Here is a 72,089-nt window from a genome sequence, read left to right on the forward strand (position 1 = left end):
GAGCACGCTCCCATCCACATCAACAGGGCACTAGTGGAGCAGGTCGAGAGCTTCAAGTTCCTTTGTGTCCAAATCACTAAGGACTTAAAAATGGTCCACGCACACAGTCGTGAAGAAGGCACGACTGCACCTCCTCCCCCTCAGGAGGTTGAAAAGATTTGGCATTGGCCCTCAAATCCTCAAAAAGTTATACAGCTGCCCAACTGAGAGCAACTTAACTGGCTGCATCACTGCTTGGTATGGCAACTGCACCAACCTCGATCACATAGTGCTACATAGGGTGGTGCGGACAGCTCAGTACATCACTGGGGCCGAGCTCCCTGAGGCCCGGAAAATTGTTAGACTCCAGCTACCCAAGCCATAGACTGTTCACTCTGCTTCCGCACGGCAAGCGGTACCGGAGCAACAAGTCTGACACCAACAGGCTGCTAAAGACAGCTAAATAGCTAATAAAATGGCTACATCTGCATTGACCATTTTATTTTATTTAGATATTTGCACTGACTATGCACACTCACAGGACAGACTCTACACACTCACTCACACTGACACTAACACACATACACTTAATTTGCTCACACACACATAACATGTACACATTCATACTGACTCTACACACACGCGCACACACTCACATACAATCATCAAATACTCTGCTGCTACTCTGTTTATCATATATCCTGATGCCTAGTCATCATACCCCTACCACTCCAGTAACCCTGCACATTGTATGGTATTGGCACTGACCCTGCAACTGACCCTGTATATAGCTTACTTACTTTCTCCTGCTCTTATTATTTATATTTCTCGTGTGTTTTTGTTCTACTTTACTTTATAGTACTAGTGATATTGATTACTGCATTGTTGGGAAAGAGCTTGCAAGAAAGGCATTTCACTGTACTTGTGCATGTGACAATACAACTTGAAACTCTTAGAAAAAAGGGTTCCTTCGGCTGTCCCCATAGGATAACCCTTTTTGGTTCCAGGTAGAACCCTTTTTGGTTCCAAGTAGAACCCTTTTGGGTACCATGTAGAACCCTCTGTGGAAAGGGTTCTACAGTCATTGTAAAAAGTTTTGAGAATGACACAAATACTAATTTTCACAAAGTCTACTGCCTCAGTTTTGATGATGGCAATTTGCATATACTCCAGAATGTCATGAAGAGTGATCAGATGAATTGCAATTAATTGCAAAGTCCCTCTTTGCCATGAAAATGAACTTAATCCCCAAAAAACATTTCCACTGCATTTCAGCCCTGCCACAAAAGGACCAGCTGCCATCATGTCAGTGATTCTCTCGTTAAACAGGTGAGAGTGTTGATGAGGACAAGGCTGGAGATCACTCTGTCATGCTGATTGAGTTAGAATAACAGACTGGAAACTTTAAAAGGAGGGTGGTGCTTGAAATCATTGTTCTTCCTCTGTTAACTATAGTTACCTGCAAGGAAACACGTGCCATCATCATTGCTTTGCACAAAAAGGGCTTCACAGGCAAGGATATTGCTGCTAGTAAGATTACACCTAAATAAACATTTATCGGATCATCAAGAACTTCAAGGAGAGAGGTTCAATTGTTGTGAAGAAGGCGTCAGGGCGCCCAAGAAAGTCCAGCAAGCGCCAGGACCGTCTCCTAAAGTTGATTCAGCTGCGGGATCGGGGCACCACCAGTGCAGAGCTTGCTCAGGAATGGCAGCAGGCAGGTGTGAGTACATCTGCACGCACAGTGAGGCAAATACTTTTGGAGGATGGCCTGGTGTCAAGAAGGGCAGCAAAGAAGCCACTTATCTCCAGGAAAAACATCAGGGACAGACTGATATTCTGCAAAAGGTACAGGGATTGGACTGCTGAGGACTGGGGTAAAGTCATTTTCTCTGATGAATCCCCTTTCCGATTGTTTGGGGCAAAAGTGATAACTAAGTGGCTCGGGGAACAAAACATCGACATTTTGGGTCCATGGCCAGGAAACTCCCCAGACCTTATTCCCATTGAGAACTTGTGGTCGATCCTCAAGAGGCGGGTGGGTGGACAAACAAAAACCCACAAATTCTGACAAACTCCAAGCATTGATTATGCAAGAATGGGCTGCCATCAGTCAGGATGTGGCCCAGAAGTTAAATGACAGCATGCCAGTGTGGATTGCAGAGGTCTTGAAAAAGAAGGGTCAACACTGCAAATATTGACTCTTTTTCTTTTTTTTTCTTTTTTTAGGGGGTAGATCAGCTTTAATGTTGCAGATAGATTTTAACTTCCATTAATGTAATTGTCTGCATCACTTCCAATCCCCCATATGTTTTTCTTTTCTTTTTTCTCTCGCACATATACAGTGAGGGAAAAAAGTATTTGATCCCCTGCAGAGATTTTACATTTGCCCACTGACAAAGAAATGATCAGTCTATAATTTTAATGGTAGGTTTATTTGAACAGTGAGAGACAGAATAACAACAAAAAAATCCAGAAAAACGCATGTCAAAAGTGTTATAAATTGATTTGCATTTTAATGAGGGAAATAAGTATTTGACCCCCTCTCAATCAGAAAGATTTCTGGCTCCCAGGTGTCTTTTATACAGGTAACGAGCTGAGGTTAGGAGCACACTCTTAAAGGGAGTGCTCCTAATCTCAGCTTGTTACCTGTATAAAAGACACCTGTCCACAGAAGCAATCAATCAATCAGATTCCAAACTCTCCACCATGGCCAAGACCAAAGAGCTCTCAAAGGATGTCAGGGACAAGATTGTAGACCTACACAATGCTGGAATGTGCTACAAGACCATCGCCAAGCAGCTTGGTGAGAAGGTGACAACAGTTGGTGCGATTATTCGCAAATGGAAGAAACACAAAATAACTGTCAATCTCCCTCGGCCTGGGGCTCCATGCAAGATCTCACCTCGTGGAGTTGCAATGATCATGAGAACGGTGAGGAATCAGCCCAGAACTACACGGGAGGATCTTGTCAATGATCTCAAGGCAGCTGGGACCATAGTCACCAAGAAAACAATTGGTAACACACTATGCCGTGAAGGACTGAAATCCTGCAGTGCCTGCAAGGTCACCCTGCTCAAGAAAGCACATATACAGGCCCGTCTGAAGTTTGCCAATGAACATCTGAATGATTCAGAGGAGAACTGGGTGAAATTGTTGTGGTCAGATGAGACCAAAATCGAGCTCTTTGGCATCAACTCAACTCGCCGTGTTTGGAGGAGGAGGAATGCTGCCTATGACCCCAAGAACACCATCCCCACCGTCAAACATGGAGGTGGAAACATTATGCTTTGGGGGTATTTTTCTGCTAAGGGGACAGGACAACTTCACCGCATTAAAGGGACGATGGACGGGGCTGATTTTGTACGTTTGCCCACTGACAAAGACATGATCAGTCTATCATTTTAATGGTAGGTTTATTTGAACAGTGAGAGACAGAACAACAACAAAAAAATCCAGAAAAACGCATATCAAAAATGTTATAAATTGATTTTTGCATTTTAATTAGGGAAATAAGTAGTTGACCCCTCTGCAAAACATGACTTAGTACTTGGTGGCAAAACCCTTGTTGGCAATCACAGAGGTCAGACGTTTCTTGTAGTTGGCCACCAGGTTTGCACACATCTCAGGAGGGATTTTGTTCCACTCCTCTTTGCAGATCTTCTCCAAGTCATTAAGGTTTCGAGCCTGACGTGTGGCAACTCGAACCTTCAGCTCCCTCCACAGATTTTCTATGGGATTAAGGTCTGGAGACTGGCTAGGCCACTCCAGGACCTTAATGTGCTTCTTCTTGAGCCACTCCTTTGTTGCCTTGGTTCTCACCCAAGAGGTTCTCACCCAAGATTTGACGGTACATGGCCCCGTTGTCACACCCTGGCTCTGGGGACTCTATATGTTGAGCCAGGGTGTGTAGATTCTATGTGTTTTGTTTCTATGTTAATTATTCTAGTTGTTCTGTTTCTATGTTGGCCAGAGTGGTTCTCAATCAGAGGCAACGAGTGTCAGCTGTTGCTGGTTGTCTCTGATTGGGAACCACATTTAAACAGGCTGTTTTCCCACAATAGTTGTGGGATCTTGTTCCGTTTGGTTTGTTCCATGTTGGTTGTGTTTAACCTAGGACGTCACGTCATCGTTTATTGTTTTGTTCGTATTATCACTAAAGATAATAAAGTATGTTGGCTCATAACGCTGCGCCTTGGTCCTCCTCCTTCGACGATCGTGACACCCGTCCATTGTCCCTTTGACGCGGTGAAGTTGTCCTGTCCCCTTAGCAGAAAAACACCCCCAAAGCATAATGTTTCCACCTCCATGTTTGATGGTGGGGATGGTGTTCTTGGGGTCATAGGCAGCATTCCTCCTCCTCCAAACACGGCGATTTGAGTTGATGCCAAAGAGCTCCATTTTGGTCTCATCTGACCACAACACTTTCACCCAGTTCTCTGCTGAATCATTCAGATGTTCATTGGCAAACTTCAGATGGCCCTGTATGTGTGCTTTCTTGAGCAGGGGGAGCTTGCGGGCGCTGCAGGATTTCAGTCCTTCACGGCGTAGTGTGTTACCAATTGTTTTCTTGGTGACTATGGTCCCAGCTGTCTTGAGATCATTGACAAGATCCTCCCGTGTAGTTCTGGGCTGATTCCTCACCGTTCTCATGATCATTGCAACTCCACGAGGTGAGATCTTGCATGGAGCCCCAGGCCGAGAGAGATTGACAGTTATTTTGTGTTTCATCCATTTGTGAATAATCGCATCAACTGTTGTCACCTTCTCACTAAGCTGTTTGGCAATGGTCTTGTAGCCCATTCCAGCATTGTGTAGGTCTACAATCTTGTCCCTGACATCCTTGGAGAGCTCTTTGGTCTTGGCCATGGTGGAGAGTTTGGAATCTGATTGATTGATTGCTTCTGTGGACAGGTGTCTTTTATACAGGTAACAAGCTGAGATTAGAAGCACTCCCTTTAAGAGTGTGCTCCTAATCTCAGCTCGTTACCTGTATAAAAGACACCTGGGAGCCAGAAATCTTTCTGATTGAGAGGGGGTCAAATACTTATTTCCCTCATTAAAATGCAAATCAATTTATAACATTTTTGACATGTGTTTTTCAGGATGTTTTTGTTGTTATTCTGTCTCTCACTGTTCAAATAAACCTACCATTAAAATGATAGACTGATAATTTCTTTGTCAGTGGGAAAACATACAAAATCAGCAGGAGATCAAATACTTTTTTCCCTCACTGTACATACATACATATATATACATACATATCCTTTAAAAATATATATATTTCCCTTTATTACTTTCAAACCCCACCATCCCTTCCCTAATTGGAGTAAACTAGTGAACAACAATGCTTAGGCCTCTACTTCATGCTTATACATACTATATACATTTTATGGACACAGTCACTAATTATATTTTGTTTGTTTTTACTCCTGAACTTCCTCCGATCATTTTCATGATGTCCATCTGGTATGCTTCTATATGCCATATCTTTCTAACTGTGCTATTTCACAAAAGCTCACAATATATAACCTATATACAGTGGGGGAAAAAAGTATTTAGTCAGCCACCAATTGTACAAATTCTCCCACTTAAAAAGATGAGAGAGGCCTGTAATTTTCATCATATGTACACGTCAACTATGACAGACAAATTGAGAAAAAGAAATCCAGAAAATCACATTGTAGGATTTTTAATGAATTTATTTGCAAATTATGGTGGAAAATAAGTATTTGGTCACCTACAAACAAGCAAGATTTCTGGCTCTCACAGACCTGTAACTTCTTCTTTAAGAGGCTCCTCTGTCCTCCACGCTGCTACCTGTATTAATGGCACCTGTTTGAACTTGTTATCAGTATAAAAGACACCTGTCCACAACCTCAAACAGTCACACTCCAAACTCCACTATGGCCAAGACCAAAGAGCTGTCAAAGGACACCAGAAACAAAATTGTAGACCTGCACCAGGCTGGGAAGACTGAATCTGCAATAGGTAAGCAGCTTGGTTTGAAGAAATCAACTGTGGGAGCAATTATTAGGAAATGGAAGACATACAAGACCACTGATAATCTCCCTCGATCTGGGGCTCCACGCAAGATCTCACCCCGTGGGGTCAAAATGATCACAAGAACGGTGAGCAAAAATCCCAGAACCACACGGGGGGACCTAGTGAATGATCTGCAGAGAGCTGGGACCAAAGTAACAAAGCCTACCATCAGTAACACACTACGCCGCCAGGGACTCAAATCCTGCAGTGCCAGACGTGTCCCCCTGCTTAAGCCAGTACATGTCCAGGCCCGTCTGAAGTTTGCTAGAGTGCATTTGGATGATCCAGAAGAGGATTGGGAGAATGTCATATGGTCAGATGAAACCAAAATAGAACTTTTTGGTAAAAACTCAACTCGTCGTGTTTGGAGGACAAAGAATGCTGAGTTGCATCCAAAGAACACCATACCTACTGTGAAGCATGGGGGTGGAAACATCATGCTTTGGGGGCTGTTTTTCTGCAAAGGGACCAGGACGACTGATCCGTGTAAAGGAAAGAATGAATGGGGCCATGTATCGTGAGATTTTGAGTGAAAACCTCCTTCCATCAGCAAGGGCATTGAAGATGAAACGTGGCTGGGTCTTTCAGCATGACAATGATCCCAAACACACCGCCCGGGCAATGAAGGAGTGGCTTCGTAAGAAGCATTTCAAGGTCCTGGAGTGGCCTAGCCAGTCTCCAGATCTCAACCCCATAGAAAATCTTTGGAGGGAGTTGAAAGTCCGTGTTGCCCAGCGACAGCCCCAAAACATCACTGCTCTAGAGGAGATCTGCATGGAGGAATGGGCCAAAATAGCAGCAACAATGTGTGAAAACCTTGTGAAGACTTACAGAAAACGTTTGACCTGTGTCATTGCCAACAAAGGGTATATAACAAAGTATTGAGAAACTTTTGTTATTGACCAAATACTTATTTTCCACCATCATTTGCAAATAAATTCATTAAAAATCCTACAATGTGATTTTCTGGATTTTTTTCCCTCATTTTCTCTGTCATAGTTGACGTGTACCTATGATGAAAATTACAGGCCTCTCTAATTTTTTTAAGTGGGAGAACTTGCACAATTGGTGGCTGACTAAATACTTTTTTTCCCCACTGTACTTATTATGGACACAACATGTCTTACACTAGTTATCTTGTTGTTATTAGTTGTTGTTATTAGTCCCATCCTTCAGCTCCATTCAACACCTCCCATCTATCTCTTAACACCATCCATATTGGACTTCTATTTGCCATATATTTTTCAACTGTACTGTGATGTTTTACAAAAGTTCTGAACCTTTCTATTCTCATTGTTTCTACAGTTTGTGAATTGAAAATAAACATTTTTGCTAAAAGTATTATTATATTATTGATCGATTGACTATGACTTTTCAGATCACCCAGTAATGCTATCTGCAAGGTTAGCTCCAGGTAAATATTGCAATCCTTTAGCCATTCCTGGACCTGTGTCCAAAAACAAGCTACAAATGGACAGAACCAAAACAAACGATCTAATGATTCTGTCTCTTCACAGCCAAATCTGCAGAGCTGGGAAGATTGTTACCCCCATACAAATAACATTCTATTGGTAGCAAGAATTTTAAATAATAATTTAAATTGAAAAATTCTAAGTTTTGAATCCGGCGTCATTTTGCATATCAGTTCATAAACACTATGCCATGGAATCGGTACGTCAAAAATCTCTTCCCAACTATTTTGCAATCTATATGGGACGGCTGTCAATCTTTTGGTCCTTAAATGAAACTGGTATACTTTTTTATTTATCACAATTTTCTTTAACCAATTATGTTCTTTAATGCAAGGCCGACAGACAAGTACCTTACTTTTTCCTCCTTCCACTTTCCTCTTCCATTTTTGCGGTAATGCTGCAATTATTTGGTTGTAATTTTGGGTAGAGCAGACATTTCCATATGTTTTTGTTAGCTGCATGTGCAACATAACTCCACCATTCCTACCGATAATATCATTTACAAAGATTATACCTTTTTTTTTTTTTATTTGAAAAAATAAAGGTTTTTTATCAATTAGTATATTTGAGTTTAGCCACAATATTTGTTGCAATATTTGTTCTGTCATTTCTGGAGGATTAAATTGAAATTGCAACCAACTTTCTATGGCTTGTTTTAGAAATAGTGATATTTGGGAGATTATTTCCTTTTCAAATACCTGAAAGTGAGGGGTTGTAATCTGAATAAAGGGAAAAAGTCCCTTCTTGAACATTGGGTGAGACAATCTTACTAGTTTGCTAGAGAACCAGTTCGGATTTAAGTATAATTTTTGTATGACTGAAGCTTTTAGTGATAGGTCTAATGCTTTAATATTTAATAATTTCTGTCCTCCGAATTCATATTCTTGCCATTCCAAATAAAATTGAATATTTTTTTCTCATATAATTTTAAAAACTGTTCGCTAGGCGTAGGCAAGACCATAAGCAAATAGGTAAACTGGGATAATACTAAAGAGTTAATCAGGGTGATTTTTCCACAAATTGACAGGTATTTACCTTTCCATGGTAGCAAGATCTTATTTATTTTTGCTAACTTTCTATTAACATTTATTGGAGTGAGATCATTTATTTAATTTGGGATATGTATTCCGAGTATATCCACATCACCATCAGACCATTTTATTGGTAAACTACAAGGTAATATACAAATTGTATTTTTTAGTGATCCAATACGTAATTTAGTACATTTATCATAATTTGGTTGTAATCCAGAGAGGTTCGACATTGTATCTAGATCCTCTATGAGGCTGTGGAGGGATTCAAGTTGTGGATTTAAAAGAAAACATGAATAATCAGCGTACAATGACACCTTTGTTTTTAAGCCCTGGATTTCGAATCCCTTGATTTTATTGCTGGATCTGATTTTAATAGCTAATATCTCGATCGCAATAATAAATAGATATGCCGATAGTGGACAACATTGTTTCACTCCTCTTGACAGTTTAAAACTTTCTGAGATATAGCCATTATTTACTATTTTACACCTAGGGTTACTATACATGATTTTAACCCAATTTATACGAGATTGACCAAAATTGAAATGCTCCAGGCATTTATATATAAACCCCAGTCGTACTTTATCAAATGCCTTTTCGAATTCTGCTATGAATAGTAGGCCTGGTTTCCCAGATTTTCCATAGTGTTCTATTGTTTCCAGTACTTGCCTTATATTATCTCCAGTGTATCGCCCATGTAAAAAACCTGTCTGATTAGAATGAATAATGTCCGACAATACCTTTTTAATTCTATGCGCTATACATTTTGCTAGAATTTTTGCATCACAACACTGAAGTGTAAGGGGATGGACTGGATCTTTATATTTTCCACTTGTATCCTGTTTCAGTAATAATGAAATCAGACCTTTTTCTTGAGTGTCTGATAATCTACCTTTTACATAGGAGTGATTTAAACATGCTAATAACGGTCCTCTGAGTATATCAAAAAAGGTTTGGTATACCTCGACTGGTATGCCATCCAACCCTGGAGTTTTCCTGGACTTAAAGTCTTTAATTGCATCCAGAAGTTCCTCTTCTGTAATTTCACCTTCACTTGAGTCTTTCTGTATGGCTGTTAATTTTACATTATCAATAGAAAAGAAATCTCTAGAATTTGCTTCAGTTAGAGGAGATGGAGGCGACTGAAACGAAAACATATGCTTAAAGTACTTTGTTTCCTCCTTCAAAATATAATTTGGTGAATCATGGGTGACTCCGTCATTTGTAACCAGTTTTAAAAAAATATTTTAGTAGCGTTCCTATGTTGAAGATTAAAAAATTATTTGGTGCATTTTTCCCCATATTCCATCCAGTTTGCTTTATTTTTATAATATATTACACTTGATCTTTCTTGAATAAGTTTCTCCATTTCTTTTAGTTTTTCCTCTAATTTATTCTGAGCCTCTATGTTACAGTTTTTATTGCTATCTATCTGTTCTGTTATACCTTCTATTTCCTTTGTTAGTGTGGACTCTTTTGACCTAAATTGCTTTTGTTTTCGAGATGAGTTGTCACGATCGTTTATGGAAGATACGGACCAAGGCGCAGCGTGATAAGCGTACATTTTATTAAGTACTTAACTCACGACAAAACAACAAACAAGCGAAACGTGAAGTCCTAGGTTACACAAAACAAACCTTAACGGAACAAGATCCCACACGACTAGTGCCAAACAGGCTGCTTAAGTATGGTCCCCAATCAGAGACAACGAGATACAGCTGCCTCTGATTGGGAACCACCCTGGCCAACATAGATCTAAACGATCTAGAACATCAACATAGAAAATATAACACAGAAACTACACACCCTGGCTCAACATTTCAGAGTCCCCAGAGCCAGGGCGTGACATGAGTACTGAATTGCATGGCCTCTAAAGGCACATTTAAAGGTGTCCCATACAATAAGGGGATTTGCTGTACCTATGTTATGTCCGAAAAAATCAGTTATAAATTCCTCTGTCCTAGTTAAAAACAAGTTATCATCCAGTAGGCTTTGATTACATTTCCAATATCCTCGCCCACGTGGAAATTCAGTAAGAGTAATAATGTATATGTCAATTATATGATGGTCTGACCACATTCTGTCCCCTATCAACACTTTTTAAACTTTTGGTGTCAACGAGAATGACATAAGAAAGAAGTCAAGACGACTAGCTTGATTGAGTCTCCGCCATGTATATCTTACTAGTTCAGGATATTTAAGCCTCCATATATCTACTAGTTCTAATGTATCCATGACATTCATGATTTCCTTAAGAGCATGAGGGTGATTGTTTGTAGTGTGATTTCCTTTACAGTCCATTGAGCTATTTAAAACAGTATTATAATCTCCCACCAAAATAATAGAGTCTTGAATTGCTTGCAAGGTCGATAATTTATTACATATATTTTAAAAGAAGTATGGATCATCATTATTTGGTCCATAAAGGTTAATGAGCCATATTTGTTTATGGTCCAATAACATATTTAAAATAATCCATCTACCTTGCGTATCTGTTTGGAAAATTTGCACATTTTAGATCGAAATTACTGTTAATTAATATCGTCACCCCTTTTGAGTTTCTTAGCCCATGGGAGAAGTATATTTCGCCCCCCCATTCCTTTTTCCACGCAACTTCATCTAGAATTGTTGAATGGATTTCCTGTAAACAATAGATATTATATTCCTTCTCTTTCAGCCATGTAAATATTGTTCTTCTTTTGTTATTATCTGCTAAGCCATTACAATTATAACTGGCTATACTTATTTCACCACATACCATAATGAGATACAAGTTTCAAATCTATTTGTCATTATATGTTTGTACTTATACCAATAGAAAATACCATAGTGATTGAGTGTCCATATAGCTATACCATGATATTTGCAATGTTACTAAATAACCCTCCAATTGTTCTCCACTAATTCTCCCGCTAAAACCCCTCCCCATCCCAAGTTGGTCAACCGCCAAAAGCATTTCCAATGCTCTCACCTCAATATATTTATATAGCTATTAAAAAATATATCTATTCAAATATCTTGCATATCTTATTTTCCATCATTATCAATTAATGTGCGTAATAATATTGGCAATTCATGCGTAGGATTTTAACCTATAACCCGAATTGCCATTGTATTACATTACATTTTTAACAACAACTACCACTTCAGCAAACAACCACTGCGATTCAACCCACACTCTTTGGTGTATGGGTCGCTCAGGTGGGTGTCCAGGATATAGCGTTGGGGATCGTTCCATCATGATAGGACAATAAAAAAATAGATTAGATGTATACTATATTTACAAATGTATATCCCTCATCTACACAAAATTGAAAGCTCTCTCTCACAACCCCTGCTCATAGACACCCGTTGGTTCTGGGATATGCAACCATTTCCCCTCTCACTCACTTAACGCCGGACTTTTCCAAACACAAAAACGCACACCACATGGCTGATTGCGGAGGATAGGGGCCGAGCGCGCAACGCACGCGCGTGCCTGCATCACGCACCTGCCGCAAGGGGGAAAGGACGCCAGGGAGAACACAGGACCAACCACAACAACCGTCCGCCAAAACAACAATTGCCTGCCAAAAATGCAATGTTCAAAAATATTGACTCTTTGCATAAACTTAATATAATTGTCAATAAAAGCCTTTGACACTTATGGAATGCTTGTAATTATACTTCAGTATACCATAGTAACATCTGACAAAAATATCTCAAAACACTGAAGCAGCGAACTTTGTGAAGACCAATACTTGTGTCATTCTCAAAACTTTTGACCACGACTGTACATGGAACCCAAAAGGGTTCCACTCTTTTTTCTAAGAGTGCAGTGTTCTCCCCAGGTCCAAACTCACCCGGAAGTAATCACTGCACGCCGCCAGCACCGCTTTATGGGCGTGGAACTTCTGGTCGCCGGCAACCAGGGTGACATCACAGAGTAGGCCGTCCTTCCTCTGCTGGTTGAGGGCGGAGAGGACGGAGTCCTGGTGAGACTTGGACTGGCATAGCCTCTGGTCTGTTACCAGCTCCTTCCCACTGGGGGGAGAGAAATGGAGAGACATCAGTAAATGCTGGGGGAAAATCTCTGTCTCTCTCATCATCACCTTTCTTGTCTCTCTGCTCATCTAATTTTAGTCATTTAGCAGACGCTCTTATCCAGAGAGACTTAACAGAGCAATTAGGGTTAAGTGCCTTGCTCAAGGGAACATGGACAGATTGTTCACCTATTCAGGTCAGGGATTCGAATCAGTGACCTTTCGTCACTCGCCCAACACTCTGTCACCTTCAATAGTATTTAGTATTTGTAGTATTTGAACACAAGTCTGTGTGTGTGTGTGTGTGTGTGTGTGTGTGTGTGTGTGTGTGTGTGCGTTCTCAGGGTGGGTGGTAAAGCACTGGAGCCCCATAATGGCCACCTCCAAGGCCCAGCAGCTGTAGTTCAACATTGTCAACATTTGTCACATGCGACAAATACAACAGATGTAGACCTTACAGTGAAATGCTTACTTACAAGCCCTTAACCAACAATGCAGTTTTAAGAAAAATAAGTGTTAAGTAAACAATAGATAAGTAAAAAATAAAAGTAGTATAATAACAGTAAAAATAACAGTAGCGAGGCTATATACAGGGGGTACCGTTACAGAGTCAATGTGCGGGGGCACCGGTTAGTCGAGGTAATTGAGCTAATATGTACATGTAAGTATAGTTAAAGTGACTATGCATAGATAATAAACAGAGAGTAGCAGCAGCGTAAAAGAGGGGGTTGGGGGTGGGGGTGGGGACAATGCAAATAGTCCGGGTAGCAATTTGATTAGCTGTTCAGGAGCCTTATGGCTTGGGGGTAGAAGCTGTTAAGAAGCCTTTTGGACCTAGACTTGGCGCGCTGGTACCGCTTGCCTTGCGGTAGCAGAGCGAACAGTCTATGACTAGGGTGGCTGGAGTCTTTGACAATTTTCCTCTGACACCGCCTGGTATAGAGGTCCTGGATGGCAGGAAGCTTGGCCCCAGTGATGTACTGTACTTGTGTGTGTATGTTTCACGTGTGTGTGTGTGTGTGTATGTGTGTGCACACAGATTCACCAGCTCTTACCTGACACAAGGTTCAGATGGCATGCTCCCGGAGAAGGAGAGAAGAGGTGGAACAGTATTCTGTGATTCCTGAGGGCTGCAGTTACTTCATGCATTAGCCTGGAAAGAGAAAGAGACAAGGTCCATTTCAAACAATCCATTTGGTCAGCTAACTGCTAACCCCCCAATACAAAGCAGACTGAAAATCCACTTGAATCTACGTCACTGCGAGAATGAAGAAGAGACACTGTGTGAATTAGCCATCGGCAAAGAAGGACCACGACCTGAGCTTCCTACTGACACTGTGGTTAAGCATATAATGTTTCTTAACACTTCTACATTAATGTGGATGCTACCATGATTACGGATAATCCTGAATGAATTGTGAATAATGATGAGTGAGAAAGTTAGACACACAAATATCATATCTCCCCCCAAAAATGCTAACCGCCCCAGTTATTGTAATGGTGAGAGTTTAGCGTTTCATTGGGATATTTGTGCATCTGCAGATGGCATAACTCTTTTATCTGCCCAGAGAGCTAAATCAGGTGCACGTGTAGGCATATTGCTGGCCAATCAGATAGCTTAGATCACCGTGTCTACAGCAGCTTCCACGAGCCCACAGCAAATGTAATTGGAAATATAACTTTGCCTCGTGGTTCTCCGCCCATGCACTATAGTTAGGCCCTATAGGCTATTGATTATTTAATTGATATCACACAATACATTTGCACTTGATGTCCCGCGCACCAGCAGAGAATTGCACTTGGCTTGCATTTTGACTCAGAAAGTGATCTTGACTAAGAGAAGGTTGTTGGCCACTGTTCTAGTCTATATAGGCTATAGTATGGACTATTATTATGTGTATTAATTAGCATACTGCTATAATTTACCATTCCTTTGATGTTGTTTAATATGCAGCATGTAAGCTAATGCAAACCTGATCTACTTTGATTGGCCTCCGTGCCAGTGATTAAATGGTTACATTTGTGGCCGCCTAGCCTAGCCTACTCTCTCCTATGTCACTGAGCCAAGTCATATCAGGGCATTATGTCCTAGTCTCATAGTCTGATTAATTAAGCTAGGCCTATGGTTTATTATGTGTCTATGAAAGTCGCATGTTTAGATTAGTTTATTAGGATCCCCATTAGCTACTGCACATGCAGCAGCTACTCTTCCTGGGGTCCACATAAAACTTACAAATACATAACGAAATACAGAACAGTTATAGACAAGAACAACATAAGATATCACATTAAATAAATAAGAGTTACATATAGGAAAGTCACCAAGAGACAACAAAAATAAAATGTACACACTATTCATATACACTGAGTGTACAAAACATTATGAACGCCTGCTCTTTCCATGACATAGACTGACCAGGTGAATCCAGGTGAAAGCTATGATCCCATATTGATGTCACTTGTTAAATCCACTTCAATCAGTGTAGATGATCGGGAGGAGACAGGTTAAATAATAATTTTTAAGCCTAGAGACAATTGAGACATGGATTGTTTATGCGTTCCATTCAGAGGGTGAATGGGCAAGACAAAATATTTAACTGCCTTTGAACAGGGTATGGTAGTAGGTGCCAGGCGCACCGGTTTGAGTGTGTCAAGAACTGCAACTCTGCTGTGTTTTTCACGCTCAACAGTTTCCCGTGTGTATCAAGAATGGTCCACTACCCAAAGGACATCCAGCCAGTTTGACACAACTATGGGAAGCATTGGAGTCAACATGGGTCAGCATCGCTGTGGAATGCTTTCGACACCTAGTAGAGTCCATGCCCCGATGAATTGAGGCAAAAGGGGTTGTGAAACTCAATATTAGGAAGGTGTTCTTAATGTTTTGTACACTCAGTATATACAGTGGCGCTGTGATACATGTTTTTATCTGTTTTTTAAAGCTAAACTTGCTTTTTGCCCGAGTAACTTCTGGTGGCAGAGCATTCCACAATGATATGGCTCTATACATAACTGATTGTTTTTGGTTTGTGTATCATGAAGAAACTTGTAGTGGCGTGTCTGGTGGGTTATGTATGTATGTTTGAAGTGTATGCAAATAGATTATACAAGTGGTTAGTCCCGTTGATGCTGTGCCGACTCCGGGTGATGACTTCACAGCAGGGTAAAGGTCACGGTCAACACCAATGTCCATAATAACCATGCTCCCATGAATAGTAATAATACTATACTGCAGTTAAGTACACCACCTATTCAGTAGGAATTATTTATATAGTGTCCACACTATAGCACTTCTTCCCCCTTAATTTCAATCCTCCTGCGAGGAAAATACATTAAGTATACAAGTCAACAACTAAACAACAACAGTGCTTCCTCTTCTTTTCTTTACAATACTTTAGAACTTGTGCTTGTGTTACTGCAACTGTAAACAAACAAAGATAACAGACCTTTTTCTTTCAACTATGTCTGCTATTCAAAAACTAACACCATGAGTCTCCTAGTCTCAATTATAGTCAGTCTGTCAGGAGCCTGTGATGTGCGCAGTACTCCTGGTGTTTCACTAGACACAGGTGAGGCGTGTCCCAGTGGAGCTGGGTCTGAGGGCACTGGAGTGGGTCGGGTGTTGGTAAGAGACAGTCCATCATCCTCTCCTGGAGCCACTGAATGCCCCTGTTCCTCAGAAACTGTTCCCTGTGGTGTTTCCATTTGTGCACTACCCCCCACAGCTGTTTTGTCTGAATACATTTTATTTGTCATAGCGTAGCCGGATGTGGTCCTGGTGTCTGCGTATGACTCGACCATCAGTCAGTTTGACTACAAAGGAGACGGGACCACTCTGACTCAGAATGATACCTGGCAACCAGCGTTGGCTGCTTGTGAAGTTGCGGATGTAGACAGTGTAATTTGGTTGTCCTTCCCCGCTCTGTACACAATGGTGTATTAGTGAGCTGAAAGTGTGAGAGCCCAGCGCTGTATCCTTGCTGAAGCCATGGGAGGAATACATCTTGATTCACTGAAAAGGCTCATCAGGGGCTTGTGGTCAGTGCATATGGTGAAATTATGACCTTAGAGGTACTGATAAAAACATTTTACAGCAAAGACTATGGCTAGAACTTACTTCTCTAACTGTGAATATCCCTTCTCAGTGTGCGCAATTCAAATCCAATAGGTTTTTCTGACCCATCCTCCATCTGATGAGAGAGTACTGCCCCTGACGCCATAGGGCGAGGTGTCACATGACAGGATGATCTCTTTGTATTGGTCGAAGTGAACCAGCAGTTGTGCTGATTGTAGTAGTGCCTTTACTTCCTTGAAAGCCTTCTTTTGTGCTGGTCCCCACTTCCAATTACAGTCTTTGTGGAGCATCTGGTACAGTGGAGCCAACACTGTTGAGACCTCAGGGAGGAACTTACCATAGTAATTCACCATGCCCAGGAACAACCTAAGCTCGGACACGTTCTTGGGGTTTGGAGCATCCTTAATTGCTCTGACTTTGTCCACCACAGGACACAGACCCTGTGATTTGTGACCTAGGTATGTCACGCTCTGTGCTTGGAAGGTGCACTTGCTACGCTTCAGGCACAGCCCTGCCTCAGAGAGTCTCTTTTAACACCTGGTCCAGATTGCGGAGGTGCTCCTTCTCCGTCTCCCCTGTAACCAGGATGTCGTCCAGGTACACTGCTACATGAGGGATCCCCTGCAACAGATTGTCCATTGTCCTCTGGAAAATGGCCGGACTGGATGCCAACCCGAAAACCAAGCGGTTGTATGTGAACAAGCCTTTGTGAGTATTGACTGTAACATACTCTTATGATTCCTCGTCCAGGAGGAGCTGTTGGTAGGCAAGGCTCATGTCCAGCTTTGAAAATGTCTTTCCTCCTGCAAGCGTCGCGAACAGGTCCTCCACCCGCGGCAGCGGGTAAGTGTCCAGCTTGGAGGCCATGTTAATGGTGAGTTTGTAGTCCCCGCATATACGCACCGTGCCGTCACTTTTCAGAACGGGAATGATTGGAGCTGCCCAGCGGGAGAACTGATTGGGTGTAATGATGTTTCTTGCAGCCGCTCCAACTCATCCTCCACTTTCTTTTTCATGGCGTAGGTTACTGTCCTGGGCTTGAAAAAACTAGGCTCTGCTTGAGGATCCACGAACAGGACCCTGCAGCATGCCCAGTTCATCTCTGAAAACCTCAGAGTACTTTTGAATGACATCCAGTCACTTGTGTGTGTTTTATTTCACCACAGTTCAGTTGTATTTTGTTGAGCCAGTCACGCCCTAGTAGACTAGGCCCATTCCCTTTAACCACCAGGAGCTGTGCTCTCGCTTCCTGGCTGTTGCATCCACCTCTAGAGCCCCCAGCAATGGTATGGTCTCTCCAGTGTACATACGCAGTCTGATCCCTGCCGGTGTGATGGCAGGAGCCTATTTTGAGTCCCAGGTCTTTCTGTAGGTCTCCTCACTTATGACAGATGGAGAGGCCCCTGTGTCAACCTCCATCCTCATCTCTTTTCCATCTACCTCCACTGTATCATAGATAGGCTCCTCGCGCGGCTCACTTACATTAAACATGTTGTAGGAACAATCCTCTTCTTCTGTGCTCTCTAGATGGTGCGCTGCTGGCTGCAGCTTCTTCGATTTGAACTTACCCTGCCCAGTCTGCCCTGCCCAGTGCCTTGCGGTCGGAGGCCGAGAAGTTGCCATACCAGGCAGTGATGCAACCAGTCAGGATGCTCCTCTTGATGGTGCAGCTGTATAACTTTTTGAGGATCTGAGGACACATGCCAAATATTTTCTGAGGGGGAATAGGCTTTGTCGTGCCCTCTTGGTGTGTTTGGACCATGATAGTTTGTTGGTGATGTGGACACCGGTGTAGTACGATTCAAACTTAGTCCTGTATTGACTCTTTGCCTCTTTGATGGTTCGTCGAAGGGCATAGCTGGATTTCTTATAAGCGTCCAGGTTAGAGTCCCGCTCCTTGAAAGCGGCCGCTCTACACTTTAGCTGAGTGCAGATGTTGCCTGTAATCCATGTCTTCTGGTTGGGGTATGTACGTACGGTCACTGTGGGGACATCATTGATGCACTTATTGATGAAGCCAGTGACTGATGTGGTGTACTCCTCAATGCAATCGGGAGAATCCCAGAACATATTCCATTCTGTGCTAGCAAAACAGTCCTGTAGCTTAGCATCTGCGTCATCTGACCACTTCTTTATTAACCGAGTCACTGGTGCTTCCTGCTTTAGGTTTTGCTTATAATTAGGAATCAGGAGGATAGAATTATGGTCAGATTTGCCAAATGGAGGGCGAGGGAGAGCTTTGTACGCGTCTCTGTGTATGGAGTAAAGGAGGTCTATTTGTTTACAAATAGACACAGGCCTCCTTGTCTTACCGGAGTCAGCCGTTCTATCCTGCCGATGTAGCGTATATCCCGCCAGCTGTATGTTGTCCATTTCGTCGTTCAGCCACGACTCGGTGAAACATAAGATATTACAGTTTTTAATGTCCCGTTGGTAGGATATCCGTGATCGTAGGTCATCTATTTTGTTTTCCAATTATTGTACGTTGGCTAATAGGACTGATGGTAGAGGCATATAACTTGTTCGCCGTCGGATCCTTACAAAGCACCCCGACCTACGTCCACGATATCTCCATCTCTTTCTCATGCGAATGACAGGGATTTGGGCCTTGTCGGGTGTCTGTAGAATATCCTTCGCATCCGACTTGTTGAAGAAAAAATCTTCGTCCAATACGAGGTGAGTAATCGCTGTCCTGATATGCAGAAGCTCTTTTTGATCATAAGAGACGGTGGCAGAAACATTATGTACAGAATAAATTACAAATAACGCAAAGAAACACACATAATAGCACAATTGGTTAGGGGGCAGCCATCTCATCCGGTGCCATTATTATTCAAGAGAATAGAGCGCTGTTTAGTCTCATCTGTAATTCCATTTGCCAAGAAAAAGTGTTCCAACCTTTTTACATATTCTGTCCTCGTTCTTTTCCAAAAACTCATTGATAGTCCCAAATATTGCCATTGTAACGCAAACTTTTCCTTGATTCTCGTTAGCGATTTCCACTTGTTGCTGCTGATTCTCAACTTCGGCGATTCCCTCCGGCGGCTCCTGCTCTCCAAAAAAATTGATGGCTAACTCACGGTTTCTTAGCTAGCTAGCGCAACATCACGTACCAGCTGACCTCAAAGTTTTATCCTCATCGCCAAAAAGATGTGGTAGCTTTACAAGGATTATCCACACGCGTTTCAATGTTCATTGCCTTTACTTGCAAACTACAAAATAAAAGGGTACAGCCATGTACAAAAGGTAGAAAACAGGAGAGCGATATACCCAACTCAACATGAGGTAGTGTTCCATTAATGCTGTGCCAATTCTGGGTGATGACATCACAAGAGGATAAAAGGTCACGGTCAACACCAATGTCCATAATAACATACCTCTCTCCATCTTCACAACAACTTTGTCAATATGACTTGACCATGATAATTGACCATCCAATGTTACTCCTAGGAGTTTAGCTTCTTCAACTTGTTCAATGGTCACACCCTTTATGTACAACTCCAGTTGAGGTTTACGTCTAAGAGAATACTTTGAACCAAATACAATGCTTTTGGTTTTAGTATTTAAGACCAGTTTATTTTTCAAAATACCCACTCTGACACTGACTAACGTCCTGATGTGTAGAGTGTGCAATCATCAGCATACATAGTCATTTTAGCTTCTTGTAAGACAAGTGGCAAATCATTTGTAAAAATAGAGAAGAGTAACGGCCCAAGGCAACTGCCCTAAGGGATACCGCACATATCTGATGCAGTGGCAGTCGGTGCCGTTTAAGATGAGGGAGGACGATTCTTTTTTTTATGAGCATGGCATTATTTCTATTATAGCATATTGGATGACTGTCATTCATATACCATTCACCCAGCTCAATGTAACAGGGATAGGTTTAGGCTACTTACTACATGATACTCACATTTTCCCTATACCCATCATGAGGTTGCTACAACCTAGCCTATGAATGAACGTTTACAACGTACAGTTGAAGTCGGAAGTTTACATATACCTTAGCCAAATACATTTAAACTCAGTTTTTCACAATTCCTGACATTTAATCCTAGTAAAAATGGTCTTAGGTCAGTTAGGATCACCAGTTTATTTTAAGAATGTGAAATGTCAGAATAATAGTAGAGAGAATGATTTATTTCAGCTTTTATTTCTTTCATCACATTCCCAGTGGGTCAGACGTTTACATACACTCAATTAGTATTTGGTAGCATTGCCTTTAAATTGTTTAACTTGGGTCAAACGAGTCGGGTAGCTTTCCACAAGCTTCCCACAATAAGTTGGGTGAATTTTGGCCCATTCCTCCTGACAGAGCTGGTGTGACTGAGTCAAGTTTGTAGGCCTCCTTGCTCGCACACGCTTTTTCAGTTCTGCCCACACATTTTCTATAGGATTGAGGTCAGGGCTTTGTGATGGCCACTCCAATACCTTGACTTTGTTGTCCTTAAGCCATTTTGCCAAAACTTTGGAAGTATGCTTGGGGTCATTGTCCATTTGGAAGACCCATTTGCGACCAAGCTTTAACTTCCTGACTGATGTATCCACATCATTTTCCTTCCTCATGATGCCATCTATTTTGTGAAGTGCACCAGTCCCTCCTGCAGCAAAGCAGCCCCACAGCATGATGCTGCCACCCCCGTGCTTCACGGTTGGGATGGTGTTCTATGGCTTGCAAGCACCCCCTTTTTCCTCCAAACATAACGATGGTCATTATGGCCAAACAGTTCTATTTTTGTTTCATCAGACCAGAGGACATTTCTCCAAAAAGTACGATCTTTGTCCCCATGTGCAGTTGCAAACCGTAGTCTGGCTTTTTTATGGCGGTTTTGGAGCAGTGGCTTCTTCCTTGCTGAGCGGCCTTTCAGGTTATGTCGATATAGGACTCGTTTTACTGTGGATATAGATCCTTTTGTACCCGTTTCCTCCAGCATCTTCACAAGGTCCTTTGCTGTTGTTCTGGGATTGATTTGCACTTTTCCCACCAAAGTACGTTAATCTCTAGGAGACAGAACGCGTCTCCTTCCTGAGCGGTATGACGGCTGCGTGGTCCCATGGTGTTTATACTTGCATACTATTGTTTGTACAGATGAATGTGGTACCTTCAGGTGTTTGGAAATTGCTCCCAAGGATGAACCAGACTTGTGGAGGTCTACAATATTTTTTCTGAGGTCTTGGCTGATTTCTTTTGATTGTCCCATGATGTCAAGCAAAGAGGCACTGAGTTTGAAGGTAGGCCTTGAAATACATCCACAGGTACACCTCCAATTGACTCAAATGATGTCACTTTCTTTACTAATTTCTCTGAACTATTGTCCTTGAGAACTATGATAAAACCATTGTGTTGGCGACTTTAATACTCATGTTGACAAAGAGACTGACTCCAAGGCCACTAAATGTATTAATCTTTTGAGCTCTATGGACTTTATCCAACATGTTACTGGGCCCACCCATAACCGTGGCCATACTCTGGACCTGGTTATTACCTAGGGGCTTTCTATTGACATATCCTCTATTGTTGATATTGCTTTATCTGATCACCACTGTGTATTTTTTACTACCTTGTTGCCCATAGCACAGGGTAATACTGCACGCATTATTAAGAAACGCTATCTTACCTCTGAAGTTGCTACAGATTTTATTGAGTGTATGAACAATACATCATCACCTATTCTGCCTTCCTCTTGTGATGATTTAGTTGATAACTTTAATAGCAAATTAAGGGCAACCATTGATGCCATTGCTCCAGTAAGGTTGAAAAAGGACTCATCGAAATGGAGAGCCCCTTGGCTGAGTGAGGAAACAAATCAATTAAAGAGAAATTGCAGAAAGGCAGAGCGGAAGTGGAAAAAGTCATAGTTGCAGGTCCATTATGATATTCTGAGAGAGCAACTTGGCATATATAACAAGGCAATTAGAAATGCCAGACGGGCTCAGTTTTCTAACTTGATCACTAATAATCTGAATAATTTGAGAGTGCTCTTCTCGACAATTGATGGCCTGATAAATCCTACCCCCACAAACCTGTGAACTTCCCTCCACATCTAAATGTGATGAGTTTGCGGCATAGTTAACCTCTTCATCACTAGGCACCTGGCTAAAGTGCCTGCCTCGAAAATGCATGCCCAAATTGAATAGAGTATACAGTGAGGGAAAACATTATTTGATCCCCTGCTGATTTTGTACGTTTGCCTGACTGACAAAGACATGATCAGTCTATAATTTTAATGGTAGGTTTATTTGAACAGTGAGAGACAGAATAACAACAAAAAAATCCAGAAAAACCCATGTCAAAAATGTTATAAATTGATTAGCATTTTAATGAGGGAAATAAGTAGTTGACCCCTCTGCAAAACATGACTTAGTACTTGGTGGCAAAACCCTTGTTGGCAATCACAGAGGTCAGACGTTTCTTGTAGTTGGCCACCAGGTTTGCACACATCTCAGGAGGGATTTTGTTCCACTCCTCTTTGCAGATCTTCTCCAAGTCATTAAGGTTTTGAGCCTGACGTTTGGCAACTCAAACCTTCAGCTCCCTCCACAGATTTTCTATGGGATTAAGGTCTGGAGACTGGCTAGGCCACTCCAGGACCTTAATGTTCTTCTTCTTGAGCCACTCCTTTGTTGCCTTGGCCGTGTGTTTTGGGTCATTGTCATGCTGGAATACCCATCCACGACCCATTTTCAATGCCCTGGCTGAGGGAAGGAGGTTCTCACCCAAGATTTGACGGTACATGGCCCCGTCCATCGTCCCTTTGATGCGGTGAAGTTGTCCTGTCCTCTTAGCAGAAAAACACCCCCAAAGCATAATGTTTCCACCTCCATGTTTGACGGTGGGGATGGTGTTCTTGGGGTCATAGGCAGCATTCCTCCTCCTCCAATCACGGCGAGTTGAGTTGATGCCAAAGAGCTCGATTTTGGTCTAATCTGACCACAACACTTTCACCCAGTTCTCCTCTGAATCATTCAGATGTTCATTGGCAAACTTCAGACGGGCCTGTATATGTGCTTTCTTGAGCAGGGGGACCTTGCGGGCGCTGCAGGATTTCAGTCCTTCACGGCGTAGTGTGTTACCAATTGTTTTCTTGGTGACTATGGTCCCAGCTGCCTTGAGATCATTGACAAGATCCTCCCGTGTAGTTCTGGGCTGATTCCTCACCGTTCTCATGATCATTGCAACTCCACGAGGTGAGATCTTGCATGGAGCCCCAGGCTGAGGGAGATTGACAGTTCTTTTGTGTTTCTTCCATTTGCGAATAATCGTCACCAACTGTTGTCACCTTCTCACCAAGCTGCTTGGCGATGGTCTTGTAGCCCATTCCAGGTCTACAATCTTGTCCCTGACATCCTTGGAGAGCTCTTTGGTCTTGGCCATGATGGAGAGTTTGGAATCTGATTGATTGATTGCTTCTGTGGACAGGTGTCTTTTATACAGGTAACAAGCTGAGATTAGGAGCACTCCCTTTAAGAGTGTGCTCCTAATCTCAGCTCGTTACCTGTATAAAAGACACCTGGGAGCCAGAAATCTTTCTGATTGAGAGGGGGTCAAATACTTATTTCCCTCTTTAAAATGCAAATCAATTTATAACATTTTTGACATGCGTTTTTCTGGATTTTTTTGTTGTTATTCTGTCTCTCACTGTTCAAATAAACCTACTATTAAAATTATAGACGGATAATTTCTTTGTCAGTGGCCAAACGTACAAAATTAGCAGGGGATCATATACTTTTTTCCCTCACTGTATCTCCAAAACGACAAGGGCTATAAACATAATCTTGGTAGCAAAAGAAAGGTAACACGTGAGATGTATCTTGAAGTGAAATAGTTAATGTGGGTATTACTGTGTCAGAGTACATGAAGCTAGAACACAGCATAAATTGGGAGGTTTTGATTCCGCCTGAAAGTAACTTCAGGTTTTATAGGGAATGCTTTATTTGATTTATGCAGCTGCAGCCCCTAAACACCATGGGACCATAGCCCAATATCTGATGAGTACTTATGTGAAGTTTGATGCCAATAAAGTAAAGTAAACCAACGTTGTTGGGGTTTTAGTTGAAGTATGTTTAGGCAGATTAGCAAATGGAGACATTTGGGCACCATCAGTGCCATTTGACTTTTATATCATGTACCAGACAGCAAAAGTCATTTAATTTCACTAACATATCACTATATGTGTACATTCCATCAAAATACAACTGTTTTGATGTTGTTTCCAATGTTCTCCCAGACCTCTATACGTGTTCCCATTAAAATAAACCATACAATGGGAAGTTTGACTCCAAACTGAGCAGATTTATTAGAAACTATAAACAACAAATGTAAAAACAAAAGGTCCACACATCCCAAAACTATAAACAATGATATGGTGTCCTTGGGTGGGTTGTCACACAAAATGTATAACCTTTTCACCCTAAATCTTGCTGTCGTGCCAATCCTTGAAACAGTTACGCTTTGATGTAATGCACAAAGGGACTTGGCACTTCCTGCAGTACAAAGGTGTTTTCACTTTGGGGATGCCAACATCCAGACATCTCCTACAGTTCTTCCTGTCTTTGCTGGCATCATCACCATAGTATTCTGGCATGCAGGATGTTGGTGGTGGTCGTGGTGGAGGTTGCGGTTCAGACTGTTTAGCAAAGCTCACCATTTCTGTGGTAGCTTTTCCCTGAACTTCTTCTGTGTGTACGGCTTAGTGGGGTTGTTCTTATGGAGTTCTTTGTGAAGTAGGAAACTATTTACAACAGCAATATCAACAAAATGAGAAAGAAAAGTCTTATACCATTTCATCGTCTTGTGGTGAACACTGTAGTATCCAATCAATGCGTCGGATAAATCCACTCCACCCATGCGCCGGTTGTAGTCGGCTACCGCATCTGGGACGGGCACAGTTTTAGTCTGCCATACACCACCCTCTTTTACCTTCCTTTTGACAGTTTGTCCACTAAATTCTTCATGTACAGTAGAGCACATGGTTACCTCACGTGTGTCCATCCATTTTACAAATAATACATTTCCTTTGCGTATCCACCGCAAATCTCCCCTTTCTGCTTTTTTTGGAGGTTGTTCCTTTTGGTTTGTGGGAAACCAATCCTGTTCGTTCTAATCGTCCCACAGGCACCAGTGTTAATTCTACGTAGTTCCTCAAAAAGGGCAGGGCTAGAATAGAAATTGTCTACAAAAAGTGTATAGCCCCCACCAAGTAGAGGGAATGGCATCAAGTCCATAACTGAAGTGTAGCTTAGTCCCTGGCCTGGTGTGTGTCACGACTTCCGCCGAGCCTGCCTCCCCTCCTTGTTCGGGCAGGCTTCGGCGCTGGTTGTCACCGGCTTACTAACCACTGCCGCTCCTATATTCATCATTCCATTTGTCTTGTCATTACACACACCTGGTTCTTATCCCCTCGTTAGTCCGTGTATAAGTGTTCCCTCTGCCCCCTTGTCCTTGTGGGTGATTGTTTAATTGCGAGAGTAGTGGAGCTCGGTGGAGCTACTCGTACCATTTTGTTGCCAGGGTAGTTATTTCCCCTGTGCCTATGTATTGTTGGATCTACCGTTACAGTGTATTGCCAGGGTAGATAGTTTCCCCTGTGCCTGTTTCATTTGTCGCTATTCCAGCGCATTTGTGTGTAAAGACGGAATAAACTCTGTATTCAGTGATTACCCTCCTGCTCCTGACTCCTTCCATCACACTCATCACAGTGTGAACACACTCTTGCCTTCATAAACAAAAAAATTCCACGTATAAGCAGTATGAGAGTCAGCTAGTACAAATAATATATACCCCAACTTAGTGGGCTTTGCTTTCATATATTGCCACATACTTATTCTCGCCTTGGATGCCACCATCCTTTCGTCTATGGAGATGTTTTGGTATGGCTGGAAATGTGATTTGCAGGCATTGGTAAGCTCAGTGTACAGGGGCTTGATCTTGAAAAGTCTATCATATTCTGCAGTGCCTTTTTTAGTGTTGTTGGCTTCATCGTCTTCTGGTTTGCTCAAGTGCAGTGACCACATGATTGCTTCAAAGGTCTCGTGTCATAGTGTCTCCAGGGAAGTGGAAATTATATGGCCATTCCTTCCTCCAGTAGGTGCCCCTCTCGTGTACAGAGACAAGCCCTGAGTATAGCAGAATTGCCAGGAAAATGTAACAATCTCTCATCGTTAGTGGTATCCAAGCGAATTTCAGTCCAGACTGCAGTCTTTTGGCAGCATTTGTATTAGTGTTGCAAATTATTGTGCGGACAACCGAAGTGCTAAAAAACAGTTGAAAGAGTGAAAGGGGAGACCATGACGCAGCGGTGTCGATTGTCGGGCCTGGGACTCTGGTGGGCATAAACCAGATTGGGTCTGGTCGTTCATCATTCTCTTCTCTATTATGCCACCTATCTTCTTCTTCCTCTTCTTCCTCCCCGACTCTTGGAGTGGCAGGCCTACCTCCACCACGCTTACTTGGATGCGCTGACTTTGAGAAAGCTTTCCCTTTTCTTTTGGGTTGAGGGCTCTTTACAGGGGACTCAGTGTCCGATGAAGACTGTGGCCGAGGGAGGGGAGCAGAAGTGCGTTGTCTAGACAAGCGGCCAGACTGAGGAAGAGGAGGCTCTGCCTGAGGAAGGGGAAGCTGTGGCTGAGGAGGCAGATGCTCTGGCTGTGGCTCATCACCCCTATAATCCTCACTGTGCAAACAAGACAAAAGAGAAAAGAAAATCATGACTAAATCACACTTGTATTCATTCATTGACAAATCTGACATAAAACAGTCAGATATATAAAATAAATAGTTAGAACTATGAGAATGTTGACTAAAGTGATAATTCAGTGACAATAAATAATACACATAGCATTCTATTGTAAGTAAACTTGCGTGTGGGCCTCTAAGCTAAGCTAGCGCTAACTTATGTTGAGCTTCATTTACTCAAATAGATATTTTAGAATGTATGTTTTGTACTCATACAATAAATTAGTAATAGTAGTATTAGAAGTAATAAATAACAATGGGATTACATACTCTTCTGATGCTTGAGTAGGGCCCTGGACACGATAACCGTCGTTCTCGTCGTTGGGGTCTGGTTCGTCCGGTCTAAGCAGGTCCTCATCGTCCGATTCAGAGTCAATGGGGATACATGGAGTCCAACTTTCATCTGTTACAATTAATAACGCCTCTGTAACTGTATATTTGTTACTAGAGCCTGCCATATTTTTTATAAACGTTGCGTTTTACCTCCGAAATTGAAGTGCTGTTGTGCGCTCTGCGTAATGCAACAAGTCAACTAATATGAGACAATGAGGTGCGCACTTAGATATTTCAACAACCGGTTGGTCAATTTTGACATGTGACCCCTCTATCGAAAGCTCTGGATCAGTATAATTAAATTAGCACAATTACAAGCTACTGGGATTGCATCATATATCCAGAAGATGGCGACAAAACAGTGCCTGTTGTGATTGAAACAAACTACTGACTTCATCTTCAAACACATTCTTGGCCATGTAAAACGATGGAAACTCATTGAAATCGACTCAGAATGAGAGAGAGACACTAGAGTATCTTTTCAAGTGGTTTTATTCGATCAGACACTACTTTGGTAACAAAAACAACAATGGTAAGACGCAGTTTGTTGTTGTTGTTATCATCTTGATCCTATCCCCACAACCTTCTTCAAAACAGTTTTTAATTGCATATTTTAGGAAGTGCAAGCTATTGTTAATCACTCCCTGTTCACAGGCACTTTCCCCACTGCACTAAAAACTGCTATGGTGAAACCCCTTCTGAAGAAAAGTAATCTAGATCCTTCAGCTCCAATCTCCAACCTTCCATTCTTAAGTAAAATTCTGAAGAAATTGGTTTTCAAACAGCTAAATTATTTTTGAAGTGCCAACTGTATTTCTAAAAAATTCCAACCTGATTTTCGTGCCCACCACAGCACAGACAGCCTTAGTTAAAGTGGTAAATGATCTTAGAGCCAACACATATGCCAAACAGCTCTCTGTCCTTGTACTCTTGGATTTATAATAATAATAATATGCCATTTAGCAGACGCTTTTATCCAAAGCGACTTACAGTCATGCGTGCATACATTTTTGTGTATGGGTGGTCCCGGGGTTCGAACCCACTACCCTGGCGTTACAAGCGCCGTGCTCTACCAGCTGAGCTACAGAGGAGTCTGGATTTAAGTGCTGCAGGTGGGTTGGCCTCTCCGGTCCAGTTCTAAATTGGTTTAGGACCTATTTAACAGGTCGAGACTGTCACCCTTGGTGAACATAACTCAAAGAAAATAGATATCACATGTGGCGTTCCACAAGGTTAAATTTTGGGTCCGGTACTGTTCAGCGTTATCAGAAAGCACAGCATTGATTTTCACTGCTACCAAGACTATACACAACTTTACATTTCTGTGTCACCGGAGCCGTTTCTATCTCAGGCTGAAACATAGACTCATCCATGATTTTATTACAAGCAGGCTTGACTACTGTAATGCTCTCCTGTCTGGTCTACCCAAAAAAGCCATTGGTTACCTGCAAAACATACAGAATGATGCACACATTACACCGGTTTCAAAGTCTCTGCACTGGCTGCCTGCGTTTTAGAATACATTTTAAGATTATTCTATTGGTTTTTAAATCAACCCATGATTGTGCATCCCAATACATATCATACATGCTTTTGAGTTATGTACCCAGTAGGTAGCTCAGGTCCTCTGGCACTGGCCTTTTAACTATCCCAAAGCCTAGGACCAAGAAGCATGGAAAGGCAGCCTTTAGTTGCTATGCCCCCAGTCTCTGGAAGACAAGAGAACCTGAGGGGGGCTGAAACTGTGGACATATTTCAAAGGATCTTAAAACACACCTTTTTAGCTTTGCTTTTCCTTAGGGTGCTTTTTCTTTCTTTTTTCAGTTTGCCAGTTTTTATGTTTTTATTATTATGTTTTTATTTTTTATCCTCTTATGTTTGTTGTGTAGTAAATATTTCTGTTTTTATTTTATTGTTTTTTTATTAGTTTTTTCCTGTGAAGCGCATTAGTGGGCTTAGTGGGACTATCATTTGGTTTTCAACAGGATAATGACCCAACACACCTCCATTCATGTCTGAAATGTGCTATATAAATAAAACTTCATTTGATTATACTGTGTATATATATATATATATATATATTAGTACCAGACAAAAGTTTGGACACACTTACTCATTCAAGGGTCTTTCTTTATTTTTACTATTTTCTACATTGTAGAATAATAGTGAAGACATCAAAACTATGAAATAACACATATGGAATCATGAAGTAACCAAGAAAGTGATGACAACTTTGCACACTCTTGGCATTCTCTCAACCAGCTTCACCTGGAATGATTTTGCAACAGTATTGAAGGAGTTCCCACATATGCTGAGCACTTGTTGGCTGCTTTTCCGTCACTCTGCGGTCCGACTCATCCCAAACCATCTCAATTGGGTTGAGGTCGGGGGATTGTGGAGGCCAGGTCATCTGATGCAGCAGTCGATCACTCTCCTTCTTGGTCCTTACACAGCCTGGAGGTGTGTTGGGTCATTGTCCTGTTGAAAAACAAATGATAGTCCCACTAAGCCCAAACCAGATGGGAAGGCGTATCGCTGCAGAATGCTGTGGTAGCCATGCTGGTTAAGTGTTCCTTGAATTCTAAATAAATCCCAGACAGTGTCACCAGTAAAGCACCCCCACACCATAACACCTCCTCCATGCTTTACGGTGGGAAATACACATGTGGAGATCATCAGTTCACCCACTCCGTGTCTCACAAAGCCACGGTGGTTGGAGCCAAAAATCTCAAATTTCCACCGGTCTAATGTCCATTGCTCATGTTTCTTGGCCCAAGCAAGTCTCTTATTATTGGTGTTTTAGTAGTGGTTTCTTTGCAGCAATTCGACATGACGGCCTGATTCACACAGTCTCCTCTGAACAGTTGATGTTGAGATGTGTCTGTTACTTGAAATCTGTGAAGCATTTATTTGGGCTGCAATTTGTGAGGCTGGTAACTCAAATGAATTTATCCTCTGCAGCAGAGGTAACTATGGGTCTTCCATTCCTGTGGCGGTCCTCATGAGAGCCAGTTTCATCATAGCGCTTGATGGTTTTTGAAATGTTCCGTATTGACTGACCTTCATGTCTTAAAGTAATTATAGACTGTTGTTTCTCTTTGCTTATTTGAGCTGTTCTTGCCATAATATGGACTTGGTCTTTTACCAAATAGGGATATCTTCTGTATACCAACCCTACCTTGTCACAACACAACTGATTGGCTCAAATGCATTAAGGAAAAAAATTCCACAAATTAACTTTTAAGAAGGCACACCTGTAAATTGAAATGCATTCCAGGTGACTACCTCATGAAGCTGGTTGAGAGAATGCCAAGTTGAGTGTGCAAAGCTGTCAAGGCAAAGGGTGGCTACTTTGAAGAATCTCAAATATCAATTATATTTTTATTTGTTTAACACTTTTTTGGTTACTACAGTGAGGGAAAAAAGTATTTGATCCCCTGCTGATTTTGTATGTTTGCCCACTGACAAAGAAATTATCAGTCTATAATTTTAATGGTAGGTTTATTTGAACAGTGAGAGACAGAATAACACACAAAAAATCCAGAAAAACGCATGGCAAAAATGTTATAAATTGATTTGCATTTTAATGAGGGAAAAAAGTATTTGACCCCCTCTCAATCAGAAAGATTTCTGGCTCCCAGGTGTCTTTTATACAGGTAACGAGCTGAGATTAGGAGCACACTCTTAAAGGGAGTGCTCCTAATCTCATCTTGTTACCTGTATAAAAGACACCTGTCCACAGAAGCAATCAATCAGATTCCAAACTCTCCACCATGGCCAAGACCAAAGAGCTCTCCAAGGATGTCAGGGACAAGATTGTAGACCTACACAAGGCTGGAATGGACTACAAGACCATCGCCAAGCAGCTTGGTGAGAAGGTGACGATTATTCGTAAATGGAAGAAACACAAAAGACCTGTCAATCTCCCTCGGCCTGGGGCTCCATGCAAGATCTCACCTCGTGGAGTTGCAATGATCATGAGAACGGTGAGGAATCAGCCCAGAACTACACGGGAGGATCTTGTCAATGATCTCAAGGCAGCTGGGACCATAGTCACCAAGAAAACAATTGGTAACACACTACGCCGTGAAGGACTGAAATCCTGCAGCGCCCGCAAGGTCCCCCTGCTCAAGAAAGCACATATACAGGCCCGTCTGAAGTTTGCCAATGAACATCTGAATGATTCAGAGGAGAACTGGGTGAAAGTGTTGTGGTCAGATGAGACCAAAATCGAGCTCTTTGGCATCAACTCAACTCGCCGTGTTTTGAGGAGGAGGAATGCTCCTATGACCCCAAGAACACCATCCCCACCGTCAAACATGGAGGTGGAAACATTATGCTTTGGGGGTGTTTTTCTGCTAAGGGGACAGGACAACTTCACCGCATCAAAGGGATGATGGACGGGGCCATGTACCGTCAAATCTTGGGTGAGAACCTCCTTTCCTCAGCCAGGGCATTGAAAATGGGTCGTGGATGGGTATTCCAGCATGACAATGAACCAAAACACACGGCCAAGGCAACAAAGGAGTGGCTCAAGAAGAAGCACATTAAGGTCCTGGAGTGGCCTAGCCAGTCTTCAGACCTTAATCCCATAGAAAATCTGTGGAGGGAGCTGAAGGTTCGAGTTGCCAAACGTCAGCCTCGAAATCTTAATGACGGAGAAGATCTGCAAAGAGGAGTGGAACAAAATCCCTCCTGAGATGTGTGCAAACCTGGTGGCCAACTACAAGAAACGTCTGACCTCTGTGATTGCCAACAAGGGTTTTGCCACCAAGTACTAAGTCATGTTTTGCAGAGGGGTCAAATACTTATTTCCCTCATTAAAATGCAAATCAATTTATAACATTTTTGACATGCGTTTTTCTGGCAAACGTACAAAATCAGCAGGGGATCAAATACTTTTTTTCCCCTCACTGTACATGGTTCCATATGTATTATTTCATAGTTTGATGTCTTCACTATTATTCTACAACAATTGTTTGAAAAACTACTTGTGTCATGCACAAAGTAGATGTCCTAACCAACTTGCCAAAACTATAGTTTGTTAACAAGACATTTGTGGAGTGGTTGAAAAACACGTTTTATTGACTCCAACCTAAATGTATGTAAACTTCCGACATCAACTGTATATGAGCTAACTTTAACCGTTTCCTGGGTAGCTTATATAAAACTGAACTCATCATTATTATAGGCTGTATTTCTAATAATTCTATATCTGATTTTTTTTGCAAATAATGTTCAGCAGATGCCTTATCTGGTTGAGCTCAGCTGCAGCAGGGTGCTCTATTCTTCGTGACACTTCTGCATAGCTGTCTTGCTGGACTGTTGGTCTCTTCTGATTAGGGTGTTTTCCTGTTCGCATGGGAGGTAGTGAGGTAGGGGGGTGCTGTCCACTATGGAAGGGGCCCGATGTTGTAGGGTGGAGCTGGCCTCTCTGGATGGGGCCTGGTGGTTTAGGGTCGAGTTGGGCTCTCTGGAAGGGGCCCGATGGTGCAGGGTGGTGTTGGCCACTCTGGATGGGGCCCGATGGTGTAGGGTGGAGCTGGCCTCTCTGGATGTTTCCCGGTGGTGTAGAGTGGTGCTGGTCTCTCTGGGTGGCTGGTGGTCATGATCTTGGAGGATGTGTGGCAGAGTTCCTCTTATTTTGGTTTTTGCTTTGTCCCAGAGCAGTTTCTTTCAGTGTCCTAGCAAAGACCTTGACACCCTGTTTGTTCCAATGTACTAGGTCATACATCAGCTGGGGGTGAATATCACTGTGGTGGTTCTTTAGGTAAACATTGTCCAAGAGAGCTCAGCTTTGTTGCTCTGGATAATGTAGAAGGGCACATCTCCACGTGGCAACAGGGCGGACATAGTGATTTTGGCTGCCACTTGCTGCATTGCAGGAGCTACATGTCCTCTCATTGCCATCAAATCATAGTTAAATCATGTCAAATGCAAGAGTCATGGATTTACATAGGCTTACAATACTATTTGGTCTGTAATGTGAAAATACATTTTAGATGGTTTGTTGTGTGCGATCAATTACATTAAGGTAGGATACACTATGCTTTTGTGATAATTTCATGATTATTTGAGTGCCTAAATTTTGGCCCACCTACATTTTTGCAGGCCCTGCCATCAATAGATTTCTGCCTACACCACTGGTTGACAGAGTGACCTTCAGATGCCTGGCCATTGGCACCAAGAGAACGAGAGAGAGAGAGAGAGAGAGAGAGATGGGCTACTACATTACACACCTGTCCTGTCCAGTTCCTGCCTTTTACGCTGCTCCATTGAAAATATTACACTTCTAGTTTTTCAAGCTTTGGACAAGTAGCCTAGGCTAGGTATATGCTCACCTACTTTGCTGTACCATATTTTATTGCCAAACATAGTGTCCATACATAACTCGCGAATTTAACGATGTTTGATGGTTAACATGATATGGCCATGTTTACACATGGATAGCCTAGTCTACAATTTAAATCGCATGACAAGCACGCGCGGTAGATTAGATAAAAGCAGGCTGGTGGTGGTGAGCATATAATCAGTGCGCTCGAGATGTTTCAGCGGAGGAGTCCGCAGCCCTTGGTCATTCACTATCACTTTGAAATCTCAGAGCTGTCAAAGGTTTCCTAGCAACAAGGCAGCGGATAGTTCAACGAGAAAAAACCACGGGGTATTTGGGATAAACCCCGTTCTCACCAGTGTCCTGACCACATCAGCCTAATCTCGGACAGATTTATGAATCTTGGGCTCATAAATCTGACCTAAAACACATTGCCCGGTATAAAATACACTTCTCGCATTTAATAACCATCCAAACCATGTATACAGTAAGATTCTCCTGATGTTGCACACCACACGAGCTACGCACCTCATATGACTGTTCTATGGCCCTGTCCCCTCAGCGGTTCCGTTTCGTTGACAATATGTTTTCTCCCATTTGATATCCGTTTCTGTTGCATTTGTGGTGAGCAGTTAAAACGAGGGCTGGTTACCAAGTTAGTCTGCGGTTTTACAGTCAGTTGTCTTGGACACTTGAGATGGTTACATTGCATTAGCTAAATTGTCATATTCAAACCCCGCCTCTTGATATGGTCACATGCATTCGGTCATGTGGTATACAGCGCCATCAAGTGATGGAATTGTTGTATTAGTAGGCCTAGTAGGTTATGGGGCCTCGCCGTTATATTTGATTATTTATAGGCTAGTCTATTGGCCCAATCGAGAAATGGGTGGCAAGAACTCTTTGGCCTGTTGCAACCTCTACAACCACTGTGATTATTATTTGACCCTGCTGGTCATCAATGGTTCCTTCCTAGGTTTCTGCCTTCCTAGGGAGGTTTTCCTAGCCACTGTGCTTCTACATCTGCATTGCTTGCTGTTTGGGGGTTTAGGCTGAGTTTCTGTATAGCACTTAGTGAAATCTGCTGATGTAAAAAGAGCTTTATAAATAACATTTGATTGATTGATTGATGATCCCAGTTTGTGCTCTTGATTTGATATGATTTTTCATTTGATTTGACCATTTAAAATACATACACATTTTTAACCAGGCAGATACATTTACCAAAATTGCCGATCATTATATACACATAAAAAGTCAAGACTTGTTTCCATTGTGGTCCTCTAGCCTACTCCATTGTCATTGTGAAGCTAAACATTTACTCATGTTGGCATGACAATTCCAAAAAGAGAGCAGAAACAGACTGGCAACCAGGCTAAGAAATGGGGCCTATCGAAATTGGTAAGCCTCTGAGTCCAATACAACATTCACAGCAGTGAGTGTTTAAATAGTAAGGCCTATGCTAATTATCGGTTTATTTTGTCTCCAAAATAATGTCAACCGATAAACTACCTATTTAGCCTATGTGTGCCCAGCCAAACTGAGCAATCGGGGGAGAAGGGCCTTGGTCAGGGAGGTGACCAAGAATCCGATGGTCACTCTGACAGAGCTCCAAAGTTCCTCTGTGGAGATGGGCGAACCTTCCAGAAGGACAACCATTTTTACATTTTACATTTAAGTCATTTAGAAGACGCTCTTATCCAGAGCGACTTACAAATTGGTGCATTCAACTTATGATAGCCAGTGGGACAACCACCCAATATTTTTTGTATTTTTTGTATTTCGTTGTATTTTTTTGTATTTGTATTTATTTATTTTTTATTGGGGGGTATTGTGCTTTGTCATTATGGGGTATTGTGTGTAGATTGATGAGGGAAAAACCCAAATGTAATCCATTTTAGAATAAAGCTGTAACATAACAAAATGTGGAAAAAGTCAAGGGGTCTGAATACTTTTCGAATGCACTGTAGCTGGAACTGGCTCGCTAGCTAGGTTATTTATAGCTTCAAATAATAATATTTTTCCCTGGAGTGGATCCTAACTGCCTATGTGTAACAGTGTTGCTTCCGTCCCTCTCCTCACCCCTACCTGCGCTTGAACCAGGGACCCTCTGCACACATCAACAACAGTCACCCTCGAAGCACCGTTACCCATCGCTCCACAAAAGCCACGGCCCTTGCAGAGCAAGGGAAACAACTACTTCAAGGTCTCAGAGCGAGTGACGTCACCAATTGAAATGCTACTAGCGCGCACCGCTAACTAGCTAGCCATTTCACACCGGTTACACTCACCCCCCTTTTGACCTCCTCCTTTTCCGCAGCAACCAGTGATCCGGGTCAACAGCATCAATGTAACAGTGTTGCTTCCGTCCCTCTCCTCGCCCCTACCTGGGCTTGAACCAGGGACCCTCTGCACACATCGACAACAGTCACCCTCGAAGCACCGTTACCCGTCGCTCCACAAAAGCCGCGGCTCTTGCAGAGCAAGGGAAACAACTACTTCAAGGTCTATAATCAGTGCGCTCGAGCCTGTTTCAGCGGAGGAGTCCGCAGCCCTTGGTCATTCACTATCACTTTGAAATCTCAGAGCTGTCAAAGGTTTCCTAGCAACAAGGCAGCGGATAGTTCAACCGAGAAAAAACCACGGGGTATTTGGGATAAACCCCGTTCTCACCAGTGTCCTAACCACATCAGCCTAATCTCGGACAGATTTATGAATCTTGGGCTCATAAATCTGACCTAAAACATATTGCCCGGTATAAATATGCACTTCTCGCATTTAATAACCATCCAAACCATGTATACAGTAAGATTATCCTGATGTTGCACACCACACGAGCTACGCACCTCATATGACTGTTCTATGGCCCTGTCCCCTCAAGGTCTCAGAGCGAGTGACGTCACCAATTGAAATGCTACTAGCGCGCACCGCTAACTAGCTAGCCATTTCACACCGGTTATATATGGACAGACCCCAGCCAATGTAAGTTAGTATTTTGTATCATTTAGCTAGCTAGGTCCTGAACATTGACTCCTTATTCTTCATCTTGTGTGGAATTGTTTTACTGACTCTCTGTCTCTGCATTATCCACAGGGTAAATGTCAACTTGTGAGTCTGAAAATGGAAACAGAAGGTTAAGGAATCTGCGTTGTAAGTATCAATTTGATGTTCATGAACATTTTCACGACCTGATTAGGTCGGGCTACCTGATTTGGTCGGGGTGCATTGTAGCTTTACCCTAAACCTTTTCCTAACCTTAGATCTAATTCTTCTGACCTGCACATGAATCTGCCTAACCTGGCACGTTAATTCACCTAACCTGCTAGTCATCCTAACCTGTAATTCACATAACCTGCCATTGGGGTTGACGGAACCGTTTCTAATAGTGGAGCAAGAAACATTAACCCCTATGTCTTCATCTTGTGCGGATACTTTTTCCCTGACTCTGCTGCATTATCCTCAGGGTAACTGTCAACTTGTTTAAAGACCTTATTTTCAAATACAGATGATATGTGCACAGAGGTAACTTGTAAATTATATTTTGTTTTTCAGATGCAACCTTCCAGTGACTTTGAGCTCACAAAGGGAAACAATACATTTTCGAGTCTTAATTGTTTGTGTTGTGTGCCTTTTCCATTGCATTTGACATGCATTTAATGAAATTTATTGCACATACAGTACCAGTGAAACGTTTGGACACACCTACTCATTCAAGGGTTTTTCTTAATTTTTAAAATGTTCTACATTGTAGAATAGTAGTGAAGACATAATAGTAGTAGTGAAGACCCGCACCCCCCCCCTCTAGGGGCGCCACCTGGCGTCCTACCTGGGTACATACCTGGTGCCAGCGATGAAACTCAGCGATGAGGCCTGGGTCCAGGATGTCCCTAGCGTAACACCTCTTCTCCGGGCCATAACCCTCCCGGTCAACCAGGTACTGGAATCCCCTGCCCCGAGGTCGAACTTTCAGGAGACGCCTCAAAGTGTACGCCTGTTGGCCGTCGATGAGTAGGGGGAGAGGGGTGGGCCAGGACACAGGAGACAAAGGGCTGTGAGACATGGGTTTGATCCTAGACACATGAAAAATAAGGTGTATACAGAGGGTACGGGCAACAGAAGACGAACAGCAGATCTGATCTTGAGATGGGGAAAGGGCCGATAAACTGGGGGGAAAGTTTGCGGGACTCCACTCGGAGGGGCAGATCTCGGGTGGACAGCCATACCTTCTGCCCGAGACGATACCGGGGTGCCGGGGTTCGGTGGAGGTCCGCTTGTCGTCAATACCTGGAGGTGGTCTTGAGAAGAGCTGACCGGGCTCTCCTCCAGGTACGACGACAGCGGCGACAAACATTTGGGCCGAGGGTATGCCGACCTCTTCCTCTTGCTCCAGGAAGAGCGGGGGCTGATAACCCAGGGAACACTCAAAGGGCGAAAGACCCCCGGCAGATCAGGGAAGGGTGTTGAGGGCATATTCGACCCACACTAGTTGCTGGCTCCAGGTGGTGGGGTTGGCGGAGACCAGGCAGCGCAGAGTCGTCTCCAGGTCTTGGTTGGCTCGCTCCGACTGGCCGTTGGACTGAGGGTCTAAACCGGAGGACAGGCTGGCCGACAACCCAATGAGTGTGCAGAATGCCTTCCAGAACGGGGGCGAGAACTGAGGACACTGGTCGGAGACCATGTCCACTGGGAGTACATGGATCCGGAAGACGTGCTGCATCATGAGCTGGGCCGTCTCTTTGGCGAAGGGTAGCATGGGGAGAGGATGAAGTGGGCGGCTTTGGAAAACCGGTCCACAACTGTCAGGATGGTGGTGTTGCCATCAGACGGGGGAAGACCTGTGACAAAGTCCAGGGATATGTGAGACCAGGGACGGTGAGTAACAGGCAGCGGTTGGAGGAGACCAGCCGGAGCTTGCGGAGGAGTTTTGTTCTGTTTACAGATTGCGGAGACGCGGAGACGTCAGGAACCATGGTAGGCCACCAAAAGCATTGTCGCACAAAGGCCAGGGTTCGATGGGAGCCCAGGTGGCAGGCAAGCCTGGAGGAGTGGGCCCACTCCAGGACCGAGGAGCGGACAGCGTCAGGAACTAACATCCGGCTATCTGGGCCCCCCCTGGGGTTTGGCTGGGAACGCTGCGCCTCCCGGACCTGCTTCCCTATTCCTAAACTGAGTGCCGTCGCCAAGCACGAGGTGGGAAGGATGGTCTCGGATTCCAGGGGTGAAGCTGCGGGGCTATAGCGGCATGACAGTGCTTCTGGATCCCGGGCGGTATGAGAGGGAGAAGTTGAACCGGGTGAAAAGCAGGGCCCACCTAGCTTGCCTGGAATTGGCGGTGCGGAGATATTCCAAGTTCTTGTGGTCTGTCCACACAATGAATGGATGTTCCATCCCCTTCAGCCAGTGCCTCCACTCCTCCAACGCCATCTTCACCACGAGAAGCTCACGATTCCCCACATCGTAATTCCTCTCTGTGGTGTTGAGGCGATGGGAGAAGAAGGCGCAGGGATGTAACTTGAGGTCCAGGGTGGAACGCTGGAACAGGACCGCCCCCACTACAACATCCGAAGCATCGGCCTCCACCACGAACTGGCGGGACGGGTCAGGATGAGTGCAGACAGGGGGGAAGCCAGGGTGCTGTAACCCTGGATAAAGTGGCGATAAAAGTTGGCGAATCCCAGGAAATGTTGCAGCTGCACTCTGGACGTAGGCTGGGACCAATACACCGCCGCTCTCACCTTCCCGGGATCTATCTGTACACTCCATGCTGCGATGACGTAGCCCAGGAAGGGGATGGTGGAGCGATGGAATTCACATTTCTCTGCTTTCACAAAATGCTTGTTCTCCAGGAGCCGTTGGAGGACCTGTCGGACGTGGAGCACATGTTCTTGGGCGGAGCGGGAGAAGACGAAGATGTCGTTGAGGTAGACGAAGAAAAACCAGTTCAACATGTCGCAGAGAACATCATTAACCAGGGCCTGGAACACAGCTGGAGCATTGGTAAGGCCAAATGGCATGACCAGATACTCGTTGTGACCGCTGGCCGTGTTGAAGGCAGTCTTCCACTCGTCCCCCTCCCATATCCGCACCAGGTGGTAGGCGTTCCATAGGTCCAGCTTGGAGAACACGTTGGTCCCCTGGAGTGGCCGAGGAAATGAGTGGTAGCGGGTAGCAGTTTTTTACCGTGATGTCGTTGAGGCCCCGGTAGTCGATGCACGGGCGCAGGGTTTTGTCCTTCTTCTCCACAAAGAAGAACTCTGCGCCGGCGGGGGAGGCAGAAGGAGAGATGAACCCGGCAGCTAGGGAGTCCTCAATGTAGGTCTCCATAGGCTTGGTCTCCGGACCCGATAGCGAGTACAGTCATCCCCGGGGCTGAGTGGTGCCTGGGAGAAGGTCGATTCCGTAGGGTCGGTGCAGCAGAAGTGAAGTGGCCCGGGTCTTACTGAACACCTCCCGTAGGTCCTGATACTCCGCAGGAATAGCGGCGAGATCCGAGGCAACTTCCGAGCCCCCAGGAGACATCCCGGGGCAGGCTGCGCTGACTTCAGGCAATGAGCGTGGCAGAACAGGCTCCAGCCCATGATGGCACCAGTAGACCAGTCAATAAAGGGGTTGTGTCACTGGAGCCAACCCAATACCATGGGAACCTGAGGAGACTTAATTAGCAGGAATTGGATCGTCTCTTTGTGGTTCCCTGATACTTGTAGGTTGATGGGGGTGGTATTGTGTGTGACCCGGCCTATAGAGCGCCCGTCCAGCGCTCTAACGTCCATGGGAATGGAGAGGGGCTGAGTGGGGATGCCCAGCTCGGACGCCAGGGTATCATCCATAAAGCTCTCATTGGCCCCAGTCGATGAGTACCTGGAGAGATTTCCACTGGTTCTCCCACAGCAAGATGGCATGAAAAGGGGTGCAAGTAAGGGGAGAAGAAAACGGGCCTATTTATATAATGAATATGAATTCGGAGGACAGAAATTATTAAATATTAAAGCATTAGACCTATCACTAAAAGCTTCAGTCATACAAAAGTTATACTTAAATCCGAACTGGTTCTCTAGCAAATTAGTAAGATTGTCTCACCCCATGTTCAATAATGGCCTTTTTCCCTTTATTCAGATTACAACCTCTCACTTTCAGTTATTTGAAAAGGAAATAATCTCCCAAATATCACTATTTCTAAAACAAGCCATAGAAAGTTGGTTGCAATTTCAATTTAATCCTCCAGAAACGACAGAACAAATAATGCAAGAAATATTGTGGATGAACTCAAATATACTAACTGAAAAAATATATATATTTTTGAAAAAAAAAATATATAATCTTCGTAAATGATATCATAGGTAGGACTGGTGGAGTTATGTCGCACATGCAGTTAACAAAAACATGTGGAAATTTCTGCTCTACCCAAAATTACAACCAAATAATTGCAGCAGTACCGCGAAAATGGAAGAGGAAAGTGGAAGGGGGGAAAAGTAAGGAACTTGTCTGTCGGCCCTGCATTAAAGAACATAATTGGTTAAAGACAATTGTGATAAATAAAAAAGTATACCAGTTTCATTTAAGGACCAAAGGATTGACAGCCATCCCATACAGATTGCAAAATAGTTGGGAAGAGATTATTGACGTACCGATTCCATGGCATAGTGTTTATGAACTGATATGCAAAATGACGCCGGATTCAAAACTTCGAATTTTTCAATTTAAATTGTTATACGAAATTCTTGCTACCAATATAATGTTATTTACAGTTGGAGTCGAAAGTTTACATACAACTTAGCCAAATACATTTAAACTCAGTTTTTCACAATTCCTGACATTTAATCCTAGTAAAAATTCCCTGTCTTAGGTCAGTTAGGATCACCTCTTTAATTTAAGAATGTGAAATGTCAGAATAATAGTAGAGAGAATGATTTATTTCAGCTTTTATTTCTTTCATCACATTCCCAGTGGGTCAGAAGTTTACATACACGCAATTAGTATTTGGTAGCATTGCCTTTAAATTCTTTAGCTTGGGTCAAATGTTTCGAGTAGCCTTCCACAAGCTTCCCACAATAAGTTGGGTGAATTTTGGCCCATTCCTCCTGACAGAGCTGGTGTAACTGAGTCAGGTTTGTAGGCCTCCTTGCTCGCACACGCTTTTTCAGTTCTGCCCACACTTTTTCTATAGGATTGAGGTCAGGGCTTTGTGATGGCCACTCCAATACCTTGACTTTGTTGTCCTTAAGCCATTTTGCCACAAGTTTGGAAGTATGCTTGGGGTCATTGTCCATTTGGAAGACCCATTTGCGACCAAGCTTTAACTTCCTGACTGATGTCTTGAGATGTTGCTTCAATATACCCACATAATTTTCCTTCCTCACGATGCCATTTATTTTGTGAAGTGCACCAGTCCCTCCTGCAGCAAAGCACCCCCACACATGATGCTGCCACCCCTATGCATTACGGTTGGGATGGTGTTCTTCGGCTTGCAAGCAAACCCCTTTTTCCTCCAAACATAACGATGGTCATTATGGCCAAACAGTTCTATTTTTGTTTCATCAGACCAGAGGACTTTTCTCCAAAAAGTACAATCTTTGTCCCCATGTGCAGTTGCAAACCGTAGTCTGGCTTTTTTATGGTGGTTTTGGAGCAGTGGCTTCTTGCTTGCTGTGCGGCCTTTCAGGTTATGTCGATATAAGACTCGTTTTACTGTGGATATACAGTTGAAGTCTGAAGTTTTATTGATTTTACCTTTATTTAACTAGGCAAGTCAGTTAAGAACAAATTCTTATTTACAATGACGGCCTACACCGGCCAAACCCGGACGACGCTGGGCCAATTGTGCGCCGCCCTATGGGACTCTCAATCACAGCCGGTTGTGATACAGCCTGGAATCGAACCAGGGGGTAGTGTAGTGACGCCTCAAGCACTGAGATACAGTGCCTTAGACCACTGTGCCACTCTGGAGTTTACATACACTTAGGTTGGAGTCATTAAAACTAATTTTTCAACCACTCCACAAATGTCTTGTTAACAAACTATAGTTTTGGCATGTTGGTTAGGACATCTACTTTGTGCATGACACAAGTCATTTTTCCAACAATTGTTTACAGACAGATTAATTTACTTATGATTCACTATATCACAATTCCAGTGGGTCAGAAGTTTACATACACTAAGTTGACTGTGCCTTTAAACAGCTTGGACAATTCCAGAAAATGATGTCATGGCTTTAGAAGCTTCTGATAGGCTAATTGACATAATTTGAGTCAATTGGAGGTGTACCTGTGGATGTATTTCAAGGCCTACCTTCAAACTCAGTGCCTCTTTGCTTGACATCATGGGGAAATCAAAAGAAATCAGCCAAGACCTCAGAAAAAGAATTGTAGACTTCCACAAGTCTGGTTCATCCTTGGGAGCAATTTCCAAACGCCTGAAGGTACCGCGTTCATCTGTATAAACAATAGTACGCAAGTATAAACACCATGGGATCACGCAGCCGTCATACCACTCAGGAAGGAGACGTGTTCTGTCTCCTAGTGATGAATGTACTTTGGTGCGAAAAGTGCAAATCAATCCCAGAACAACAGCAAAGGACCTTGTGAAAATGCTGGAGGAAGACAATTACATTGATGGAAGTTACGATCTATCTGCAATATTAAAGCTGATCTACCCAAACTAATAAATCAATTAAAACATTTTTAGAAAGGGGAGAGGAAAAGTTCTTCGTATGGCCCACCAGAGTACTCACTCCTACCAGTGAGCCTGGTCTTTTAGTGGACATGTGGACACAAAATGACCAGTAGTCCCGCAATACAGGCAACACTTTGTGTGAAGCCTGTATTGCCGTTCGGCTGGAGACAGCCTAGCTCTGCCTAGTTGCATCGGCTCGGGAAGAGGTGGATCGGCAGAGTTCGGAGACTCTCGGTGGAACTCGAGTTGCCTCGGGTTCTCTTGGCGATGGAGCCAACGGGGACTTCCGGGATGCCTAGGAGGCGAGTTGGAATCGGACTTCCTCTCCTTCCTATGTTTGCGTGGTCGCCCATCGATCCAAATGGTCAAGGCGATGAGCGAGTCGAAATCCATCGGTAGTTCCTGGGCTGCAAGCTCGTTCTTTACTTCCTCCGATACTCCGTGCAGGAACGTGTCGAACAGTGCTTCCGGGTTCCAGACACACTCAGCTGTGGAAATCCACTGCATAGTCTGCCACACTGCCGGATTCTTGCCGAAGCTGGAGTAACTTCCGGGCAGCCTCTCTCCCGGATAATGGAGCATCAAAAACCTTTTTTACCTCCAGCATGAACTCCTCCAGACTGAAGCATACGGCCGACTGTTGTTCCCACACTGCCATAGCCCAGGCGAGAGCCCTCCCAGACATCAGCGTGATGAGGTGCGCTATTTTAGAGCGGTCCGAGGGGAAGGAGGAGGGCTGCAGCTCGATGATGAGCGAACACTGAGCGAGAAATGCCTGACAGGTTCCCGAATCTCCAGCGAAGTGTTCCGGGGAGGTAAGCGGGGTTCTCGGGAAACCGGGTTGGCCGGGGAGGCCGCGCTGCTAACAGCCGGGTTACTGAGGGGCTGGGAGGTTACCGTTGTGGTAGGCTGCCTAACAGACAACCTGCGGAATTGCTCCAGCAATGTGTTAAACGCTCTGTCATGGCGTTCGGCCAAGGTCTGGAACCCTTCCATGAGACCACGAAGCAACTCCTCGTGCCTTCCAATGGTCGCTCCTTGGGAGGAGATGGCATTGTGGAGCTGGTCCGAGTCTGCTGGGTCAGTCATGGCCAGTTCGTACTATCACGTTTCAGGAGAAGACCCAGATGCAGACAGTGTCGAAGTAACAAAAGTTTATTACAAAAACGGGGCAGGCAAACGACAGGTCAAGGGCAGGCAGAGGTCAGTAATCCAGATCAGTCCAAAAGGTACAGAACAGCAGGCAGTCTCAGAGTCAGGGCAGGCAGGGGTCAATAATCCAGGGTGGTGTGACAAGATACAGAACAGCATGCAGGTTCAGGGTCAGAGCAGGCAGAATGGTCAAAATCGGGAAAAATTGAAAATAGGAACTTGAGAAAGACAGGAGCAAGGGGGGAAAAGCTGGTAGGCTTGACGAAACAAAACAAACTGGCAACAGACAAACAGAGAACACAGGTATAAATACACTGTGGATAATTGGGAAGGTGGGCTACACCTGGAGGGGGGTGGAGACAATCACAAAGACAGGTGAAACAAATCAGTGTGTGACATTATTTGACCCTGATGGTCATCTATGAATGTTTGAACATCTTGAAGAACAATCTGGCTTTAATGGCTATGTACTCAAATAATCTCCACCTGGCACAGCCAGAAGAGGACTGGCCACCCCTCAGAGCCTGGTTCCTCTCTAGGTTTCTTCCTAGGTTCCTGCCTTTCTAGGGATCCCTAGAAAGGCAGTCCTCCCTAGCCACCGTGTTTCTACGTCTGAGTTGCTTGCTGTTTGAGGTTTTAGGGTGGGTTTCTGTATAGCACTTTGTGACATCTCTTGATGTAAAAAGGGCTTTATAAATGTATTTGATTGATTGATTGATTGATTGCTCACCCAGTAGATCAGGCATCAGTGGAGCAAGGTTGACCACTGCTGGTATGGAGTTTTCTTAGTAATAATAGCCTACTTATCTTTACATACGAGTTAGCTTATTTGTACATTTTGTAGTGATGAAGTGTTTAAAGTTGATTTAATTGTTAAACTATTATTCAAAATGAACTAGTGTCAATGTTGATTAATCAGATGTCACAATCATGCAATAAAGAGGGGTTATGTCTCTAATGTGTCTGTGTTTGTGTTGTATTCTCAAATGAACATTTATTTTTGTCTAGTTTTATTTGATTGTCACAGTATATCAGCTATCTGAATCCCTTTAGCAGCTTATCATATGGCATGCATAACCAATGCATATAACGACTCAGGATATGACCCAGATGCAGACACAGGAGGTGGAGTTCCATTCTCAGAATATTTGTTATAACAAAGGGGCAGGCAAAGGGCAGGACGAAGGCAGGCAGAAGTTCATAATCCAAGGCAGAATCAATCAGGGACAGAACGGCAGGTGGGCTCAGGGTCAGGACAGGCAGAAAGGTCAAAACCGTGAAGACTAGAAACAAAACTTGAGAACAGGAGAAACTGAAAACACGCTGGTAAGACCTGACAGGGGACAAAGGGCTGTGAGACAGAGGTTAAATCCTAGACACATGGAAAGTGGGATGTATACAGAGGGTGCGGGGCAACAGAAGATGAACCGCAGTGGGGCTAAAGATTTTAGAGATGGGGAAAGGGCCGATAAAGCGGGGGGAATGTTTAGGGGACTCCACCCGGAGGGGCAGATCACGAGTGGAGAGCCATACCCTCTGCCCGAGATGATAGCGGGGAGCCGGGGTCCGGTGGTGGTCCGCCTATCGCCGATACCTGGAGGCGGTCTTAAGAAGAGCGGACCACGCTCTCTTTCAGGTACGCCAACAGCGGCGGACAAACATTTGGGCCGAGGGTATGCAGACTTCTTCCTCTTGCTCAGGGAAGAGTGGGGGCTGGTAACCCAAGGAACACTCGAAGGGTGAGAGACCAGTGGCCGAGCAGGGAAGGGTGTTGCAGGCGTACTCCACCCACACGAGTTGCTGGCTCCAGGTGGTGGGGTTGGCAGAGATGAGGCAATGAAGAGTCGTCACCAGGTCCTGATTGGCTGGCACCGACTGGCCATTAGATTGGGGATGAAACCCGGAGGACAGGTTGGCCGATGACCCAATGAAGGTGCAGAACGCCTTCCAGAATCGGGACGAGAACTGAAAACCACAATCGGAGACCATGTCGACCGGAAGTCCATGGATCCGGAAGACGTGCTGTACCATGAGCTGGGCCGTCTCCTTAGCTGAGGGTAACTTGGGAAGGGAAATGAAATGGGCGGCTTTGGAAAATCTATCCACTACCGTAAGGATGGGGGTGTTGCCATCAGACGGAGGGAGACCAGTGACAAAGTCCAGGGACATGTGACCAGGGGTGGTGAGGAACAGGGAGTGTTTGAAGGAGGCCTGCCACAGCTTGCCGCTGAGTCTTATTCTGCACACACACAGTGCAGGCGGCGACGAACGTGGAGACGTCAGGAACCATTGTGGGCCACCTAAACTGTTGTTGGAGGAAAGCCCGGGTCCGGTGAGAGCCAAGATGACCCCCGGGGTCCGGCTGGGAGGGCCCGGCTGGGAATGCTGCACCTTGCGGACCAGGCTATTGATACCCCAGACGAGTGTAGCTGCCAGACAGGAGGTAGGGAGGATGGTCTCTGGGTCAGATGGTGTAGCTGCGGAGCTATGCAAGCAAGAGGGGGCATCAGGCTTCACATTCTTGGACCCAGGGCGGTAGGAGATGGTAATATTAAAACGAATAAATAACAGAGCCCAACGAGCCTACCTTGGCGGTGCGGAGATATTCCAGGTTCTTATGGTTGGTCCACACTAAGAATGGATGTTCCGCCCCTTTTAGCCAGTGTCTCCACTCCTCCAGTACAATCTTGACCGCAAGAAGTTCCCAATTTCCCACGTTATAGTTCCTCTCAGCAGGATTAAGAATATGGGACAGCAAAGTGCAGGGATGCAGCTTTTGGTCGTGGGCAGAACGCTGGGACAGGACGGCCCCCACTCCAACGTCCGAGGCGTCGACCTCCACCATGAACTGATGGGACGGGTCCGGATGGATTAAGTTGGGGGCTGTAGTGAATCGAACCATGAGATCCGAAAACGCCCAGTCAGCAGCTGTGGACCACGTGAACGGAACCTTGGGTGAGGTGAGTGCAGAGAGGGGGGAAGCCAGGATGCTGTAACCCAGGATGAAGCAGCGGTAGAAATTAGCAAATCCCAGGAAACGTTGAAGCTGCACTCTGGATGTGGGTTGAGGCCAATCCACCACCGCTCTCACCTTGTCTGGATCCATCTGTATATATCCTGCAGCGATGACGTATCCCAGAAAATAGATAGTGGAGCAATGGAATTCACATTTCTCAGGTTTAACAAACAACTGGTTCCCCAGGAGGCGCTGGAGGACTTGTCGGACGTGCAGAACATGCTCTGGAGCCGAACGGGAAAAGACAAGGACGTCGTTGAGGTAGACAAAAACGAACCGGTTCAACATATCACGGAGCATGTCGTTGACCAGGGCCTGGAACACTGCGGGAGTGGTACTCATAGTGCCCACTAGCCGTGTTAAAGGCTGTCTTCCATTCGTCTCTTTCCCGTATCTGAACCAGATGGTAGACGTTCTGAAGGTCCAACTTCGAGAAAATGGTCGCCCCCTGGAGAGGCTCGAAAGCCGAGGAGAGGAGTGGTAGAGGGTAACGGTTTCTTACCGTGATGTCATTAAGGCCCCGGTAGTCGAAACACGGGTGCAGTGTTTTGTGCTTCTTCTCCACAAAGAAGAACCCTGCGCCAGCCGGGGAGGTGGATGGACGAATGAACCCTGCAGCCAGAGAGTCCTCAATGTAGCCTTCCATGGTCTTGGTCTCCAGACAGGTAATAAAGCCACCCCCGAGGCGGTGTAGGGCCCGGGAGGAGGACAATGGCGCTGTCATAGGGTCAATGAGGAGGAAGAGATGTGGCGCGGGCCTTGTTGAAAAGCTCCCGGAGGTCCTGGTGCACCACAGGAACGGCTGAGAGATCTGAGGCTTTTCCCAAGCCCGCAGGAGGACGTCCAGGGGCAGGCTGCGCTGTCTTGAGACAATGCGCGTGACCGAATGGGCTCCAACCCAGGATAGAACCCATAGCCCAGTCGATCAGGGGTTGTGCCTCTGGAGCCATGACAATCCCAAAACCACAGGTACATGAGGAGACTCAATGAGCAAAAACTGCATGGACTCACTGTGGTTACCTGACACTCGCAGGTTGATGGGAACCGTACTGTGAGTGACCCTGCCAATAGAGCGTCCGTCCAATGCTCTGGCGTCCATGGGAATGGAGAGGGCTTGTGTGGAGATGCCCATCTCCAACACCAGGGTAGCGTCCATAAAGCTCCCGTCGGCCCCAGAGTCCATGAGCACCCGGAGAGATTTAGACCGGTCACCCCACAGCAGGATAGCATGGAGAGGAGTACGAGTATTGGGAGATGGGAGACTCCCTGTATGGCCCACCAGCGTACTTGTGCCTACTGATGAGCCTGGTATTTTACTGGACAGGTGGATATGTAATGTCCTGAAGTACCACAATACAGACAACATTTGGAGCTCAGTCTGCGTACACGTTCCTCAGGAGACAATCTAGCCCTGCCCAGTTGCATGGGCTCCGGAGGAGGCAAGTCGACAGTCCTCGATGATTCCCGAGGGAACTCGGGTGACATCGGATTCTCTCGGGAATGCAGGCATCAGGGACTTCCGGGATTCTTTGGAGGTGAGGGGGAACCCGTGGACGAGCGCGTGTGGCTGGGAACAGACCTCCTCTCCCTGCTGCATTCCCGTAACCGCCCATCGATCCTTATGGTCAAGGCTATAAGGGAGTCGAGGTCCATGGGCAGCTCCTGGGCTGCGAGCTCATCTTTAATCCCCTCCGATAAACCGTGAAGGAAGGTGTTGAACAGGGACTCCGGGTTTTGAGGTTCATTTGATTTTATTCATTTTGAAACCTAGAGTGCTGCAAATGTTCTAAAATGTTTTGTCACCAGTGCTTGTTTTGTTTATATTTTTAGGGGGCTTTCACACCAAAATGGTTTGGTGTGGTTTTTCTGAACACACTAAACAACGCACCATGGTTGGCTCAAAAAGGAGGGTCTCGGTCAGATTCAATTTATACCATGGTGCGGTTTCGCTGCTGGTGATAACGCAGTCCAGTCCAAACACAAGAAAATAACCAGAGTCCCGCATTATTATTGGTTGTTTGACTGCGAACATTTGAGGAAATGCACGCAGCATCCTAACTTGAGATCTCTGAAACATTCTGAGCATTTTTGTCCAATAAACAAATGACTTGCATGGACAGACACATGGTTTTGTTTAGGAATTTTTGAAAAAAATACAATGTAACAAATAGTCAAACTCTGATTCGAACTATAGCTCCAAACTGTGTCAAAACGCCCTTAGTCCTCACGCACTGTTGATCCTAACGCACTAATCTGGTGAGCACCATTGGAGCCCAAGACATTTGATTGGTTTGATGTGTTGCGAGGCGTCACTGATTCACACTGGGTTCCCACCCCTCTTTAGCTGATATCTGCCATGGAACTTCCCCAGGCTTCCCGTTTAAGCCTGGTTCGCGACGAGGCTAGGGATTTCTGAACATTTGCTGGAAAATCTTTCTACATTTGTTCAAATCATAGTTTTATTTGTGAGCTTTGTTGAATATACACACAAATCATGGTAGACACATTTACAGAATAAAGAAACAAATCTCACTCCATATACGTTGGCCCATTTGGTACTCAGGCGAGGCCAACGATATTAGAGAAAGGAGGAGATCGGAATCCCATTGGGCAATGAATGGAGGAACGTATAACGAGTCACCCAGCAGACTGTCGACTAATCGTCACGGAATAGTTGGCGGGAAAAAGGGGCCGAGCACAGAGTGTTATGATAATTATCGCCATCTCTAGTAAAGTGAGATGACACACGGTGTCTTTCTGTTTGTGATGCTTTAATTAAAATCTAACCCTATAAGGGAAACCCAGTAGTTCCTGGCTAAAACCAACTCCGAATTAACAGGACCCCTGCACAGTTATTTACCTTCTGTTTAGGTGGGGGTTATAATGCCTGTATAGAAACACAACCCATTAACGACATTATAACATTTCCTCCCCCCTCTAACATAAAAGGAAAAAGTCCAACTTGCCATTCCCTACTTGTACTGAACTGAAAAAGTATTTAAAGTGTTAAGGGTGCACTGACCCTACTTTAGGCACCAGTAAGAATTATTCTGTCCCTGGCTGAACATAATCTTTTAAATAGGCAGATGCCTTCCTGTCTTTCAAAGGGTAACGTGTGTCTTTGTCCAACAAGGGCTCAAGAGCACCCGGCTGGTCTCCTTTGAGGTTCCAACTGCGGCTCTTTGGTGTCCTGTGGTGGGTAACAGCTCAATCCGCTTTGGAGGAGTGTTGGGGCCTGTAAGGGTTGGTGTGAGGTGTGACCCAGGTGCGGTGCAGGATAGGCAGTAGGCAAGGATGGTGAAACAAGGATCTTTACTGGTGGTCCAAAAGCCAGGATACAAAACAACGGACTACACACGAAAACAAATGAGGAGCACATAGGTCTCCAAAAACAGGCTGACAACGAACAATATGAAATACTAACTCTGACTGGAAAAACACAATGACACAGGGAGAACACTTCTCGAGTACCTGTAACTCCGTCACGTGATCCAACACTGATACGTACTGCTTGACATCAAGGAACTAGCAGAGAAAACTGAGCAAGGGAACACAGGGAAGTGAGGGCATAAATACACAGGTGAATCAGATAGCCACAGGTGACACCAATAGGCAGATAATTAGTCCCAACTGCGAGTGAGGAGGTGCGTATGGTTGTCGGAGGATGACACCTAGTGGGTCGCTCCGGAACTGCGACCCACTCCTGTGACAGGGGCCCCTTGGATTGTGCCGTAGACAAATCTGATCCACCATTTGCCCATCCCATGTTCTCACTCTCCATGAGACTGGTCCAGTTTTCTCTGTCAGGATTCCCTGAATCCATTTGGGGCCTGCGTTTACACTGTGTGAACTCCCTGTCTCCTACATGAGAGTCATGTTGCTCCTTTTGCTTTCCTTGATTCTGTCTGACTTTGTCTGCCAGGGAGGGGCGCGCCAGGTCCAACTGTGTTCTCAGCTGGCGGTTCATGAGCAGTTCAGCTGGTGTGGCTCCCGTGGTGGTCTGGGGGATCGTCCTGTTTTTCAGCAGGAAATGTGCCACCTTGGTGTCTACAGTTCCCTCCCCCATTTTCTTTATTCCCTCCTCGAAGAGGCGCACTGCATGTTCTGCCAGGCAATTGGAGGCCGGTTGATAGGGCGGAGAGGTCACATGCTTTATCCTGTTCCTTTTTAGGAATTCTTCAAACTCAGCCCTGACCAGACTCAGAACTGCTGGGATCCCACTGACTGTAAAGGTGCTGCACTATGCTCATCACTGGGCGACAAAAGTATATGTGCACTCTCGTGCACTCCCAGGGGTGTAGAGATGCAGCCGGTGGTGTAGCCTTTGTTTGAAACGTTTGACATTTTCTGACTGCTGCTTCTAAGTCCGCATCCATGTTTGGATTCGTGACACCCCTGAATGAGCCTTGTGTAGTTCTTCTATCATTCTCTGTCTCCCATTAGGTGGTATTAACACCCTACTCCCCCACAGGATGCACCCATCCTCCACACTAATTTTGTGCTTTCACCTGATATAAGGCAACATCTCTGGGTCTGTGCTGACAGGCCATCCATGTAGCGCTCACTGACTCGGGACAGGACCGGATCCTGCCTTGTCCAGGTGTGAAACTGTTGCACCTCAATTTGGGTGATGTCCATGTGTTCCATGAGCAGTATCACATCCCCCACCTGGGGTGTCTCTGTGGGGGTCTCTGGTAGGGGAAGTTGGCTCAATGCGTCTGCATTTGCATGTTTGGAGCCTTCCTTATAGACTATGGTGTACTCGTAGGCCTCCAGTGTCAATGCCCACTTCTGGATCTGGGCTGCGGCCATCTGTGGAACACCTTTGTTCTCTCTCAGTCGCCCCAGAAGGGGCTTGTGGTCCGTCACAATAGTGCATTGTTTCCCATACAAGTACTGGTGAAACTTCTTGAGGCCAAAAATGATGGCCAGGGCCTCTTTTTCAATAATATAATAATAATAATAATAATAATAATAATAATAATAATAATAATAATAATAATAATAAGCTGTGAATAGCCCCACTCTGCTGGGGTCAATGAACAAGACATAAAACCTATAGGTCTCTCCGCGCCATCTGGATACAGGTGTGATAACACCGCTCCGACTCCATACAGTGATGCATTGCATGACAGGTACAGTGGTTTTGAGTCATCAAAGTGAACCAGCAGATCCTCTGACTGGAGGCACGCTTTAACCTCTTTAAACTACTGGTCCTGACGTGGTCCCTTTTCTCAGAAGTTAATGTAAGGGTTCTAGCACCGTTGACAAATTAGGCAAAAATCTATGATAATGGTTCAACATTCCTAAGAATGATTTCCGCTGTGTCTGGTTGGTCGGTTTTGGGGCATTGTTTATGTCTAAAACCTTGTCTGCAATTGGGTGTATTCCATTGTGGTCGATCCTGTACCCCAAGTACACCACCTGTCAAACACCATCCCCAAGTTCTGTATGTGGCTGGCGTCATAGTTGCCGGTCACCAGAATGTCGTTGACCCTCGCCACCAATTGTGGGATGCCCTGTAGGAGGTTGTCCATGGTGCGTTGGAACTCCATAAGGCAGCCCCCCAACACGGTCAGTAGGTCCTCAGGTTTTGGTATAGGATAGTTGTCCAGTTTTGACAATTGGTTAACTGTGACATTGTAGTCCCCACATATCCTAATGGATTTGTCTTGTTTGACTATCGGCACTGGATGCTGCCCACTCTGAAAAACGAACTAGCTCGATAACACTCTCCCTTTCTAACATGGACAGCTCGGTGTCCACCTTATCCTTCAAAGCATAAGGTAGGGGACAGGCTTTAAAATACTTTGGCTTAGCATCTGGCTCAACATAGATTTTTGCTGTGGCCCCCAGCCTAGCCCTTCCTCAAACACAGTTTTGTGACAAGTCAGGAGGGATTGAAGTTCACCTCGCTGTTCGACCTCCAGTTTAAAAACAGCTCTCTAATCTATGTTAATTACTTTAAGACAATTTCTCCCCAGTAAGTTTGGGCCCTCCCCCTGAACCACTAGCAATGGTAACTGTCTCTCTTCTTCAATGTTGTTCACCACTGTTTCCAATTCTTCTAACACTTTGACTTTGTCTCCTGTGTATGTACTCAAGTTGACTGCTGATTGCTGTAATTTGAAATTCTGTACTATCACACTGTGTTAGAGTGTAATTCTCATTCCATTTTTCCAGTAAATCCTTCAATGGAAGATCTGATGGTGTTTCTGGCTGTAACATGGCATAAACTTTACGACTTCATACACTGAGAAAAATAGCCTTTTTCTTCCTGTCATTGGTAATTTAATTTGCCTCAAAATCAAAATGTTCTATGTATTGCCGCCAGTCATCCACCTCTGGCTCATATTCGCTAATCTTTCTGTACGTTGCCATTGTAGCTAGGTAGCTAGCTCGTTCGCTGTCTGAGTTAATTTTTTAGGTTCAACAAGTCTCTCACCCGCACAGAGCTCTGTACATTCTCGTCGCCAATGTATTAAAATGAGAGTGATTAATTAATTAAGTTCCACACGGTGTCTGTCTGTTTGTTATGCTTTAATTAAAATGCATCCGTATAAGGAAAACCCAGTAGATCTTGGCTAAAACCAACTCTGAATTAACAGGACCCCTGCACAGTTATTTACTTCTATTTAGGTGGGGGTTATAATTCCTGTATAGAAACACAACTCATTAACCATATTATAACACCATCTATATTGGGAGGTGTGAATTGCAGACAATTACCACATGTCATGTGCTCAGGTAGAAGCCATTAGCCATAGCCATTAGCCCAAACAAAGAAAACCATGTTTCAAAGTTGATAGATGTGCATCCAGGTATACTTATGTGGGTGCCTCAGCTTATTTGAATGGCATTATTTTCCCCCATGATGAAATCCGTCCGTCCTTCCTCAGAAAGCACTGGCCCGATTTTTATGAAATTACACTGATTGGCCAGAGGGTGGCGCTATAACAGGAGACTGAAAATGCTAACTTTGAAAGGTCACGCCCCCCACCCCGTTTGGCCTAAAGTCATTCCTCTTCTCACAAGGAACAGATTTGCCTCAGGTCCGCCATGATTGATTTCCCACCATTTAGAATTTAGTGAAAAACACTTAAAATATTCTCTTCTGGCACCAAATGACTGATCTGCATGAAACTTGATATGTGGCATCTATGGACAAAGGTCTCTCAATGCAATATTTTCCAGACTAGTACCTAAAACAACATGGCTGCTATTAACCAATAAACATTCACGTGGGCGTGGTCTGATACATAAATGCATATAAATCAGTCAAGGATATTCATATTGTAACACAATTTGGTACACATGTTGAAAACACTGTCAAGACTCGACATATGCAATAACATTCATATTGACCACATGGTGGCACTATAATGGGCACATGTTTATATCTCTTGATCTGTTTGACTCAGAGTGCTGAAATTTGGCACACATGCGCAGGGATATGAGTCTAGCTAACACACACAATATCTCAGACACCACTGGCCCAATTTTGATGAAACATGGGTGAATGACGCGTCTTGCCATAGAGATCCGGCATTTACAAAATTACACTGATTGGCCCAAGGGGGGCTCTGCATCATTCGTGGGGGACTACCTGTTTACTGTGGTTGATCATGGTTAGTGAATCACCCAGCAGTCATATGGGAGAACTTACATACCAAGCTATCACAAAGCTCTTTCTCTCGCAAAACTGATTGGAGAGGTCGTGTGGAGGGCTCTTTCCTTTATCTTTCGCTTATTTCTTTCTTATTTCTATTTTCACGGTACAGGGCTAAAACATTGTTATTGTCCCCCACGATGAAATCGTAGGGGGAACTATGGATCTCTCTCTGTCCGTTCGTACGTTAGTCACACACAATATCTCAGACACCACTGGCGATACTTGGGTGAATTATGTGTCTTGCCATAGAGATATTGTGAGGACAGATGCTGGGAGACGAGAAGCAAGTACAGGGAGTGAACATAATAGTTAATATATACAGACATGAAACAAAACACGGACAGCGTCTGGACAGGGGAAACGTAACAACATTAATGCTGACACAGGGATCACAACTGAGGAACAGACGGATATAGGGGAGGTAATTAAACAGTGATGAAGTCCAGGTGAGTCCAATGAAGCGCAGATGCGCGTAATGATGGTGACAGGTGTGCTTAACGATGGGCAGCCTGGAGCCCTCGAGCCCTCAGGGAGGGGGAGCGGGAGCAGGCGTGACAGATCTGGCATTTACAACATTACACTGATAGGCCCAAGGCACTATAGTAATCAACTGCAATTCCAAACTTTGAACAAGCATATGTCCTGTCCCGTTTAAGCTTGAATTGTTGTCACTAATTGGCCAAATGGGGGGGCACCGCATCATTTGTGGGGGACAACATGTTTACTGTTGCCGTGATTTAATATATGTTATTAACAAAGTCTGTTCCATTTGAAGTAGAAATCGAAAATAAACTTTATTCGGCTGGATAACACAAAATGTTTAATATTTTTGAAAGTACAGGACATAGGTTGACTTCTATGTTAAACCCCCTAGAGTTGATGTCCACGCCCCCGCGGAAATCTAATTAGCATAATAAAAAAATCCCCATCAAAATCTGTCTGCTAGAGATATTCCTTTTTTTGATGAGTCCTCTATCTATCTCTATGAACGCTGCGCAATTCAGGCCATTTCCAAAGACAGTACAGCATGAAGATAGGCAGAAACTGCTTCTCCAATAGAAGTCCCCGATCACGCTTGTAGGCAATGTTGTGGCGATGTTGGCTAGCTAAACTCATGCGCATAAACACGTCATCGTGTCTAACGGTTGTCTTGCGGCGAACTGCGCATGTGCAATCAATCAATCAATCAAATGTATTTATAAAGCCCTTTTTACATCAGCAGTTGTCACAAAGTGCTATACAGAAACCCAGCCTAAAACCCCAAAGAGCAAGCAATGCAGATGTAGAAGCACGGTGGCTAGGAAAAACTCCCTAGAAAGGCAAGTATATCCAAGTATATCCAAGTATATCCAAGTATATATCCAAGTATATCTGACCAAATTATGAAAGACAAGAATTGTAATTTTGAATTCCGTAAAGTGAGTGTGGAATAGGTGAAAAAAGTATTGTTGTGTATCAACAAGCCACCAGGGTCTGACAACTTGGATGGAAAATTACTGAGGGTAATAGCGGACGATATTGCCACTCCTATTTGCCATATCTTCAATTTAAGCCTACTAGAAAGTGTGTGTCCTCAGGCCTGGAGGGAAGAAAAAGTCATTCCGCTACCTAAGAATAGTAAAGCTCCCTTTACTGGCTCAAATAGCTGACCAATCAGCCTGTTAACAACCCTTGGTAAAGTTTTTGAAAAAATTGTGTTTGACCAGATACAAGGCTTTCAACAGACAGATGACAACAGACTTTCAGCACGCTTATAGGGAAGGACATTCAACAATCACAGCACTTACACAAATGACTGATGATTGGCAGAGAGAAATTGATAATAAAAAGATTGTGGTGGCTGTTTTGTTAGACTTCAGTGCGGCTTTTAACATTATTGATCATAGTCTGCTGCTGGAAAAACGCATTATCTACAACACATAATCCATGTGTAAGTGTGTGTATAGTGCATATGTTATCATGTATGTGTATGCATGTATCTGTGCCTATGTTTGTGTTGCTTCACAGTCCCCGCTGTTCCAGAAGGTGTATTTTTATCTGTTTTTTAAAATCTGATTCTACTGCTTGCATCAGTTACCTGATGTGGAATAGAGTAACACGTAGGCCCCTACTCCACTACACCTCAGGAGTAAATGTCAGTTGGCTTTTCATAGCTGAGCATTCAGAGGTTGAGAGAGAGAGAGAGAGAGAGAGAGAGAGAGAGAGAGAGAGAGAGAGAGAGAGAGAGAGAGAGAGAGAGAGAGAGAGAGAGAGAGAGAGAGAGAGAGAGAGAGAGAGAATTAGAGGGAGCCTACCTAAGATCACACAGGACCCACGATAAGACAGGAGCAGAGGCATCATGCCATCAGATTTGTCCTGTTTAAATATATACACACAAACACACACACATACATATATATATATTGTTTTGTTTCTCTTTAAAACTACTTTCGCTAACCCAGATAGTTTCCCAATCTCCCAACCTCATAACTAGCTACGAAGAAGACATTTCAGGATATCAATCAAGTTAGAGTAGCTATCTTAGCTGGCATGCCTGCTGGCAAGGTTGGTAGACTTTAGAAAAGCAAGCAATTACTAAATGTAGCCTACTGAATAAGACTCACATTCCTTTCCATCTTTTACCCAGATGTGAGCAGAGATGCAGAGAAGCATGTTTTAATTTTTTATATATATATATTTTACCACCAGTCAGGAGGATACAGACAGCTCAAGAAGTATGCCTACAATATGCAGAAAAAGCTGTTTCAGGTGTTTGAAAAATGCTAGATTCTCCAATTTACAGATGGGGCCCAAGCACCCCTCCAGACCACCCCCCAGCCATCCTCACATACTTTGTGCCACTTCAGATTTTTGGGGCGCATGACGACTCTGCGGGGCAGGCATGGGAATTAATAGAATCCCCTCACTGTATCGTCCATAAATAAACTGTAGCCTAGTGAAGTGACTTCATGTTCACAACACCCTGAGTTGGAGGCACACCAGAGAGGACAGGCGCACCCAGACAAGGGAAGTGAAAGTATAGCTGTCACTTCTATTTATATGGTTCCCGTGATTTGCTATTAGCAGAAGTGCCTGTGAGTCCTGTGCGTCTGGAAAGATGGATAAGTTCAAAACTGTTCTTAAAATTGTTCAGAATCAGCAGACTAGTCTCGGGTTTGGTTTAGTTGCGTTGTTAACTGCATGCGGGGAACATATATTTTCGTCGGTGGTGTTCAAATGTCCTTGCAGCGGCTGGAACTTTTCATATGGCATGGTGTTTCTCTTAGTGCCTGCTCTGGCACTGTTGGTGTTAGGTTACATCATGAGCAATAAAACATGGAAATTGTTTACAGGTTTGTGTTTACGCAAATCCAAATTTTGTCGTTTTAAGTATTTTTGCGCCTGTGGGGTGGTCTTCTTTCAGATCACCACGACAGCAGTAGTTGCACCTGTAAGTTGGATTGCAGTCGCTTTGCTCAATGGCAATTACTTTGAATGCGCCATCACTGGAGTCAATGTAACGGTTTTCACAAACCACCTTTGCGATGGAAAGAGTCCGCAGTGCCAGGATGAACTTTATAAATTCCCCTGCGGGAGAGCCACCAATGTGCCACAATCTGACAGGGATGATGTGCTGGCAACCATCCGCGCTGAGTCGCAGGTGAGATAATATCCTTTCTTCTTTGTCCCATTTTACACACTTCTATATGTTTTAGTGGGCTATCCTTGTTTTTGTCCACGGCCTGTTGGAGTGTAGGTGATTCGACTGACGGGTATCAGATTTCTGTAAACAGTAATTGACACCACTGGATGTGTTCTGACAGCTAAGGGAGTTGTATTATATTTTAAACTGAGCCTCTGACATTATGAAGTACACATTTTTGCTTTGAAGGCAGTTGTTGCATCACAACAAAAGCAGAAGTGCCCCAAAGCAGAAGTGCCCTAAAGCATAGGCTACTTATAAGAATTCCATTGTTATAAAATGTCAGTTCTTCTTCAGTCTGACTCATTTTCTGTAAGACTTGTTCTCATGAATGTACAAAACTTCCCAGTGTTTCCCATATATTAATTTAGCAGTGGTGGGCCGCCACTGCTAAAGCATGGCAGCCACTACAAAAAATATGATATGTTTTTTGGGGGGTTGGTAGAACGTTTTCAGTGTAAACTTAAAAGGCTAAAACCAGATATAAAGTATGTAGAAAAGATAATGGCGCCCCCATTGATTTTGTTAGAATGTTTGAGTCACTCAGATAGCATAAGAACATGGCACAAGCCCCATGACAAAATGTGTAGAATTGCAGGAAATTACCTTTAAAACAGCAAAATGGTGTCTCTGCAGCTAAGAGGAGGGCCTCTAAAATGTATGGTTGGAGATCGCACCATTGGCCACACCCGCTACCACGCTATGCTAACTTTGCCACCGCTGCTGAAAAAAATCCTAAGGGAAACACTGCTTCCTATTGTGTAAAGAGGTGGTGGATTAATTGATGACCAAAACACCTCTGAAATGAATCTACCATTCCTAAACAGTAAACTGCCCAAATACATTCCCCTGCTACCTGCTATTTTTATAGATATGGTTTGAGTTTGAGCAGTATACTGTATGTGGGTAATTATAACTGTGACATTAACTCAGGCATTCCAGGTAAGGGGTTAAGCAGAATAGTTGAATATTGTGTTGAATGTATTGGTTTTGATTTCAGGTCCTGGGTTGGCTACTGATCGCCTCCATCATGGTCTTCAACCTCCTGTTGATCTGCGTTGCCCGGTGTAACTCCCCAGTCAGCTACCTGCAGCTGAAGTTCTGGAGGGCCTATGCCCAGCGGGAGAGCGACCTGCTGGAAAGCTACACGGCAGATCACGCCGAAAAGCTTGCAGAGAGGAACCTAAAGAGCTTCTTCCAGCAGATGCCTCCAGACCCTGTCACCACCCCACCTAACCAGGCTTGGGAGAAGATCTCGTCCCTCTACAGGTTCAGCACCAGAGACCACTACTATAGCATCCTGCACAAGTACGTGGAGACGTTTCATGATCCTGCAGAGGCCAGGGACCACAGGATGTCGTCTGTCAGGTCAGACACTGCTAATCCAGCCGCGCTCGCCTTTGTGGATGAGGGCAAGATGATGCTGTGAATGGGCATGCATATGATCATAGGAACAGCAGTGACGGCATCACTATCATGAACCTATCTGTAATCATCATTCTTTTATCATCATAGTCATGACTCATTATAGAGAATTGTTGTCAGCATTATAATCTTCGTGATCATCATCATCATCATCATCATTATTGCTGCGCATCAGGGGATTTTTCGGTAGAAAGACCAATCACATTATCTGATCAACCACTCTCAGGCCTTCACTTGAATAACAATTCTTCCCAATTTTATATTGTTACTTGAAAGTTCACTCACTGTATCACCAGCGCTGCTTGCAGCTTTTTATTTGAAATTCTATGCTCAGAAGGGAAATAATCATTTTTAAAATAGTTGACCATACTTTCTTTCTCTTTTACTTTTCTGTTCTCTTCAGTATTTTAATGCTCCTTAGACTTGGCCTACATACAGGTGGTCTGTGGCATTAAACAGGAAACGCATGATCTGGTTCTATGAAATAAGGTGCATATTTACTTCCTGTAAGCTAGTGCACTGCAAAATACTTTCAAGGAAAAGCCTGTTACCAGTAGCATCTTTATGACGCTAACCCACAATAATATTCATATGGACCTTACAAGCTTGGTTTCCAAAGTATTTCTGCGTTATTGTTATTTATATTATTGCACTGTAAACTGACCATTGCCACAACCATTGCCACAACCATTGCCACAAGTGAACTGCGATGAACATCAGCTCTGAATTGAATGTAAACTTAGTGTAATTGTTAGATTCGTATCTCTCTGTAAAGCTTAAGTAGACTAGTCAGAGATCGGCAGTATTTCTGTTACATGTACAGTATTTGACATACATATTTCAATTACTTTTGAGTATTATATACATTTTTATTTGTAACAAGATACTTCAGAGAATGGTATTTAGTATTTTCAAAATACTAAAAATACTTTTAAAACAAAAAATGTATAGTGGTTCACAATTTGGTGGCCCAATATCACCCCACATTTGCTGCATTGGTATCAGAAATCTTATGGTACTATCGTGTGAGGCCATGGGAGTTGTTGTTGGATGAGTAGAGGAGCTTGAAAGAAAGTTAAAGCACAAGTATGAGTTATGAGGATAATGCAGTGAATTTTGTCTAAAAGGGGAAAGTAAACTTGACTTTGAAAGGGAACACACTATGTTATTGCCACACTGTCACTGTACTCGCACTCATTCGGGAAGTGAGTCCTGTGCCTCGACTTTCTTTCAAACACCTTTTCACCTTCACCTGCACCTCTGATTACTTCACACCCACAGTATCTCATTTCTGACACCAATGCAATGAATTTGAGGTGATAGGAGGCCACAAAGCTCTGAAGAATAAGAGATACATTGATACATTGGTCATTATGGTATTTTTCTAATTTGTAACAAGATACATTTTGATGTATCTTTGCCCATCTCTGGTAGTAGTAGATTAAGTACCTGATGTGCCTAATGTGGCAAGTACAGCCCTGTTAAAAGCTTCTCTGTGGGAGAAATCAATGCACTCACAGGCCTTTTAGGGTGAGGAGACTATAGCTCCATCCTGTGGGAATTGTAGAGCATAGAAACTCATCACAGGCTTCTACAGGAAGTGGGAGAGGACATGATATGCATCTGCATGAGTTTGCATAGCTCAGTATTAACATTATTGTTGATTTCCATTACATTTTTTAAAACTGCTAATGAATGCATTGTAGCCTTAGTGCTGAAATAACACATTGCTTCCTGTGTGTGTGTTTTGTGCCTGTAAAAGAAAGGGAAAGAAAAAGAGAGGGCGAGAGAGAGAGAGCAAAGGTTGGTTGCATATACTGTATAATGTTGTATCTGGGTCAAGCTGTATGTAACGATTCCGGCAGTCTGAGTCGGTTCCTGTCTGTGTATTAGTTTTTCTGCTCGGGATCTCCAGTTTCCCGAGGGTTCTGGAACGCTCCCTGCCTGGTTGCCGGGCTACGTTGCTAGGCGGGAGCTCTCCTGATTTCCACACCTGCATTCCATCAGCAATCTGCACACCTGGCCCTGATCATCACCTTCATAAGCCCTGACCTGACATCCATTCCCTGCCGGATCGTTAGCCATGAACAGTATGTTTGTCCGTGTATCAGCCTTGGAACTTCTAGCGTTAGTTTTGTTGTTTTGCACCTTTTTGACTTGCTGTATACTTACCTCCGTTTTGTTCTATCTGCAGTCACTCACCCGGAACCTTCACCCAACCTCTGCCTGATGGTCGGCGGCTGCCGAGCCATTACTGGACCCACCACTGCACCCTCAACAACCCATCCACGCCACCCGCTCTGTTCCCTGGATTATTCAGCCTCACTCGTGGATCTATTAAATAAACACTCACCTTTGTTTCAATTTACCTTGTCCTGGTCTGCTTCTGGGTTCTGGCTTAGTAAACCGTGACACTGTATGTGCATTTAATACAGATAATAAATCATGGTGCTGAAATCACTGTGCTGAACTGCTCAACTAACAATTTAAATGAATCTGGTTAAAGTGAAGATATGTTTCTTTTTCTGACAGACTGCATGACCCTTTGGCTGCTTGTCATATGACATCACTCTCAGAGGACAACGGCAGCTGCATGGTCTGAAGTCAAAAACCAGATCTGCAGGATCTCAGCCAGTTTGGTCACTGCTGTTTTATTACCCACGCATAGGAAAGGAGCGGGGAGTGAGAGAGAAAGGGATATTTAGAAGGAAGAAAGAAGAATCAGGGTGAGGTTTGAGAGTGGGAGAATACAGACAATCTCATTGGATTAAGTGGGCGGACAAGGGCGGGAAACAGAGATAAAGTAAGGAAAAAGAGGGAGGAGTTGTTGGGGAGGAAGAGTGAAAGAGAAAGAACAGAAGGGAGGGAAAGGGAGGGGCAGAAACATGCTCAGAAGGGCTTCAGTGTGTTTGTATTTGCCTTTGGCTCAGACAGTACAGGGAGTGGAGTGAGTGTTGGATACATACATTCCAAAAGTAGCCGTTCGCGTCTAAACTATTTCACCACTGTATTGTTCTTCTAATTGTCTATTCTCTTTGCATTATTTTGGTTTTTGCGGAGCGTGAGTGAAAACTCCTTGTCGACACCATGGATAACTTCCAGACCGTCCTCCGCTTTTTCATGAACCAGAAGGCCACCATTGGCTACAGCTTCATGGCCCTCCTGACCGTCGGGGGAGAGCGGATCTTCTCCATGGTCTCCTTCCAGTGCCCCTGCAACCACGACCAGAACTTTGCATACGGCCTGACCTTCCTGCTGGGCCCAGGCCTGGTGCTGCTGGTGCTGGGTCTCTTCTTCAGCAGCAAGCTGTGGCGCCTCTACACTGGCTGTTGCCTCAACCCCATGAAGCTGTGCCCCAGGGGCAACTGCTTCAACTGCCTCAAAGTGTTTGTCAAAATCTTCTCTGGTGCCTGTGTGGCCCCTATCATGTGGCTGTGTGTGGCACTGTTGAACGGGACCTTCTACGAGTGTGCCGTCAGCGGGCTGGATGAGAACCTGGTGGTGGATCTGTTCTGTAAGAACAAGACCTTGATGTGCCGGGAGGAGCTGGCCCGCGTGCCCTGCAGCAAGTCCAAGCTGCCCAGTGACGAGAGCATGGAGCTGTTGTTCATGTTCCGGGCTCAGTCACAGGTGAGTGCAAGCAGCAATCAGACCCTGTTTGTGACTTTTGTATGGTGGAATAATGTCATATTTTTCACTGTCAATGGGTTATTGATACAGCTGCAAATGCTGGTACGAGTCAGACCAAAATGAAGGTGTGATTCATTGATTTACTTTACTGTTTGTAATTCAACTGACAGTAAAGCAACAGTATTGAAGAAGTTTATTATTAACAATTATTATTATTAATGAATTATTATTATTATTTTCATTTTAAAAACTGTTGGCATTGTTTATTCATTTTATGTGAGTTTTGGTTCATGTCTGTACATCCCCAGATACTGGGCTGGTGTATCATCATAATTTCAGCCGTTCTAGGGCTCCTCGGGACCTGCTACACCAACTGCCGCTCGAAGGTCAGCTACCTGCAGCTCACCTTCTGGAAGCGCTACGTAGAAAAGGAGAAGGAGCAGTTCGACACATTCGCTATGGAGTACGCATCCAAGCTGGCCGAGAGGAACCTAAAGAGCTTCTTTGAGAACCGTGACCCGGAAATATTCCCATTCCCCAACCACAAGGCCTGGGAGGAGGTCTCCGCCCTCTACACCTTCTCCAAGAGTGAACAGTACTACAGCACCCTGCAGAGGTATGTGGAGCGTGATGACCGAGACTACAGCCCTGAGGAAAGACCAGTCATGGAGCTGGAGCACGGCATAGAGATGAGCTGAGAGAGGGGGCGGATAATGGCATATAAATACATATCAAGAGAAGAATGCAGGTGTATTTCCCGTACACTACATTGGGACATTGTTTGACCCTTTCTGTTGAAAGTGTATGAATGATAGTGTATCCTATTTGTTAGACCTTTATAAATGACATGCAGTAGATTTAATCTCACGGACTGAGGAGAAGCGTTGTTGACTGCATTTCCCCCAAAGCACTGACATCTACACAGAACACCATTCAGAAAGTTATTACCAGTGACACAGAAGTGATTACCAAAGAATGCAGCCATTGCAGAAGTGGTAAAACAGTAGGGCTTCTTGTCTGCTGTAACCCACAGTTCGTGAGTGTTCATGAACACTAGCTGATTCAATGTCCCTGTCATAACAAACACTTCTATTTGAAAAAGTCTCCTCTACCCCTCTTTAACATGCCTTTGAGGCATTTCATTCCCTTTACTGATAGATAATGGTAGGAGAGCTATTGTAAATGTATAGTTTTAATAGGGAATTTTGTATGTAATATTGCTCCACAATATGAATGCTACATGCATGACAGAGTTGTAACATGCAATTTGCTTGAAATGTTTACACAACTCAATGTTAACATAATTATGACAACTTCAGCACCACCTTAAAGTGTATTTTTATGGCAGGACAAGTGAAACAGCTCACTTTGTGTTGTATGGTAATATTGGGATAACTAGTATTGTCCAAACAATAATTTTCGGTCTGCCTTTACTGCCGTCCTGTTCAGTTATTCATGTCAATAGTAGTCAATAACTCACACATTAAGAGGTAATAAATCATGTATGACATACGGGATATTCTCACAGGATTCAACAAAAAATGTAGTGGCCCCTGTTTTTTCCCCCTCCTTTCTAACATCTGTAAAATCGCTGACATGTAATGTGTAAGCACTAAATAAACCTGTACATAGAACCTTATTTGGACATGTTGCATTATGCCTGATAAAATGCCTGATAAAACCATTTTAGGGTGGTGAGTTTGTGTGTAAAAACTGTCCACATTCCACCATGTTTGACTAAGAGGGGAGAATGCTGGTCCTCTGTAGCTCAGCTGGTAGAGCACGGCGCTTGTAACGCCAAGGTAGTGGGTTCGATCCCCGGGACCACCCATACACAAAAATGTATGCACGCATGACTGTAAGTCGCTTTGGATAAAAGCGTCTGCTAAATGGCATATTATTATTATTATTATTATTATTATTATTATTATTATTATTATTATTAATGCAGCCATATCGGTGTAGTCACAGTGCCTTCAGAAGGTATTCATACCCCTTGACTTGATCCACGTTTTGTTGTGTTACAGCCTGAATTCAAAATGGATTAAATAGATTTTGTTTCTCACCCGTAATGACAACATGTTTTTATGTTTTAAATTCTTCAAGCTGGTTGTTGATCATTGCTAGACAACCATTTTCAGATCTTGCCATAGAGTTTGAAGTAGATTTAGGTCAAATTGTAACTTACTTGGCCACTCAGGAACATTCACTGTCTTCTTGGTAAGCAAGTGTAGATTTGGCCTTATGTTTTAGGTTATTGTCCTGCTAAAAGGTGAATTCGTCTCCCAGTGTCTGGTGGAAAGCAGACTGAACCAGGCTTTCCTCTAGGAATTTGCCTGTGCTTAGCTCCATTCCGTTTTCGTGTTTTTATCCTTTAAAACTCCCTAGCCATTAACGAATACAAGCATACCCATAACATGATGCAGCCTCCACTATGCTTGAAAATATGGAGAGTGGTACTCAGTAATGTGTTGTATTGGATTTTCCCCAAACATAACACCTAGTATAGAGGACAAAAAGCTAATTGCTTTGCCACATTTTTTGCAGTATTAAGTTAGTGCCTTGTTGAAAACAGGATGCATGTTTTGGAATATTTTTTATTCTGTAGAGGCTTCCTTCTTTTTACTCTGTCAATTAGGTTAGTATTGTGGAGTAACTACAATGTTGTTGATCCATCCTCGGTTTTCTTCTATCACAGCCATGAAACTCTGTAACTGTTTTTTTTTTTGTACCCATCTACCAATAAGTGCCCTTCTTTGCGAAGCATTGTAAAACCTCCTTGGTCTTTGTGGTTGAATCTGTGTTTGAAATTCACTGCTCAACTGAGGGACCTTACAGATAATTGTATGTGTGGGTAGTCATTCAAAAATAATGTTAAACACTATTATTGCAAACAGAGTGAGTCCATGCAACTTATTATGTGACTTGTTAAGTATATTGTTACTCCTGGACTTATTTAGGCTTGCCATAACAAAGGGGTTGAATACTTATTGATTTATAAAAAATAAAATAAAAACATAATTCCACTTTGACATTATGGAGTATTGTGTGTAGGCCATTGACAAAATGTAATCCATTTTAAATTCAGGCTGTAACCAAACAAAATGTGGAATTCCAGCTAATTCTGAAGCAGGTGCCCTATAAATTAATATGTAACCCTGTTAAGACATTTGTTTATTACAAAAAGCTAATGTTGATACAAATACCTGTCATTGTAATTACAAAGGCATTTGTGGAATATTAGGTTTCTACGTTGGGTAAAAGCACTATTTTCCTATTGAGAGTAAGTTAGCAGGTTGTTAGCTAGATAACTGAACTAGGTGTAGGTCTAAAGAAATTGTTAGCGGCCCGTGAGTAGTACTCACTGGGCGAAAAGAGTCAATATCAATGGATATCTTTATCTATATATTTCCGGATAGATGTCATTTTATTAGATACAGTATAAGGAGTAGACATGTTCCAGATACGCAGATTCTCCAGATTCTCCATAATGGGACAGTTTCTACATGCATCCAATCCGGACCTCCAAAATCTCCCTGCTACCAGGGAGATATTTGGGGTGAGATACATTCAAGACACGCACCTGATGCCCGCTTACATATTTGTAGAATATTCTAACTCCGGAAAGGAACATGCTGACATATCTAAGCCTTTATACTCAGGCATGAACGAATCCACATACTGAAATGTATCATATCTGTAGTCATTACCTGATCATTTATGTATCTGTATTTCTCAAAGAATTCATAATTACAATAAATATCCTTACCTGATATGTGAATCATATATATTTTAATGTTTCATCTGGTAGGTCTGATTGAATATGTGCTAAATCTGACTTCGAAATGTCCAGCGGCCAATTTATTTTACCTGTTCAGGTGGCGAAAATCATTGTGCTTCTTCATCCAAAAATGATTCAATCTCTATTCAATCTTCCCTACCCTGGCAGTCATTCTGAATGCAGGTTGCGGGTGATTAAACATTCCACTTGTTGCATATCCTAACTCTGGCTGGATTCCAATAGGAATTACACATCACTTTGCAAGCCGGCATAATGTGACTTGCAGGCCTGATGTGGCTTGTAAACCAGGGGTTTCCTAACACCACTGTGTTAAAGTATAACTAGGCCTTATGATATATAACTAGGCCTTATGATATACAGTGAGGGAAAAAAGTATTTGATCCCCTGCTGATTTGGTACATTTGCCCACTGACAAAGAAATGATCAGTCTATAATTTTAATGGTAGGTTTATTTGAACAGTGAGAGACAGAATAACAACAAAAAAATCCATAAAAACGCATGTAAAAAATGTTATAAATTGATTTGCATTTTAATGAGGGAAATAAGTATTTGACCCCTCTGCAAAACATGACTTAGTACTTGGTGGCAAAACCCTTGTTGACAATCACAGAGGTCAGACATTTCTTGTAGTTGGCCACCAGGTTTGCACACATCTCAGGAGAGATTTTGTCCCACTCCTCTTTGCAGATCTTCTCCAAGTCATTAAGGTTTCGAGGCTGACGTTTGGCAACTCGAACCTTCAGCTCCCTCCACAGATTTTCTATGGGATTAAGGTCTGGAGACTGGCTAGGTCACTCCAGGACCTTAATGTGCTTCTTTTTGAGCCACTCCTTTGTTGCCTTGGCCGTGTGTTTTGGGTCAAGGGGTGGCGGTAAATATTTGTAAACAACAGCTGGGGCATGAAATCTAATACTAAGGAAGTCTCTAGGTTTTGCTCGCCTGAGGTAGAGGATCTCATGATAAGCTGTAGACCACACTATTTACCAAGAGAGTTTTCTTCTATATTTTTCGTAGCTGTCTATTTACCACCACAAACCAATGCTGGAACTAAGATTGCATTCAATGAGCTGTATAAGGCCATAAGCAAACAGGAAAACGCTCATCCAGAGGCAGCGCTCCTAGTGGCCGGGGACTTTAATGCCGGGATACTTAAATCCGTTCTACCTAATTTCTACTAGCATGTTAAATGTGCAAAAAGAAGAAAAAAACTCTAGACCACCTTTACTCCACACACAGAAACGCGTACAAAGCTCTCCCTTGCCCTCCATTTGGCAAAATCTGACCATAATTCTATCCTCCTGATTCCTGCTTATAAGCAAAAACTAAAGCAGAAAGCACCAGTGACTCGGTTAATAAGGAAGTGGTCAGATGACGCAGATGCTAAGCTACAGGACTGTTTTGCTAGCACAGACTGGAATATGTTCCGGGATTCTTCCGATGGCATTGAGGAGTACACCACATCAGTCACTGGCTTCATGAATAAGTGCATAGATGACATCATCCCCACAGTGACCGTACATACATACCCCAACCAGAAGTCATGGATTACAGGCAACATCCTCACTGAGCTAAAGGGTAGAGCTGCCGATTTCATGGAGCGGGACTCTAACCCTGACGCTTATAAGAAATCCCACTATGCCCTCCGACGAACCATCAAACAGGCAAAGAGTCAATACAGGACTAAGATTGAATCGTACTACACCGGCTCCAACACTCGTCAGATGTGGCAGGGCTTGCAAACTATTACAGACTACAAAGGGAAGCACAGCCGCGAGCTGCCCAGTGACAGCACAACCGCGAGCTGCCCTGTGACACAAGCCTACCAGACGAGCTAAATCACTTCTATGCTCACTTCGAGGCAAGCATGCATGAGAGCATCAGCTGTTACGGATGACTATGTGATTTACATTTTACATTTTAGTCATTTAGCAGACGCTCTTATCCAGAGCGACTTACAGGAGCAATTAGGGTTAAGTGCCTTGCTCAAGGGCACAACGACAGATTTTTCGCCTAGTCGGCTCGGGGATTAGAACCAGCGACCTTTCGGTTACTGGCACAACACTCTTAACCACTAAGCTACCTGCCGCCCCATGTGATCACGCTCTCTGTAGCCGATGTGAGTAAGACTTTTAAGCAGGTCAACATTTACAAGGCCGCAGGGCCAGACGGATTACCAGGACGTGTATTCCGAGCATGCGCTGACCAACTGTCAAGTGTCTTCACTGACATTTTTAACATGTCCCTGACTGTTTCTGTAATATCAACATGTTTCAAGCAGACCACCATAGTCCCTGTGCCCAAGAACACTAAGATAACCTGCCTAAATGACTACCGACCCGTAGCACTCACGTCTGTAGCCATGAAGTGCTTTGAAAGGCTGGTCATGGCTCACATTAACACCATTTTCCCAGAAACCCTAGACCCAACTTAATTTGCATACCATCCCAACAGATCCACAGATGACGCAATCTCTATTGCACTCCACACTGCCCTTTCCCACCTGGACAAGAGGAACACCTAAGTGAGAATGCTATTCATTGACTACAGCTCAACGTTCAACACAATAGTGCCCTCAAAGCTCATCACTAAGCTAAGGACCCTGGGACTAAACACCTCCCTCTGCAACTGGATCCTGGACTTCCTGACGGGCCGCCCCCAGGTGGTAAGGGTAGGTAACAACACATCTCCACGCTGATCCTCAACACGGGGGCCCCTCAGGGGTGCGTGCTCAGTCCCCTCCTGTACTCCCTGTTCACCCATGACTGCATGGCCAGGCACGACTCCAATACCATAATTAAGTTTGCCGACGACACAACAGTGGTAGGCCTGATCACCGACAACGATGAGACAGCCTATAGGGAGGAGGTCAGAGACCTGGCCGTGTGGTGCCAGGATAACAACTTCTCCCTCAATGTGATCAAGACAAAGGAGATGATTGTGGACTACAGGAAAAAAAAAGAGGACTGAGCACGCCCCCATTCTCATCGACGGGGCTGTAGTGGAACAGGTTGAGAGTTTCAAGTTCCTTGGTGTCCACATAACCAACAAACTATCATGGTCCAAACACATCAAGACAGTCGTGAAGAGGGCACGACAAAGCCTTTTCCCCCTCAGGAGAATGAAAAGATTTGGCATTGGTCTTCAGATCCTCAAAAAGTTATACAGCTGCACCATTGAAGCATCCTGACTGGTTGCATCACTGCCTGGTATGGCAACTGCTCGGACTCCGACAGCAAGGCACTGCAGGGGGTAGTGCGTACGGCCCAGTACATCACTGGGGCCAAGCTTCCTGCCATCCAGGACCTCTATACCAGGCGGTGTCAGAGGAAGGCCCTAAAAATTGTCAAAGATTCCAGCCACCCTAGTCATAGACTGTTCTCTCTGCTACCGCACGGCTAGCAGTACCGGAGTGCCAAGTCTAGGTCCAAAAGGCTTCTTAGCAGCTTCTACCTCCAAGCCATAAGACTCATGAACAGCTAATCATGGCTACCCAGACTATTTGCATTATTTGCCCTCTTTAACGCTGCTGCTACTCTGTTTATTATCTATGCATAGTCACTTGAACTCTACCCACATGTACATATTACCTCAATTACCTCGACTAACCGGTGCCCCCGCACATTGACTCTGTACCGGTACCCCCTGTATATAGCCTCCCTACTGTTATTTTATTTTACTGCTGCTCTTTATTTTTTATTTTTTTATTTTTTTAACTTAGATCTTTTTTACTTAACACTTTATTTCTTAAAACTGCATTGTTGGTTAAGGGCTTGTAAGTAAGCATTTCACTGTAAGCTCTACACCTGTTGTATTCGGCGCATGTGGCAAATACAATTTTATTTTATTTATTCTATTCTAATATGTGTGAAATGCTTGATAGTGTATGTGATGTAAACAGAGATGTGTACTTTCTTGGGGACCTGAATATTGACTGGTTGTCATCAAGCTGTCTACTCAAGAGGAATATTCTCACTGTAACCAGTGCCTGTAATCTGGTTCAGGTTATTAATCAGC

At 43.9% G+C, this 72,089-nt stretch overlaps 3 protein-coding genes and 1 long non-coding RNA gene across 4 annotated transcripts; 2 read left to right on the forward strand and 2 right to left on the reverse strand.

Annotated features, from left to right (window-relative positions):
* Window positions 1–12,377: 12,377 nt before the first annotated feature.
* On the reverse strand, window positions 12,378–34,737 carry LOC123487914. Its single transcript, XR_006659905.1, has 3 exons — window positions 34,555–34,737; window positions 13,608–13,705; window positions 12,378–12,553 (listed from the first exon to the last, which is right to left on the reverse strand). It is a non-coding gene; the product is annotated as an uncharacterized LOC123487914 (long non-coding RNA).
* Window positions 26,267–27,937, reverse strand: LOC123487913. The gene is made up of 2 exons (XM_045218894.1): window positions 27,633–27,937; window positions 26,267–27,300 (listed from the first exon to the last, which is right to left on the reverse strand). Exons 1-2 carry the CDS (start codon window positions 27,818–27,820, stop codon window positions 26,649–26,651), a joined length of 840 nt encoding a protein of 279 aa, XP_045074829.1. The 5' UTR covers window positions 27,821–27,937; the 3' UTR covers window positions 26,267–26,648.
* Window positions 34,738–58,531: 23,794 nt separating the features above from the next.
* On the forward strand, window positions 58,532–62,562 carry LOC121585898 (calcium homeostasis modulator protein 6). Its single transcript, XM_041902205.1, has 2 exons — window positions 58,532–59,175; window positions 60,218–62,562. Exons 1-2 carry the CDS (start codon window positions 58,633–58,635, stop codon window positions 60,644–60,646), a joined length of 972 nt encoding a protein of 323 aa, XP_041758139.1. The 5' UTR covers window positions 58,532–58,632; the 3' UTR covers window positions 60,647–62,562.
* A 428-nt stretch (window positions 62,563–62,990) lies between these two features.
* LOC121585899 (calcium homeostasis modulator protein 5-like) lies at window positions 62,991–65,911 on the forward strand. The gene is made up of 2 exons (XM_041902206.2): window positions 62,991–64,272; window positions 64,581–65,911. Exons 1-2 carry the CDS (start codon window positions 63,730–63,732, stop codon window positions 64,968–64,970), a joined length of 933 nt encoding a protein of 310 aa, XP_041758140.1. The 5' UTR covers window positions 62,991–63,729; the 3' UTR covers window positions 64,971–65,911.
* The last annotated feature ends 6,178 nt before the right edge of the window (window positions 65,912–72,089 follow it).

The sequence above is a fragment of the Coregonus clupeaformis genome, unplaced genomic scaffold, assembly GCF_020615455.1.
Source record: "Coregonus clupeaformis isolate EN_2021a unplaced genomic scaffold, ASM2061545v1 scaf1885, whole genome shotgun sequence".
Taxonomy (NCBI): domain Eukaryota; kingdom Metazoa; phylum Chordata; class Actinopteri; order Salmoniformes; family Salmonidae; genus Coregonus; species Coregonus clupeaformis.

Coding starts and splice junctions, on each gene's coding strand:
- LOC121585898 (XM_041902205.1), top strand. CDS start 58,633: ATGGATAAGTTCAAAACTGTTCTTAAAATTGTTCAGAATCAGCAGACT. Junction 59,176..60,217: donor CCATCCGCGCTGAGTCGCAG/GTGAGATAATAT, acceptor TTTTGATTTCAG/GTCCTGGGTTGGCTACTGAT.
- LOC121585899 (XM_041902206.2), top strand. CDS start 63,730: ATGGATAACTTCCAGACCGTCCTCCGCTTTTTCATGAACCAGAAGGCC. Junction 64,273..64,580: donor TGTTCCGGGCTCAGTCACAG/GTGAGTGCAAGC, acceptor GTACATCCCCAG/ATACTGGGCTGGTGTATCAT.
- LOC123487913 (XM_045218894.1), bottom strand. CDS start 27,820: ATGGCAGGCTCTAGTAACAAATATACAGTTACAGAGGCGTTATTAATT. Junction 27,301..27,632: donor CCTACTCAAGCATCAGAAGA/GTATGTAATCCC, acceptor TTGTTTGCACAG/TGAGGATTATAGGGGTGATG.